This window comes from Scomber scombrus, chromosome 10 (assembly GCF_963691925.1).
Source record: "Scomber scombrus chromosome 10, fScoSco1.1, whole genome shotgun sequence".
Classification (NCBI taxonomy): Eukaryota; Metazoa; Chordata; class Actinopteri; order Scombriformes; family Scombridae; genus Scomber; species Scomber scombrus.
In genome coordinates, this window is record NC_084979.1 from 15,977,454 (window position 1) to 16,030,187 (window position 52,734).

Here is a 52,734-nt window from a genome sequence, read left to right on the forward strand (position 1 = left end):
CAGGCTCTGGAAGCGATTAGCCCTCAAAGCTTGGGTGAGTGTATTGCAGAGAGACAAGAGCGGGTGGGAGCAGTATCATGTGTGTGTGTAAGTGTGAGTGGGACATGAAGCAAAATGTGTGTGATTTGAGAGAGAACGAGAAAAGGAGACTGGGGCGGTTCTGTTATGCAAGCAGTTCTCAGTATGCATGTAGATTGGAAGATGTGTGGCTCCTGTGGTTGGCTGTCCCCTGTGTCACTGCCTTTTAAAAACTGTTGCCAAGAGAAATGTCTTCTTTACAGGCTTTGGCTGCCAGATGCTGGGGATAATGGATAGGATTGCAGAAGGAAAGATGGAGAGGTGTGTGCAGCCAGCCACACACATGTGCAAGCACACACACACATGCACATTTGCACATTTTGTGGCAATGGATCCCTTTAATGCTGAAAAATAAGGCATGAATAATTCATCTTCAAGTCACTGTTGTACAAGTGCCACACACACTGTGACACACAGGGGAAGTATTAAGCCTAGTAAGTCATGTCACACTAAGTCGCCATGAATGAGCATACAGTTCGGGTATGCTTACAGATTCCAGAGGTGCCACATTTAGTGGATGTGTGCAGGACGAGTTAAGAGGAAATAGTTGTGTGTGTCTGTGCAGCTGTGAACCAACACATGGGGCGCCAGTGTGTGAACGCAATAGTGTGTCTGTGAGCGGGAGAGCCAGTGACACAGGAATGTGTCATAGTTCCTGCAAGCCACTCAGCTCCTAAACTGCAGCAAATAAACATTCCTCTACTGCTGTGTCAGTGCTGAGCCCTCGCCCACTGTCGCTGTAAAACACAGCTTGTAATTAAAACCAAAAACTGAGCATTTCTCCTTTTGTTTCCAGCAACAGCATTCACCAGATTAGTGATAATGACCCCGTGCCTTCAGAAATTTCTCAGCACTGTTTATTAACTCAAAGATGGCATGTTGTGGACCTGGTTATGTCAAGATAGGCCAACTGTGAATAAAACCATCAGAATCCAATTTATTGGTGAAGATACTTTGATTATGATTTACTCTGCTTTGGTCATATTTCACTGCAGGGCACAAATGATCTCACATCTAGGCATGTAAACAGTACATAGTACTATACAAAAACATCACACAATCAAACCAGTGTTAGACAGTTTCACAAAGATGTATTTGAATGACGAGAAATGTTAACATACAATATAGCCAGACACATATTGCTGCAATTTACCACTGACTGGTATGATTGATTTAAATAAATGCAGGCTTCATCCACAGTGACAGGTGAAATGATGCACAGGCTGTGTCACATGGGTTCCACCACAGTTTATGCTCATATTTCATGTGGATCCCTGGGCTGAAACATTTCTTTGCTGTACCCATACATTGTCAGATGTCGGTAAACATATTCTACTGTTGGTTATCCTTGCCCCAAAGTCTCTCCCTATCATTACAACTCTGTTTACAGGAGGACTTACAGTGTTTGCTAGCATATGATATCTCCTAGAATATACAGTGGTTCAAAGTCACACTCTGACGCACAGTTTTCCACCTAACACACTTAATCCCAGTGGAACCAATTTTGACGTGTCACTTTATCTGTTTGTCTTTGCTAACCATTCACAGATGTGTGATTGGGGAGTTGGGTACTAAACAGCTGTCTGTGCATTCCATATTTTTTGTCAAATGGTACCTAAAGTTGATCATTCAGAGTTTGTAATGGACAAAAAAATTGGCCATCAGCAAAGCAGCTATCAAGCCAAGAAAATCAAGAGGTCACTCTGCAGACAGTGGGCATGTTGATAGCTCAAAATATATTATCACATTGTGCTGATTCACTCACACTTCTGTGTTTTGGAGTGCTACATATCCCAAGCATTCACATGCATGCACACACAAACACCGCAAAGTATTATCCCTCCCACCTTAAGTGCAGGACTCGTTCTCCATCACGCTCCACAGGGTCACAGAGCCTGACCACAGACATCATACTGATTGCTCACCGTGGTCGAGTGGTCTGTCCACATTCCCACCCTGATTCACTATGTGCAGAAAACCCAACAACGGAAAACTGTGGTTTCAGAGTGTCTGGAGGTTTGCGGACAGCAGCGAGTGCCTGCTGTGCCTCTCCTAAATCTATCCTCCTCTCATCCCTTCGTCTGCCCTGCTTGCATACCCCAGTAACATGGGAACAGTCGAACGCAGACCCAAACTGATGTGTGTGGAATGCTTTTGGCCTTGACGCAGGAGGATAAAAAAAGAAGAAGACACTTGAGCGTGGATATGCACGCACACATTCGCAAGTATGAATGTAACCTCTCCTCTCTCTTGCGTGATAGGTTGTGGCAGGCCAGTAGATGATGAAGCGATGGAGATGTTAGGAGGCCACGGCCATTGTGATGCTGGGTGGCTGTTACTCTGGAACCGCCATCTGCCGAAAAGGTCAGTTGCTAGGGGACGATTCTCCTGGACCGTGTCTGCCTCCCAGCTGCCATCCGCACACCCACAAGCACACACACACACAAACACACACACACTGGCTTGTGCACAAACTCACACTCATATATACACATAGGCACGCTCTTTTCATTGTTTCCTAGAAATCATAGAATTGAATTTGAGTCAATTTGACCCACATGGAATGATCAGTATTGATTCACTCAGTAGTTTTCTGAAACTTTACGTGAGGTTGAGTTAATTACAATTCTTTGTGGACTATGTATGTGATGAGGCTGTAAATGCACATCTTATTACATAATAGCCCTGTGGTCACTTAATGGCACCAAACAAATGCTTGTAATTATTACAAGAGCAGTATAAGGGTGTTCTTGTCATAACAATAGCCTAATTAATTGGAACTTGGCCCATAATTGAATGCAAAGATTGCAAGAGTATCACAAAAATCAAATCAGTATCGTGTGCCAGGTCCAAGCCACGCCACATTGTCCATCACAACCACTGTGTGCAGTCTATCATTCAGTGCGGTGACCCAAACCCAATTTTAAATTCTTTATCATACGCCCTTCAAATTAGAGCCCAATCCACCCAAGGGGCAAACATTTTTTCCACAATTTAGCAGGAATTTTAATATGAAGCTGCTGTGCCTTCATTATGCTGTATCATCATCTCTGTAAAAGAAAGAAAAGTGATTGACATGATTGCTTATTGTAAGCAGCAACATTTTGGCAAGTAGAAACCGTTTCTTCGCTCAAGTTTAAATTGTGTACACCTTTATTTTTTTTTACTTTTAGGTCAGATTAATTGGCAAAATAGTTTTGTATATTTTGATCTTTTACTGCTGTTTTGTTGCTCCTAAAGTTAAGGCATTATACAGATATTGGCAATTATCGGCATTCAGGACAGGATTCAAACCAAAAATAGGACTAACCCATACAATTTTGTGCCATTTCCATTTCTCTTTTTGTATCCTCCCTGTCACTCTTTCCTGCTCTCCCTCCTTTTTCCCCCTCACGCCCTCACCTCCAGCCTGCGCTTCTCCACTGGCCTTCCAGAGACAGTGACTTTTGTGTAGCGGAGCTGTTGTTTTTGTTTGTGCCCTTCTCACCAAGGCTGCCTGCTTGCCGCCTGGCAGCCCCGTGTGTCAAAGGTGGTTGCAGCAGAACAGACTGTGGGAACAGCCGGTTAGCCTCCCCTGGTCCCCTGCTCCCCAACCAGAGGGGCAGCCATCAATCCAGCACTCCCCCTGCCCGTGCACACACACTGAAGCACAAACACACAAATGCCCAACCAAACACACACTCACACAAAAAGCCTACAACGCTCACACCCTCTCCCAATAATCCTCGGAAGCAATTTCATCTCGACTCGGGTGGCGGCCCATTGTCGCCAGCCCCTTCAATCTTTCCTTATTAACTCTCGCTTTGTCCCGCATCCGAGCTTCTGGACTCATCTCTCCTACATTCCGATCAGTGCTGCTCCCAGCACTCCCAGGCAACCTCCATTCGCTAATCCCACTGCCTCCCCCACCAGCCGCCCCACCCCAAGGAACTCTTACTGCTTTTTTTTTTCCCAACCTGCCGATCACCTACTTACAGAGTAAGGTAGGGGCATTAACTCCATGGGTTTTCTGAAGGCAGAGTGTGAAGGCGGGGTGGGTGAAGGAGGAGGCGGCCACAAAGTGACTCCAGCCCAGACAATTAGAACAATGAGCTGTGCCTGTAGGGGGCTAACTCGCTGCGTCACGCCTGGACGGTGGGGTATTTTGTCAGTTTAATGAATTGTCCATCAGGCCAGGGCCACATCGCAGGCTGCGCAGGGAGAGGCCAGCAGGGACCCAGACACTAAGTCGGTATTTATTACACTGCCTTTGTCACTAATTGAGCTAATTATCACTGACTCCTCAGCACTCCCACAGGCAGCACCCCCTCCACTCACTTTCGCTATCAACTCACTCTCATGCCTAGGATTTGAACCCTGCCTTCCCTCTTCTTTTTAAAAATCTGTCGGCCACTTTTTCTCTTTCTTTTGTTTCTTTCTGTGTATCCATGTTAGCCTCATCATAATTTTTGCCTCAGGCAACCTTTGTATCATTTTCACATTTGTGTGCTTTCTAACTATCCCAACCCTGACTTTTTTCTTTATGTTTGTCAGATTATACTGGAAAACCAAATCCTGCTTTGGAGTGTGTTCACCCATTTTATCCCTGTAATCCAGGTATATGAAACAGTTTTGTAATGATCAGATGTATTATTCTATGATCAATATAAACTTGCAAGATATCATCTTTCGGTTTTGGTAGGCCATCTACCTCATGTTCCCCACTAAATTGCAGTATTTGTTTTTTCTATCCTTTTAATCTCTCCAGGTCTAAAGATTTAAACTCTCTACTTTCTTTGAGATGCTGCGCAATCTGTGTTCAATTTATGACTTAACTTTTTGTCCCCACCTCATGCCACATGCAAGGCAGCCCTTTTTAATCCCTCACTTTTACTCTGTAATGAAAAAATTCCCTGTTCTCTTCCCTTCATCAGTCTGCCTGTCCTTGCAGCTACACCTCTGTTGCTCTGTTATTGGGACCTTTCGATGTTTGGGTGTGTGTTGGTGGCCCTCACTATGCCTCTGTGGTGCTCTATCTGGGTGACCCTGGCCGCTCCTGCGCTGTGGTAGGCTAAGGATAAAGTGCAAAGTTTTCCAAACTCCTGTGGTTAGTCAGGTTGCCAGGGTTTAGGGGAGACTCTGGGTTTTCATTATTTTTCATATTATTTCTTTATTTCTTTCCGACATTAAGCAAAGGAAGCAAAACAGTCAATGCAGTAAAATCCTACACTGTATAAAATAAGGTATGTGGCTGGATGAGCAGGGGCCATCTCTGTGGTTGAGAGCACAGATGCAGGGATGTTTTGTGAGCTGGAGAAAGAAGCTGCTTTGGTGGCAATAGGATTAAGCAAAGGACACCCAGGGACAGGCTTATATGTTCACTTGGTTAGCTGTCAAAACTATCTCAAACACAGAAACTACAACAGACATAATAGCATCTTTGGACACATTCAGGAGGGCAACTTAATTGAAAATATAGACTTTATTTTTCTATCATACAATACAAAACCAACTGAAACCTAAATCTTTTGATTCTCTAAAAAAAAAGTGTTCTCTTACATCTCTCTATAACAGTATAAAAAAATCCTCAGAAATAAATATTTATATTTACACTCATAAAAAATGCTAAATATTCAGTGCATGACCAAACACAAGTGTTGTTTTTTGTTTTTGTTTACAGGAAACAAGCAAAGAAGTGATAATGTTCGGTTTCTAAGAGTTGGTTTTCTGTCAGCTACGTTACACCAAAGTAGAAAAGACATCAAATCAAAACATCCCCCGACATGACACTAATGATAGCATATTCTCCAGCCACTGACAGGTGCATAAATCATTCAGCAAACTTACATATGACATCATAATAAATATATTCATATATTTTAATATTTACAGCATTTTGGTTCTGTTAGCTGATATACAGTATGATTTCTTCTGTAGAGGCTGTATTCTTCTAAATAACATGTTTGTCTGAGACTTAACTACTTCTTACAGCCTAGCTTGAAATGATACACCATTTGCCTGATTTTAACCTGTACCAGTTTAACGCCACTCACATGTATAAACAGGAATTTTGTGTCCTTTTTTTCCTCATTGTGCATCTCGGAATGGCATCAGTTTTCATTTTAGCAGCACGCTGAGTTTCTGCAGGTCACATTTCATTTATTTATTTAATGTTGACTCCTCAGATTTGCCAAACTACATCTAGTCATGCCACGATATTCAGTGTATTGATAATACATTCAAATGACTTTGCCTCACTAAGATTTGATCAGTCAGTTTATGTTTTCCTTGGCGGGTACTGGTCCCAGTCGTGTAACATCAGGACCATCTTGCGGTAAGTCAGGCAGGGTTGAGGTGTATTCAACTCCAGAGAAATCTAAATAAAAAGGGCAAATGTGGTGAGGAAATTATAAGTGGTTGGGCTGCACCCAGGACCCAAATACACAAGTTAGGAGCAGCCCATCCCAGGAGATAAACTTCACACAGTTTCATGTGAGAGAAGCCAAAGTTCAAAAAAAGAAAACAAAACACAGATTTTTTTTAAAAACAAAAAAACTTCCCTCTTGTTAGAGGTCTTCACCAGTTTATGAGAGGACATGTTTGTGGCTCTCTGGCCACAGAAACATCTGTGAAACATTGTGTCCAGTTTCTGCCCTCACTGGGGGAGAAGAAGGCTCTAGTAGTACCTGCTTACAGCAATCCCTTCTCCACCACATGATTTTGTCCCTTTACCTCTATTTCTGTTTATCCACAGTGTAAACTTTTGAGGGATGTGGATGATATCCATTCTACATGGATGGTTGTAGTGTTTAAATACCCTCTTAAGACTATTTATCATCAAAGGCAAGGAGCAAGCACATATACTCCCTCTATACCCTGTTCATATATTTGTGCTTTTCTCCATCTCCTACTCTCAGAAATACTGATTTAATTTTTGTGTGAGAAAGTTCCCTGTATCCATTTACCCGCCTTGAAGCTTTTCTAGCTTCTATCTAATATCTCAAACCACCTGTGTGCTAGTGGCTTTCTAAGCCATCTACCTGTTTCCTAAGAAGTTCTCCTTTTGCTCCTCACATATGCCTGTATTCACCCACTTGTCCACCGATCATCATAGACACTGGTGTAAAGTTCGTGTACTGGTGCAGTTCAGGCAGATGACGTGACAGCACCAGTGGAACGTGCAGTGGCACCGTTCAGTCACACTCTCAGTCCGGGTCTTATACCCACGTCCACAGCAGAGCAGCTCACATCCGTCCAGGCCTGGAGAAGAGCTATTGCATGTTCTTCCAGAAGTTCCCAAAGTGCCAGTTTTACCATTGTAGGAGCAGAAGTTTGGTGATTTCTCAAAATAGACCAGGTCCATGGCAGATGGTGGTTTGTGGGCTGAGTTTTCAGGTTCCAGATGACGGGGATCAGCTCGATGAGAGGCTCGGTTGCTGCCCTTGTTGGCATAGACAACTCTGGATGCACCATCAAACCGGTCCTTTAAGAAGTCTCCGACTGTGCGGAAGCTAGGTAGGCGCATCCAGCAGGTACGCACCGTGCAGGAGCCTGACATGCCATGGCACTTGCACTCCTGACGCATCTCCGATGACACAGTCTGCAGAAAGGAAGACCAAACGCTACTGATGAAATCACAAGTACATTTGAAGCATGTCTAAATTCTGACAATAAAATCAGGATCAGCGCATTTCAGTATCAAATCCTTACCATTCTGCCAGCTTCGTTATTATGTAGATTGATGAGGTAGCGCAGATCTCTGCCCCTTTCGCTTGAGTCCACAAACTCACGGCTGAACATCCGGCCAAAGTCCACATTGTCACTGCAGCCTCCCCAGTGCCAGTCTGGCCCTCCAGGACCTCTGCGGCGGTAATCGCATGTGCATGACTCAATGGCCCCTTCTGAACAGGAGCGAGCCACAGCATGGGTCACCCCTGCACTGGTAATGGCAAATACAAATGCTGTCTCTCGGCAACCTGAAGAAACAACATCAACACTTCCCATTAGAACCTGATCCAGCCTTTTAGACTTGGATTTGCCCCCCTTTTTCCCCCAAATTTGAAAAAATGAGAGAAAAAAGCCTGTACAAGAGATTCCATTACATCCTGGCCAAAATTGTCCAAATATTGCCTGAAGAGAAAGACAAGGGAGGCTCACCACGATTGACCATTTTGCCAAATATTGCTGGACTGTGGGTGGTCGGGCAGTTCCAGCGACGGTTGCGGAACTGCCACTTGCACTCCTTGATGGCAGTGTGCAGCCCAGCAGCAATGGCATGCAAGATGCCAGGATTCTGCCGAATCAGCCGGCGCTGGCGACGACTCAGTAGGGCCAGGCTTGGGTCCAGGACCAACTGCACATTCTTGGAATTGGAAAGGAGGTTGGACGAGGAGGCCACATTGACAATACCCCTGGCACAATACAAAGACAAGGGAAATCAGAGTCAAGGAGCTGGCAGTTTATGCATGTAGCTCCTTCTGTGACCCTCTGAACTCTTATACTGATGTGTGTTGGCATGTCGTAAGAGTTGTGCCTTTAAAATTACAGTTTTCATTATGTACTATAATAACAAACAGTGACACACGCTGATCCAAAACCACGAGGAGACTGTAAGTCTCTGAGCTAAAGCAGGTTTCAGGCTTGGCAAATGGCATAAACCTGTATTATTATTTTTTCACCTCTTCATAAATCACTTGGTCCTGAACCAGATACAATGCAACATTTCAGTATTACTCTCATCAGAATAAATATAGTGTCACACAGTGAGATGCAAAGGCTTAGTGGAATACCAAACATAACCCTTCCTTCACAAATTTGCATATGTCGTACTACACAACCCAGTTGTACTGCCGTACTATACTTTATATACGTATAGTGTTGTAGGGTAAAACAGCAGCATGACCCTTAACAGTTTATTCTTGCTGTCTTGTGTTAACAACCAAAAGCTGAAAAGAAGTTATAGTCACACACTGATTAGACATTAGACTGGCCTCATGATGTCTAATCTCACCTATAACCAAACATACATTAGGCCTTCCTGCTCATACAATAGGCAAAGTGTTTTCTGCCAGATATTTAAATTATTGTATTTAACATATTATGTCATGAGTGACAAATAAAGACCTCCGTTCTGATAACTTTTTATGATATCAATAACTTCATGTACAACTATGTTTTCCCCCTGCCAAATAATACCAGGAAATATTTTGTTATTAGGCGTTTTTTAAAGTATCATGTTCATATCTGTGTCCAAATATGGCACCTGTGCTTCTTCAGTTTGACACAGACCAATACTGAATCACTGAGCAGCAGTCATTTAGGTGGTCAGGTTTCAGAACATTGCTTGTATGAGTGTTTCGGTGCACATGATGTATAATTTTCCACTTTATCTGCTGGCAATTTCCGTGAGATGTTCGTGTCCACATGTTTTGATTCATGTGTAGTGTAATGGCTGCGTCTCCTGTTCAGCATTACTATCCGGAAAAAGCGGGCGAGTCTCGGCCTGTTAAGAGGACTGAAGTGTGTTGAGGCCTGGGAGCATTAATACTATTCTCGTCCTTTTGGATGCTTTCTTCATTCCAAAAACTCCTCGGAGTTTTTATTCCTCATTTCTTCATGCTCTCTTGTATTTCAGCTGACACTCTAAATATTTGAAAGCGCCCGGACGTTGTGCGCAAATGCTGACCATCTAATGACACCGCAAAAATCTTTCGTTAAATCATTACCTCAACAAACCCAACCCACAGTTTATAGAACTTTAAACAAGCAACACAATGTGATGCAAACCCGCCCAGATCCCATTTTATGTGTGTTTTCTATAACAAAATATTGTGCAGTTGGCAATTTTAGTTGTATGCCCCTGTCTATATAGAGAGCGGAATGCACAGTATTAGATTAACACGACCTCGTATGGGATTCCTTTCAGCCGAGAAGTAAATCCATATTTAATTTATCCCATATTGGACTGAACATTTTTGTCTCGTGTTCAAACCACACTATCCAAATGACAGGGAGGCAGAGAGAGAGAACGTTGGTGTAATCTACTGCAGATAACATTAAAACTGTAATTACTATAAATGTAATTCGTTCATTGTTAAATAGATAATTTGCTGTAGACATTTTCACTGAAAGGACAATACATTTAATTAAAGAAAAGTGAAATAGTCAAGTTTATAGCTGAGCTCACGTGGAGCAATTTGGAAACGACAGCTCAAATCCCACAAGCTTTAATATCATGTGGTTGCTCTTTTTTTCAAAGGCTGAACAGAAGTTGTAACCGGTGCCAAAACTAACACATTATTCCGAGCATGCAGCTTGAAAATGCGGTAGCCCAATAAAACACTGTTCGCACGGTAGCGCAACAGGGTCTTCCCTGCTCAAAGCCTGCGTTAAACTGGAGTTTTCTTCTGAATGAATTGAATACATCATCACATACTGTAGTTTTTTGATGTAGCTACTCACCACCACCGACCGCTGTTGTTGACGGCCCCTGTGCCCGAGAGCGAAGACACCAGCAGGATGCAAGCGGCTTTCACCCCTAACAGCAGCGCCAAACTCCTCATCGTGTCTTCGGATTTAAAAAAAAAAAAAAAAATGCAGGGAGGAAAATGTCAAAATTTCATCTTTGATTATTTTGTCAGGGACTTTACTCAAAAGTTATAGCCTAGTTCTAAACATCTCTGACAATAATTCTTCTTGACAGTCATTTTTTGCAAATTATAACAATTAAAAATTGCCTCAAATAAACAACTCCAAAAACACGAAACAAATACACACACGTCTGGCAGCGCATGTTGCCCTATATCGCAGTTCCCTCTTACAAAATGTATGATACTATTTTCATGTTCTGTTGAAAAATAGTAAAAAATCACCAAGGTGCAAGGTGTATAGGCTACTCACCACGCCGCAGACCAATGTGAGGACTTGAAAGGTGAGAGAAGCAGGCAGCTCTAATTGACTTAAATGGATCTGGAGTGGGGACAGGTTGCTAAATGATGTGAAGTGTCCAAGGCAGGATGCTACTGCTGCTGCAGTCCTCTTCACTCTGTCTCTCTCAGTGATGCTCTGCAAGGCGCATTGAACGCGTGGGACAGTCCCGAAGACTTGATCCCCTCGGTGACTGATAGGCAACACATTCTTCTCTTATTGAGCGCTACGAGGGGAATAAAAAAGGGATTTGCTGCTCTCATCTCCCTCTGTTTTTTTCGGAGCCTTTTCAATAGGATTGGAGGGAGGGATAGTTAATGCTCTTCATAGGGCGCACAATGAATAAGGAAACACAACTGGGCAGAAAGGAGAAAGGGAGAGGGGAAAAAAATAGGACAATCCACAGTGTTGCGCATATTACTTGCGGAATCTCACGGTCATCACAGAATCTGTTCCCTGTAAACGTGTGCAGCTCAGAGCATTTTTTCCCCAGTGGCTGTGCGCTTGTTTCCACGTCCAGTCTTGCAGAGAGAAGAGAAGTGCCCTGAAGCAGTGATGTGTTGGTACAGATGCTGTGGGTGCGTCCGGTTTTGGTGCTCCGCCGCTGTTCAAAGCTGGTGTCACGGTGCAATACAGTTACAGCGGAATATGAGCCATCTAAAACTGCCCTTTTTACCCGGTGGTTGGATTAGCCTACTCCCTAACCGCATCTCCTCCTCCTTTCTCCAAATGCGCTCTCAAAATGTGCAGTAGGACATTTCTGTACATTCGGTTGCCTTTTTACACGAATCCCCTCACAAGTATATGTTTTTTATCCTTAATAGTATTTTTTTTTACGTGCATTTTAGGAGGGTGGCTTTATATATTCAGATTTGGCCAATAAGCAAAACCATCATCACCCATTTATTATAGCCCAAGACACGCGCGCGCACACGCACGCGAACAACGAAACTTGTATGTAGAAAAAGTAATAATAAGCTCTTGGTTGTCATATAACTCACATTGCCTGCTGGGCTGTTTAAATATTTTTTCGAGCGCGGGAGAGATGAAATGCGGTCACTAATCAGAAGTTTGATGTATGATGAACTAGGAAAAAGAGGGGGACGAGTATAAGAATAAAAACCATTCCAAACATCTGGCCTGCAGACCTCCCTCGACGCACATGTAGCCCAGTGTAATCACAGTTTGAGCCACTTTGCGGCATCTCCATCTCACCCCAGACTAGACCAGGCTTAAATGTCCCCAAAACTTATCCATTTTGGTTCATGAGTGAATGTTTTTTTATGTGACATTTATCTGCTAATTTGCATGTTCCACATTAGTCACTGCCGCGGTTGTATTTTAAATAATCTCTCGCTCTCTCCCTCTCCCTTTCCCTCTCTCTCCCTCTTTCCTTAGGATGACAGTAAAAGGAAGTGGGCTTTTGTAAGAAAAAAAAAGGCTTTAATGACAGCCATCCTACGTTTATACTCCAGCCTTATATGAAGGTGCTCAAACGGGTTTCCTGGAGCAGTCATGCGACACCGAGCAGATTAGAGCTTCAATCCGGATAAAGGGGGCCTTTTATATACAAATCAACTTCAAATCACTTTTTAAGCCACTTAGATATACACGCCAAGGCAGAATGCTAATGCACTTTTCATTGCTGCAGCTTAAGGAATGGAAGGAGATTAGATGAATTGGTGTCACTATGCGAACCGTGTTCGAGGGGGGTTTTAACTTAATTTTATGAAAGTAACCCAGATGCACATCCTTTCCAACAGCAGTGTCTGTTACTGTTTAAGTCTGGTAGAGGAAACATTTTTTTAATTTGTGAGATAATTAGCAGTCTCACCAACTGTGTGATTGACCTGTTGATTCAGTAGCAGCGTTTTATATGCGTAATTTGAACCATTAAGGTGATTGATTCGATGCCGAGCTGCCACATCACCCTAACCGAGTCCTTACAGAAGGCCCTAGCACTTGGCTTCGTAGGCCTAGGCATTATTAAGCATGGGAAATTGATTTAAATAGATAATTGAGATGCTGTTTGGTAGTCTTCAATATGCATAACATGTGTTTGAAGGGAATGAAGGCCCTGCTTTCTATAACGCATCACATATCTGTTTTAATTAATACATAAGTGTCATTGTGCCATAATGCCACACTGTGATAAATAATCTCAGAAATCCAACCTGTCACTCCCGTAATTTATGCATATAATGTTATACTCTGAAATAAAGACTTTGCAGTGACAAAGTGAAGTTGTTTCAAACACAACAATGAAGAACAGCCGCTCTGATGGAGGTGGGAGGAAGGGGGGGACCACATGACTAAAAAACAGTTATTGTTGGAGGGGTCTGTTAGCGGAGCCGCCTGCCTGCTGCTGCTTCCCTGTCGTACAGTGGAACCAGCAGCTCTCCCCTCCCCCCATCCATCATTTAAACTAACTCACCCCTTCATGAACAAAATCTTCTCCATATTTCATTTTAACTGAGCGTTTCTTTGTTCTTCTCTCTCAAAAAATGACCCATGCCTGATGAGCATCTGCCGACCCACCACCAAAAAACAGAAAAGTATGTTCATATTTTTATATCTCATTAAATATGTTCATAGTGTCCAGTATTTTAAATTGCCTGACATAATTTTTGAAAGCAGCGCATGTGCGTAAAAATTTGAAGACCTCGTTTTACGCTCGGATGAATGATCATATTCTAGAATAATAAAATGATCAACTGGTGATCCAACTTTCATATTGGCCGATATTTTGCAAACAGCCGCCTGTAGAGGCATCTCCTCCCCTCCCCTCTTCCTCTCCCCCTCCCGTTTACTCTCGCCCCCGAGCTCCTCTGTTCTCCGTCTTCACTCTTCGGTCGTTTGGCGGTGCATCGATAATACTCTACTCTTCTTCAATTCTTATTGAACACGGGACTTCATCACCAGTGTTTTAATGTCACGTCGCGACAGACGCTTAACAAAATGGAGCTATCAAACAAACTCCGTTGGGACCAATTCCTGATTTTGGCAGCAGCACTTATGTCACCTGCATTAACGTAAGTGCACTTGAGAGCGCTTGATGTTACATGCGGGTTAGCCTACATGGGATTCCGCAAGAGTTGTAGGAAGTTGCTGGGTGTATAGATTTGAACAGATATTTTGCATTTTCAGTTAAAAAGTGAAACATCTGCCTCTAGTTTTCTCATGTTGATTTTGTTTAATATTGAAACACTGAAATCATTTTTATCACTTGTTTTGCCTTTAACGAGTCTGAAGTTGTTTTACATAAGGAATTCAATATGAATCCCACTGTTCTTGGTAGTATTTGGCAATTTACTCTCTGCTTTTGGGACCTCTCAGCTGGATGACCAGTTCAGAATTATATTTTTCTCTGCTTAAAGTAGTAGGGACACTAGTCAATACTTGTGCATTGATTAACACATTGTACTGCTAAGTCTATTCAGTAAATCCCTTAAAACAGTTACATTTGATATTATATCCTTTTGAAATATTTTATTTTTTGCATTTTTCAGATTTTCTTAAATATTTCTCTTAAATATCTCCCAATTCCCACATATTGCTATAGATTTGATTAATGAACTCCTGACCAGCTCTAATGACCCTTGCACCCCTCCCACTCTCTTTTTCTCTCTCTCTCCTTCTCTCTGCAGGGTGCTGTGCAATGATATCCTCAGCCTGAAGATGGCAGGAGATCCAGTGCTAACCCCTAACTCAGTGTGCCTGAGGCTGGCAGGCCTCAGTAAGCGTCAGATGCGGATGTGTGTTCGTAGCCCTGACGTGACAGCCTCTGCTTTGCAGGGCATCCAGGTGGCCATCCACGAATGCCAGCACCAGCTTCGAGACCACCGCTGGAACTGCTCCTCACTGGAGGGCCTTGGCAAGCTGCCCCACCACAGCACCATCCTCAACAGGGGTGAGAGTCGGAGGCAAGCTAATGATAGTTTAAATGTGACCAGGGGTTTATGGGAGGAAGGTGTGATTAATTTAGAGCTACACTGTTTATCATTTCCCAACTCTCCTGTGTGTATCTCCTGCTTCCAGGTTTTCGCGAGAGTGCCTTCTCCCTGGCCCTGTTGGCAGCGGGTGTGGCTCACTCTGTGGCCTCAGCCTGCAGCATGGGCAAGCTGCGGGGGTGTGGCTGTGAGGCGAAGCGTCGGCAGGACGATGACAAGATCCGGCTGAAACTCACACAGCTGCAGCTGCAGACCCTGCAGAAGGGTGGGGTAGGCATCAGCATGACACGGTCATTACCCTTAGAGTTGAACGGTCACCATGGTGACCTGCCTGCTAGCCTCCACTCCACCCACCCCTCCGCCCTCCTCAAGCCTTTACCAGATGAGCTGATCTCCATGCAAGAGACCTGGGAGTGGGGAGGCTGCAGTCATGATGTTCGTTTTGGGGACCGTTTCTCCAGGGACTGGCTTGACTCCCGGGGGTCTCCAAGAGACATCCACGCTCGTATGAGGATACATAACAACAGGATGGGACGACAGGTGAATAACATGTTTCATTGTGTTTTTAATGTTCCTCAGACAGTCATGTGGCTCTTCAATGGCATTAATCATTATCAAAGGTTATCACTGCATTTCTGATTTACATCCTCACTTACCACTTATCACTTACCTTTCCCTACACAGATAGTTGCTGACAACATGAAGAGGAAGTGCAAATGTCACGGCACATCAGGGAGCTGTCAATTTAAGACCTGCTGGCATGTGTCCCCAGAGTTCCGCCATGTGGGTTCACTACTCAAGGAAAAGTTCCTGACAGCCATTTTTGTCAACTCCCAGAACAAGAACAATGGGGTTTTCAACCCCCGAACTGGAAATGGCGCCAGTGGTAGCACGGGGGGACTCAACGGAGGTCGTCGTCGAAGCATGTCTAGAGAGCTGGTGTACTTTGAGAAATCACCTGACTTTTGTGAGCGTGATGTGTCCGTCGACTCTCCGGGTACGCAGGGACGCATTTGCAACAAAACCAGCTACAGCACAGACAGCTGCAGCTCGCTGTGTTGTGGCCGTGGACACAACATACTGAAACAGACACGCAGCGAACGCTGCAATTGCAGATTTCACTGGTGCTGTTATGTGCTGTGTGAGGAGTGTCGTGTCACAGAATGGGTCAATGTGTGCAAGTAGTTCCCAGTTCCTCCAGTCCCAGCTGCCCTTACCCATCCAGGACTCAAGATGGCGAGCCTGTCCCTTCGCCCACTCCTGTTGTTCCAGCATTTGTTTTGCTCTTTGTGTAACTCTCCCAGAGAATCTGTTTACCCCCCCTTTCCTTTCCATCATCTGGGATCTATTTTCTCTTTGTAGCCGCTCTGTTATTCTCAAAATGCCAAGTCAGAGATTGAAGAGGTGACTCATATCATTTGTCTTGCCATGGTCTGTTTAGACGCTGCCCTCTCAGCCATGAAAACGGCCTATAACCCATCTTTTCTATGCCACAAAACAAAGACAAGCAACAGCAGAAAAACATTTCTATGTAAATGTCTACATGGTGACTCATTGTATAGTAGCTATGTATTTGAATGTGTACATGTATATTTGTAAATCTATTTTTATTAATATTATTGTGTTCGAGCCTACGTTTTTGGTCTTAGTTAATGACAAACTCTTGCTGGGCCAGTCGCTCAGGGTGTTGAACTAATACCGTTTGACAACACAGTCTCATAGCAATTTATTTACATACAATTTTTGAATATTTTGCACCAGTGACTCAGACAAGACACACAGACAGAGCAACAAAACTTTTTAGTCAGTCTCAAAATCAGCCTATACAGGGTTTTACAAAAAAGGATAAAACAAGACAGAGGATGGTGATTTTTAGAAAGCTTTTTTTTACTGAAGTAACAAGACAGAAAACACATGGACACAGGACTTTTATAAGCTTATCAAAGTTTGTATACTTGGGAAAGTTGATACAACGTCAGTTTTGGAGACAAATTAAGTCTTTCAATTCTTTATGTGGAACAAATAGTCATTCAGTTTTATTTACACTATTGTAACAATAGACGTAACAATTCATTAGAGTGGTTGCTAGTGGTCATGTTTTTCATGAATTCATATCAGTACGACAGAAATATCCCTCCTTTTTGATATAACTGTGATGTAATGTGTGTCACTTCCCTATGAAATCGGGACTGAGCTCTTGTTATTCTGTACTTGCTTTTGTCCATTTCATCAGTCTGAGCACGCCTTAGATTCTTCCCACATGTAGTACATGTCAGAGTGAGAGATGGACCTGCTTTAGTCTTGAACTGATGCTGATGGGTGTGTGTATGTTTGAGTGTGTCTGTGTCTGTTGCTGTGTAAATGGGGGGTACACTCTGTGCGCTACAGATTTGGGAGGTGAGAGCCTTTTTTTATGGCCGTTTCATGCTGAGAGAAGGACTTTTTATGGCTGCAGGATATTGTTTCCTTAAAGTATGACTTTTATTACTGGAGAGAAGCATCAAGAGAGCAAAGAGTGGGGTGATTATACCAGTCTTTGCTGTGCGAACATCTGAGGGGATCATCTGTCCAGAGTTCATAGCCAAAGAAGGGACTCGCTGAACCACGTGCTGCTGGGACGCTGTGTCCTTGTTACCTGGGAGACAGACTACACAAACATAAACACATGCATGCTTTCATGTACAAAGACACTGACATGTAGACATACTGATGCACAGTGAAAAACATGCATGCTGGTGTGCACTCAGGAACTGTCAGACAGAACTCCTGGTGACCCGAGTGATTTGCACCCTCATTCTAGTTGCACAGCAGATTTAGCCAAAACGCTAATGTCAACACCTGGCTGGATTTACGATGGCAGCATTCCTAGATATCTTAGATGATCCAAACTGTCTCCACATTCAGTCTGCTGGGAAAACCTCCACTGCCATAGGATTTAATGCCAATTAAGTCTTGTTTGTATGAACTTAGGTAAATACCCCTTGACTCACAAGGAATGGCAGCGCCAGTGGCTGAATCGACTCTTCTGTCTGTTTGGTATTTAGTGAAGGAATAAAAGGGAGACAGTGACTGGTATGGAATGATAAGGGACTGGATTTCTGGTTTGCATTTCTTCATTCCTTTATCATTTTACCCTGGAGCTGCTGCGAAAGGGAATTTCCTGTCACTGTTTCTCCCATGTGTGAGACAGAGGTTGGTGGACAGCCTGGGATTGCTTTCTCTCCCTCTCTGTGCTCTTTCCCATTCTCCCCCTCATTGCTGCAGACATAGACACATGCATAGCAACACATCGACTGCCCCCCGAGTAATGACAACCAGACAGGGCTGAAATTAAAGAGAGGCAGGCCGAGAGAGGAAGTAAGGAGAGATAAAAGTTACCCACTTTGATTGACATCATGATTATATGTATAAAGTAAGGCGATTTAGTGTGTTTAGTTGGATACAAAGATAGGGAGATAGATCTTTGCTTGTACAGCGCAAATGCAGAAGCAAAGGACACATGGGGTATGGAGAAGGGGGTGAATAAAGTGTACTCTGTATAAATACATGCCTCAAAACATCTGCTTCTCAACTCCCCTTTCATTTTTGATGTGGGACAGGCAGAGAAGGAGAGAGGGAGCGAAAACACAAGGAGCCAGCTACCCAGAACATCAAAGCCCCTGCCCTCAATGCGCAGGCCCTCATTAGTTCAGCTAGCAGAACCAACGAGACTTGTGATTGTGTTTGCTGGGGTGTACGCTGGCAGACACTTCAGAGGAAAGGCTCCTTTAAGTCATAACTCCCCACCCCACCTCTCCTGCCACCACCCGAGCCCCTGTAACCCTCTCGAAACTCTCCGCTCACACAAACTCTACAGGCTCCCTCACAATCCACTCCACCCCATAATCTGGTCTGCAGCTGCAAACATCTGCTCCCCTCTTTATTCCTCTGCCTTCACCACTGAATTGATAAACACATCTATCACCGGACCACTGACTGACATGCAACAGAGAGGAAGAAGGAGACAAATTGGTTTTACTGGCTCTTAACCTATGGATGTGGGGCTGGTCTCTCACGTGTCGTTCAATCACACTGGGTTACTTTTTAAGATGGTTGATAGGTAAATGTATGCACCTGGGAGGGAGCTGAAGATGTGAAGGAAAAAGTTAAACTGTATGTTTTCTTCACCTGTAAAACCACATTACTAGTAGATTACAATGTCACCTATTGAAATACTTCATATCCTAACAAAATCAACACTCGTGCTTAGAATCCTGCTTTAATATTGATTAATTCAATGTTTTGTTGCCTCCTGTCAGCTCATTATGTCTGACACACACAGGGCTGCTGCCAGGAAGTATCACTTGGCATCCCATTACAGTCAGCCATTTACTTATTCATTAAGATGATTCCTGTGTTAATTATTCAAGCATGTTTGCCTGCAGACTCTCTGTTGCATTTTATATTAGTTTAGTTGTTGGTTCCCTGCTGTAACTGCACACAAATAACAGTTAATACGTATTTGTAAAAAAAAAAAAAAAGAAGGATATCATGTGTGTGAATTGTGTTATTAAAAGCTGGATAATTAGTACTCAGTATTCAATTTAAGGAAAGCTAAGTAAAAGTCCAAGCAGGTTATTGCTGATGTGTTACACTACTGTTTTAGAAAGAGACTCGTGAAATTACAGTGCCCCCCTAGCATTTGCTACTGGCTTGAATCAACTCATTGGGGATGATAAACCAATCAAACTACCGCGAGATCGCATAGTACGACAGGCGTAGCTCATACTATCGCGAGACTATCGTCCAGTCCTTTGCCTGGATCCAGCTGGTAGCCTGCCTGCCTGCCTGCCGTTGACGGGTAAGTGTGAATGAGATGCAAAAGATGAAAATGCGCAAAGGGTTCATACAAGTATAAAAGGTGACCGCAGCGTATTTGGCACAGTTTTTACGCTTTTTGAAGCTTCTCGGTAAATGTACAGCCGTTAATCGACGACAATATGAGGCCGCCTGGTGCGCTAGTCGTGACTGTAGAGGGGGATTACAGCACAAAAATTGACCTGGAGATTTTTTTTAAATAATACCAAACACATTAGCTAATATGGTTGCTAGCGACCTACGTCCGAGTATTTATCGTGTCAAGCTGAAAAAACGAGATGTGTCGCATTTAAATTCACAGCCTGCTCGGACTGCAGCATCAGTCGTCTTCCCCTCGCATTATGACAGATGTACATGGATGAGAGGGCACTGCAGCTGTAACAGTCCATGCTAGCAGATAATGCCTGTGCATTTGATAGAAATGAATGGATAACGTAGCTAGTCAATGGCCAGCATTAATCACAAGCGCTGAGAAGAAAAATTAAGGTTAAAAAAGGGGGATGCTCCATCTGCCGCACAGTAGAGTATGGATGCATTTCTGTTTTCTAATTTTGGAATATAACACATGCAGCTCAGGTAGAAAAAATGTGTGCACAAGTTGGTAGCAGAGTTGGCCTGTTAAAGGGCCCATACCAAGATAGATTATAGTACTATTCAAAGCCTTCTCACCACCTTAATGCTTACGGGCTGTATGCACCACACACTCTCACAACCTCAGGTTATGTGTCATACAGTTTGATATGAATTGATTGTTACATTTGCATGCATTCAATTGCCAGCAAACAGCACAAAAGGGGGTTATTGCGCACCACATGAAAGCTGATCCACATAACAGAGATCCAGTATGGCAGCTGGTTTCCACAGTGAGCTGTCAAAGTGTAAAGCAACAGTCCTTCAGTCAGGTCAGCCGCCTGCCGAGGTGTGAATTATGCTTTTTACTGGCTCTCCTCTGAGGTGGCTTCAAGCCGTAATGAGGTGGTAATGTTGGGAGTCGCTTTTGAAGAGCTTCTGTGTCTCACCGCGTGATTCCTTGTGTTTTGTGTGGTTTTGACTTTCTGAAATGTGGTTGACGGTTTGTTTTGGCTGCTTTGTTGCTATGTATGGAAAGTGGTCATTTCAGTTCCCTGTGGAACAGTTCTGTTGCAGTTGAGGTGAGAGCCAGCCAGTCATCATGGGAAACATCTTCGGCAACCTGTTGAAGAGCCTGATAGGGAAGAAGGAGATGAGGATTCTCATGGTGGGGCTGGACGCTGCTGGGAAAACCACCATCCTCTACAAGCTGAAGCTGGGGGAGATTGTCACCACCATCCCCACAATTGGTGTGTCAGGAAGGAATCCATTACAAAGAAAAAACATCTGTCACTGAGTTGGCCCAGTTTATGTTACTCATTTTGGTTTGCGTTGTATTTCAGGTTTCAATGTAGAGACAGTGGAGTACAAGAATATCAGCTTCACTGTGTGGGACGTGGGCGGCCAGGACAAGATTCGTCCCCTGTGGAGGCACTACTTCCAGAACACCCAGGGTGAGCTGCACCAGCAGCCTCTTACATGATACGGTAGTCGGTATTGTTGGAGTTTAAAAAGGCCTCTCCAGTCCTGTGGTAGTTCTGCTCGCCCGCAGCACCTGAGGGCACGTCTGACTAATGCTTTAGATGAGGTCATTTGCATACAGCCTACAACTGTTTAACATTATTGTCTTAGTCATGTTGAAAGCACTGATGATGAATAAACTTGGTTTAGCAATGTAATGATGTCAGCGTATTGTTAGAAGTAAGTGGGATCAAATTGATTCTGGCATTGTAGAGCTGATGGTTTTGTTTTGCTCAGCCCTTAATAAAATGCCATGCTTTGAGCATTTATTTTTCCCCTCAGGTTTGATCTTTGTGGTGGACAGCAATGACCGAGAGCGGGTGAACGAAGCTCGGGAGGAACTCATGAGGATGCTGGCTGAGGACGAGCTGCGGGATGCTGTTCTTCTTGTTTTTGCCAACAAACAGGTATGTTCTTTGAATATCCTTCTTTCTGCCCTTTTTGCACCTGTTACCTCACCATCCAAGGCCTCCTGACTGATGCACCTGATGTCATTTGTTCAGGATCTGCCAAACGCCATGAATGCTGCAGAAATCACAGACAAGCTGGGCCTGCACTCCCTCCGCCACCGCAACTGGTACATTCAGGCCACCTGTGCCACCAGCGGAGATGGCCTCTATGAGGGCCTGGACTGGCTGGCCAATCAGCTGAAGAACAAAAAGTGAAGGGTCCAGTCGATAGAATGGGGAAGAGCCTGGGTGCCAGCTCCAGGTAGTGGTAATAGTCGATCCATTGTGTTTACATGGAGAGGCAGTGCTGAAAAGCTCCCAAGGGGTGACTCTCAATGGCTTCCTCCCCTGAAAACTTTTCTCTAATTTCTTTACTTTGATTAATTTATTTTGTTTGGATCTGCGGTGAACATTTTAAATTGTTTATGAACCAATGGTGTCGAAGTTGATCTAAGTGACATACACTCTATACGCTGAATACATAAAATATTGGGATGTAATAGTATAATGTTACTGTAAAGGCATATGTATTTCCCCTACTTTGCAGTCTCCATGACCTTTGACGTCCACAACCTTTTAATTTGCTCAGAAAAAGTGATGAATCTAGACTCATGGTGGCAGAGCGAATTTGTCTAACTGTACTTTCCCTCAGATACTTGATGTAAATTATAAAGAATGTGTTAATGGTATAGTGGGAGTACTTTTACTATCTCAGAATACTATCACCTTGTTAAACAGTATATTCATACAGGCTCAGATAAATGTAAACTTGTCATTTTCTGTCCAAACTAATGTTTTACCTCATCCAGGTGATGTGCTTTAAAGCTCAGTTTGTATTGTATTTAAACAGTAAGTTAGTTTAGATTTCATTTAAATGTATTTATTTATTCATTATGATTTTATTTATTTTATTTTTTTAAAATCTTTTGACACACTGGACAGTTTGAAACATTTATATTTTGTCAGCATTTATTTATTCATTCCATAGTTTATTTATTGATTTAATTTTCCAAATGCATCGTATGATTTCTCCCTTTATTGCAATGTGCACTTACTGCTTGCAGTGAAGAAAGAAGTCCCATTAGTACTGTACATAACTGCTTCCCAACCTGCATGGAGATACCCCAGAAGTGGCTCGTGGGCTTGTAGGAGCTGTGAACTACCACAGGCTGCTGCTGTAAATAAAGATTTGTTCTTAGTCTACTTGCCTGGTTCAATAAGGGTTAAAACAATTTGTCTGGCGTCAGCGAGGTGTGATAGCTGAACTGATACAGATGACAGAACAAGCACACTGTACCAGCTCTGTGGCTTAGAGGGAAAAAAAGGCTGCCTTTGGCCTGCCCTCTGGAGAGTGATGCTGCAGAGCATGTGATTGGCAATATTAGAGAGATTACATGGTTTTTCAAATGTTTATTTTTAAGTCAGTTTGTGCGAGTAGCCGCACTATATCTGTCAAAGGAACTCACATTGCTTGTCACCCTGATTTATTCATCCCTAATTGGCGTAACACTAAGTGTTTCTTGTGTTAACCGTAGCTCCGTGTACCATATTGCACAAAATAACTCTAGATGCATTATTGTTGTACAAATGTAATGTCAGTTTTTTCTTGTATTTTTGGATGGAGTGTTTATTTATTTTGGACCAAAAGGCAAGTGTTGAGGGTTGTTGTTTTTTTCTTTCTTAATTTGCTAACTAGATCAGACAGTTGTCTTTTTGAGTGTTCACACAAATCACATATGTTGAAAAAATAGGAGAGAGGATGATAGAAATACTGCATCATAAGGCATGTTAATACTGTACAAGATCTGTAATAAAAGTGAATCATAATAGCCTGTTTCCTCAGACTATATTTGTTAGTCTAAATTACTGCTGCTGGTTGGAACAATGCTGTACTGATAGATGTTATGGATTTAGTGTAAAGTTTACCGAACAACCTTCTAATATGCAAAAGCATGCTTTTCTATGTCAGCGCAGTTGTATATATGTTTATGTAACAAGAAGAGTATACCATGGTATTCACAGTCAAATTGAAAGTGTTGTTGATACACCTGTAGATATCGGTCAGTGTGTTGGCAGATATGTATAACTGACAGCAGCTTATGTGTGTGATGTACCCTCTATTACGTTCAGTTTGGTGTGAACATTGTTTTGTGTGGCCTTATATTGCCAGTGGTTAATTTCTCTTTGATAACAGGTTTGTATGTAGGAATGTCCAACATTCAGATATCACTTATGATCTGTAACACTGTTGAGTTTCAACTTGAATTAATGAAGAGAATCAAGACTGCATAACATTCCAAGTGATAAAGTGTATTTAAAAAGTAGATAAACAGAAAAAAGATTTTATTTAACTTTCAGTGGAATATTATTAAGAGTATAAAATGAAAACAACACAAACTGGTGCGAGTGTTGAATGATTTAATGAATCCTGGCACTACATTGATCAATCAATAAAAAGACCAAACCACAAATTTGCTTTGTCGTACTCATTTTCTTCATTGCTATCTTTTACTGTTGCACACTTAGGTTATGATTTGGCCCTCAGTGGAGACCTTATAGCTAAAGATTGTGCTCATTCATCTGTTAGTTTGTGGAGATCTCAACCATTCCCCTACTTTTGATCAAACACATTTTAAAGACCCCCTCTAAACATGTTTTAAGAAATAAAAATGCTCTGCTTTGAATAATATTATGTGTCTGATATGGATTTTCATCAAGTGAAGTAAAAATAAGCACATTTTTGAGTGGCAAAGGACTTTAAACTTAATTTAAACAGCAACTCTTAACAGTTGTCAGCTAATTCTAAGCAACATTAATTACCAGCTCATATTACGAGTTTGATTATTGGGTGTAGTGGTGGATGTGGGCAGGGAAACAATGGGTCAAATAGGTGAGAAGGACACAGATCTTTGTCGCCTTTCTCTTTCAGCCTTTCCTAACTGCTGTCATCAAGAGAAGTTTGGCACAATCAGGTAGTTTCCCTGTGGAATTGCTGCCCTTCACAGAGAGTCATTTTGTTGGAGCCATCAGAGGTTCATGTCGGGGAGAGTGCTGCTGTGTCTCCAGGGGTGTGACAGCAGTATGTGGGTCAGAGCTGCTCCCGGGGCCACCAGCTCCCAGGGCCCCCTGCAGGACGGCTACAATAGTAGCCCCAGGGCGGATGCCATAGCTGGGATTCCCACCCGTAACCGGGACGCCTTCACCCAGGGCACAGACACACTGGCAGCAGCCCCACAATCAATTCATCAATCTCTGAAGGGAGTGGTAACTGCAAAAGGCCACAGCAGTCACCCCCACATTTTGTCTTGGAAAGGACAGGGCCACCAGGGCTGACACTTAAGCGGACACCATGGTGGAGTCGTGAAAGTGCCAGAAACCACAGACTCAGCAACCTTTGTAGAGGCCACTCAGTTTAACCTAACAACAGGGAAATCTGAAAGAAAATCATAGTTTAATTTCAAATTTGATATTTTCACTTTATACTGTTTTAAAGAGCACGAGGGAAAAAATCACACTGAATGCTGTTTAAAGAATTACACAACTGGCTCAAATTGTGAAGATTTCTTCCAACTCATTGAGTAATGTTGCTGTGTAAGCTTTTCCATCATTCAATTGGCAAGTGGATAAACGACAGCTTATCAGTTTATTATAACTGATTAGAGATTGAAACAAAATGTATGGGTCAAAAAATATGCTAGTTTCAAAACTGGCTTAACGTCCACCACCAACATCAGATCATGCAGCTCTATTTTCACAGCACCAATCTTCAGACTCTGTCTCCTCCTGCTGGATGGAGAACTGCTAGTTTGATATAGTAAAAGATTGATGCACAAACAAGGCTATAATTAATGTGTCATGTTACAATAAAAAAGGCTTTTTTGTGACTGCTTTTGATTGCTTTTGTGTCCATTTATATTGGTGAACATATTAGATTAAGATATTAGACAGCAGAAAACGCAAGACAACATTATAGATGCAATTTCCATTTAAAATTGATGATAACAATGCTGAACAAACAGTCTTACTTTTAGAGGTTGCACAGAATGATCATTTCAAACAAACAGAATGCTCACTCATACACAAATAAGATGAACTGCACATCTTTCAGAAACAGCTACTACTATACATCCATTAATGAGTTGTCCCTTTTTCATTCACAGCTTCATGTTCAGGAATCTTGACTGCTTTGAGGCCATTTTCTCAAATTAAGCATGTTCTTGTTTTGGGTTCAGAAGTCACTTGACCAGCTGACAATGTGCCCATTGTGACAGGCTGCTCCATATGCATCAAAGAGGTGATTAACCAGTTGACAGGGCTGCAGGGACAATACTGCTCTTTAGGGGGGAAAACAGTGCAGCCACTCACAGCACTGGGACTAACTGGGAGACTGCAGCACTGCTTCCACATGCAGCAGCTGACAACATGAAACCAATAAAAAAAGGATGTTTAGGGTACATGGTGTTCACACTGATGCAGGTTTATATCACATACATTTGTTTGCCACATTAGAAGCTTCACATTTTGATTTAATAACAACAATATTAATACCTATAGTGCTTACATCAGGTGTCAGTCTGATGATTAATTGATATTCTGATGATTAAATGTTATTCAGCTTTATCTATTGCATGTCGTGTATAATTTCAATGACACTGGTGTTTGTACAGTGTCAGTAAGTATAAATAAATAACCAAATAAAAATTGTCCTGTCCTTATCGCTTATTAAATATTCCACGGAAATCTAGCAGTATTTGATTTTTTTTGCATGCCCACTGCAACCAGCTCGCTCGGGGAAAAAAAAGACGGATCAACCTCTGATTGGTGAACAAATCGGGCTCCCGGCCAATCACATGTCACTCTCTGAGAGGGAAGTCCCAGCGTCAAAATAAACTGCCACTTGTTCATCGTTTCCAGTGTTGCAATTGGCGCGTTTTATCTGCTCGTTTTACTGTGCGAAGTTTGGAAGAAAGATTTGCATTCTTCTTTCACTTTGATTACATGATATTGGACTTTTTTTTCTTTTTTTCAAATCATATTTTCCTAAAACAGATCAGCTCGTAGACGTTTTGCGGCCCAGACTTGTATGATATGAACATATCTCACTAAATAGACTGACATCAACATGAACCAGTGGCGAATAATATTACTGAGTGTGACATTATTGTGGAGTCTACAAACAGCATTATCACAAACCCATGAAGGTAAGGGATTTATATTTCCATATCAGAAACCTTGCCTAGCTTGTTTTAGTTGCCATAACTACACTAAGTCAGTTGAAGATATTAAACTTGAACCGGGAATGAAAATGCGTTAAATATAGTCATGCGTTAAATATAGTCAAATGTAGTCCTCCCACATGTTTTTCTTGCCTAAATTCACCTGACACAGCTAGAATATAATAAACCAATCAATATAGCATACATGCTTGAGACTTATCACAGGTTAAAGAGATTAAACTCGACAAACTATTAACCTTCATCTCTCATCTCATCTTTGTCTTAGATGGCCCAGTGCTCATTGTTTTCTCCTTGAGAGTTGTTTTTGTTTATCGTAATAACTGAGCTGTAATCAAGTACCTTAATGCAGCAATATCTCACCACTTTATTTACTGTTAGTGACGAATGGCAGCAATGTTAATGCCTTAGTGGGGATTAAATTGCCTACATGGCAATGGCCCCAGTTGTAAAATGCTGCTGAGGACAACTGGTCCTGTTCATGTTCATGTGCAGTCTGCATTTAGTTGTTTTTTGTTAATGATAATCATTCGTTTGCTATTCAAATGTTATGTAGTTGTTTTGATTATGTGTGGTGTGTGCTTGTGCATGCATGTGTGCTTGAATTGCCCTATATTCAAAATGATCATGCATGACTTAAGAGAAGCAGGTATAAATTAATAAGTGCTTGAAGATATAAAATATGCTGCAATAAGTTTAATTTACAATCTGTCGTAATACAACATTTTCCATAAAAACACTGGCGGGATACAATTGTTTATGGAGATAATGAACTTCAGATTCATCACTGCTCATGTTTACCATGCAGACAGGAAACGTGACTTGTGTTGTTGACTGCTGCAGGTGCCTAATCTTTGTATATAAAGTGGCAGTGCCACTGTTTTTGTTGGTCAGTAAGAGATGGTGTGTATGTCCCCTTTCCGTCCACGATATTTCCCTTCCCTCTGCCAGAATGTCCCACTCACACATGGCCCATTGTGTATTGGTTATGATCTCAGCAACGCAGACCCCCTCGGACACACACATACGCACATGCACACACACAGAAGCACTGTCTGTCGATGCATCACCCTTCACTCACTGAGACACACTGTCCACATTTATAGTTTTAATACAATAAGCACTTTGTGTGAGAGAAGCTCTATCCCCTCGGCCTCCACTCCATCAGCCCCAGGCCTAGATTGCTCCATGTACCAGCGTTCTACTCTGCTTCACATCAAACTCTCCAGCCAACACAGCAGCAGCCACAGCATCAGGACGACTCACAAAACCCATAAATACCACAGAAACAATATAACCGCATCACTCAAACACTCACCATTTGTTCTCCTTTAAAAGGCCATAGCAGGGTTGCCTGTTTTAGCTCCTCAGTAACAAAATATACTTACTCATCAATTTCCATTGAATCATTTCGAAATGCATCATTAACAATTTTATAGTTTTTTATGTATTTCTTTGTGCCTTTCCAAGCTGCTATTATTTTTCATTCATAAGCAGGCTCTTGAAACGTGTAATCTTCACAAGTCTGCATTCATTATAATTGCATTCTAATGCTGATTGTTTACATTACCCTCCGATGACAGTGTAACACTGACAAAAAAATAAGCAGACTTGACATTAAATGTGATGGATTACACAACTAAAAAGGTTTCAAAATGTTGCTAATTGATTTTCATGCCATATAAAGACAGATGGGAACGGGTGGAAAATGAGTAAATTTAACAGTGTTGTTTGCAAAAGAATTTTTCTGCTAAATGTACATCATCTGGAGTAAATGGACTAAAATGTGCAAAACCACTGTTATGGGTTAACATGTAGGACAGGAAGTAAAAAAGTAAAAAATGTTTCCTTTCATCTGTGTGTGTCAGTGGTGTGTCCTGGTACCCAGAATGGACTGAGCTCCACAGGCTCTCAGGAAAATCAATACAACCTGATTAAGGAGCGGTATGATGACTGTGAGATCATCATGGGAAACCTGGAAATCACTCAGATTGAGAGTAACTGGGATTTCTCTTTCCTCAAGGTAGAACTCATCTCTTTGTATTGCCTTGTCTTTCAACTGATTTGTATGTACAAGATGTAGCAGTTCACTGCACTGCATGCCAGCATTCTCCTTGCCAGGGGCATACAGTAAACCTCCCACTGTTAGTCCTATCAGTTTTCTTGATTCAAGATACCACAAAAGCAGAGTAGATCAAACTATTTCCTTTCTACATATGTCAGCCTGTATGTTGTTTCCTAATGTGATGATCCTCTTCTTCTCCTTGACTTCAGGCAATCCGCGAGGTGACTGGCTACGTCCTCATTGCTATGAACCACTTTCAGGAGATTCCTTTAGGTCAACTGCGGGTCATTAGAGGAAACAGCCTTTATGAAAGGCGCTTTGCTCTCTCTGTCTTCCTCAACTATCCCAAGGATGGCTCCAATGGCCTGCGGCAGCTGGGCCTTGCTAACCTGACAGGTACTAACAGCAGAAAAACTTACCATTTTATGGCTAAAAAAATACAGATGGTAGATGTTATAGTTGGCAGATGCTAATTCACTAAAAGAGTCTAATTGGTTTTGGTCTCCCGTCCTTCATTTTCCAAATGTCTAACACCTTACAATTAAAATCAGCAGTTAATTATGAAGCTAAAACAAACTTCACTTATAATCGTATAGCTGGAAAATATTCTAGATGTCCTCCCACATTAAAAGATGAAAATAAATTAGGTCATATGCTTTATGTAGAATATAAAACATATATACTTGTGTCACACATATTGTACTTGATCTAATCAAAGCCTATGTCAAATGCTTGTAAATTATGTTGATGACATTGTGACCAATGTTAAGCAAAGTTTGCCTAAGCAGGTGCGTATTGTTGTAAGTCTGAAAACTATACTAGATACTGTAACTGTACAAAATTAATTTATATAATGAACCTTTGAGCTCAAAGACTGAAACTGTTCATAAAAATATGAATGTTTAGATATATATTCAGAGGCTTTTTTCCAATGTGTTTGTATCACATTTCACAGAGATTCTGGAGGGAGGAGTGCAGATTATCAACAACAAGTACCTGAGTTATGGCCCCTGGATCTTCTGGCAAGATATCATCAGAGACAACAGTGCTCCTATTGACATCCAGTACAATGGAGAGAGGGGTTGGTGTTGGAATGGTCCAGTTTCACAAATCTCCAAATTATTTCTAGAGTGCCTCTTTCTTATATGAACTCCTTGAATTTCTATCTCTCTCCCTCTCAGGCCCGTGCCACAAATCTTGTGGTGATTACTGCTGGGGGCCAAATAAGAACCAATGTCAGATCTGTGAGTGCTTAATCTTTCTGTTTTCCCTTTTCTCTCTGTGTTTGTTTCTTTTCTCCCCCCTTTTCTTCACTGAATGTCTCTTTTCATAGACACAGAGAAATACACAGAGACAGAGACATGCACACACAAAGACACAACACACACACACGCAGGCACGCACGCACACACACACACAAACAAACACACAAACACACACACATATGCATGTTGATGACCGCTCTTCAGCCCGTCTCTCCTGTGTGTTGCAGTGACTAAGACGGTGTGCGCTCCACAGTGTAATGGCCGCTGTTTTGGGACAAGCCCCCGGGACTGCTGTCACATAGAGTGTGCAGCGGGATGTAAAGGCCCTCTAGATGTGGACTGTTTTGTAAGTGCACCATCTTTTTCTCTTTAGGTTTATTGTTCTTAACAACTGCAAGAAGCATTTCATTCCAAACTGCTTTGTCTCCTTTTTGGAAAAAATAAATTGCCTGTGCCTAATTTAAAGTCATTTCAATTCAAATGTGATTCTATTTTAATACAAACACCTAGAAGTCAAAGTCTTGAAGGACCTTAGTGATTCATTTTCTCCACATATTTTCCAGTTAAACAATTAATTATTTTCCTAATTAACTGCCATTAATCTACTACTTAATACTTTAATGATTCATTGATTAATAGTTTAGTAAACAAAACATAAGGAAACTGTGAAAAATGTCCATTATAACACCCTACAGCACATAGTGATGTCATCAAATGTCTTGTTTTGTCAGTCTAAAACATAAACATTTCCAAATCACTATAACGTTTTTGATTGAAAAAAAAACTTTAATGATTAATCAATCATAAAAAAGAGCTGATTAATGTTGTTTCAGTTGACTTACCACAGCCCTATTACAAAAAATGCACACGCTTTTCCTATTTCCTATTTTCTAGTCAGTCATCATTTGTTTGTTCATTGTTACAGTAGGTTCAATACAGCATGGATATCTCCTTAAAGACCCTTCAAATGTGCTCACTTAAATTTGGTATTCGGAAGTTGAAAAGTAAACAGCCACGTGTTTACATTATTCCTCAGCTTATTTTTTTGTCACGTGGGTATGATTTTCTAACAATATTTCTTGAGAGTATAATAGTATGTGAAAGCTGACTTTAAAATCCTGGAGTGTAAAAAATAAATCTAAAAGCTGTTTTTATTATCTAAAGCAGTCAGTAGTTCATGTAAACTAGAAATTATTTGCAATTTGTTAGGTTCCTTGACTTTTTTACTTAATTAATCATAGTGGACTTCAATAGTAGTCATCATTTTATGTAATCAATGTCAGCGTTTCCAAATCTCATTCAAAGAAATGACTTGTGTACCTGTGTAGGCATGTCGTCATTTCAACGACTCCGAAGCCTGTGTGCCCCAGTGTCCCCAGACTCTGATCTATAACAAGCAGACGTTTCAAATGGAGAACAACCCTAATGCCAAATATCAGTACGGCTCCATCTGTGTGTCTCAGTGCCCCAGTGAGTCTCCTCAATTCAACATGTTTTCTCGTTACTTTTTGTGCAACGAGAAATACACTTTAATTATTTCATCTATTAATTCTGCACACCTGTGTCATATTGGTCTTAATACTGTAAGTGGAAATGGAAAGATGGTTGCAGGCCAGAGATGACGCTGGTTCTTAAAGCTTGCCAGTGGTTTCTTTGTCTCTTCTAAAATTGATATCCTGTGATCTTCTTCTCTTTCTTCTTGTAGTCCATTTCGTGGTGGACGATAGCTCCTGTGTGAGCGCCTGTCCTCAAGACAAGATGGAGGTGGAGAGAGAAGGCCAGAGGCAGTGTGAGCTCTGCAGCGGACTATGCCCAAAAGGTTGACAGCAGTAAATACCTTCAACATCTTACACTTACTTGTCAGTCATCTGTAAAACAAAAGCTAATGATGGTGTTTAATCTTCCTTACAGTTTGTGAAGGTACCGGTGCTGAACACAGGCAGACTGTGGACTCCAGCAACATCGACAGCTTCATCAACTGCACCAAGATCCAGGGCAGCCTTCATTTCCTGGTCACAGGGATACTTGGGTAATTTTCTGTCCTGTCAGAAGAATCTTGCACAGTGTCGTACGGACAACATGTTCATATACTGTGTCTTTGTCCGTCTCAGAGATGACTTTAAACAGATCCCACCCCTGGATGCCAAAAAGCTGGAAGTGTTCCGCACTGTCAGAGAAATAACAGGTTTGTATATAATGTGTATTGATGTTAATAATGCTTAATAAAATACATTACCTGTGGTTCTGCAGGGTTTAGCCCATTACCTAAAAAATGCATACAGGTTACTGTACTGTACTGTCTTCACACCTGGAAGACACACCAAAAAAAACAATAAACACATTTATCCACCTAATAACCTGCAAAAGTATGTGACATATTTCATTAATGGCATAAAACATGGAAAACAGAAGGCAGGTTGTGTTTTAATATTATCACTGTGTTTTATTATCAGATTTTCTTAACATCCAATCATGGCCCAGAGAGCTGAATGATTTGTCTGTTTTTTCAAGTCTCACTACCATTCAAGGGAGGTCGCTCTACAAGTAAGCCTTGTTTACATTAAGTTTTGTGTGAGAGGATTTTTAGGGTCAAATCAGAAGTTGATTTAAAACCCAAAAATTAAATCAGAAACAAATCTAGCAATAATCTGTTATGACACAGATTTAAACACTGCTAAAACAGTATATTTCAAATTTAAATTAAAAACAAAAACAAAAAAAGGGCAAATCTAGTTCAGGGGCCCTAAGCAATCTCTTTATGCTTTTGCCCTGCTCTGATGTTCGTATTCTTTCCTGAACTAATATCCATCCATGTTACATGTTACTGTAAGTGTGTTGCATAACCATGTGTCATCGCTGCTCTCTCACACACTCTCCATCCTCCTGTCTGTTCAGTAACTGCATGAAAAACTCCCTGTGCAGTGTGTTTACATTTTCTAACCTCTCTCCTCTTTCTGTCTATGCTTTACAGCTGTGAACAGGTATGAATTTTGTGCGCGTGTGTGCATTTGTCTTTCCATCTTTGAGAGGAACAATTTCAGTTGAAAACCAGCGTTGTGAGGACCTTTCGATGTTGTCAGAACATTTTGGCTGGTTGTCACAACTTCAAAGCGCAATTTGAGGTTTAAGACTTGGTTTTAAGTTTTAAAATTAGAATTGGGTTTAGGTTCAGTATAGGGTAAGGATGGGGTTTAGACATTAAGCTGTTATGGTTAATGTTAGGGTAAGGGGCTTGGGAATGCATTATGTCAATGGCATTATGATATGAAGGATATAAAGACAAATGTGTGTGTGTGTGTGTGTGTGTGTGTGTGTGTGTGTGTGTGTGTGTGTGTGTGTGTGTGTGTGTGTGTGTGTGTGTGTGTGTGTGTGTGTGTGTGTCTGTGTGCGCATGCACACTCGTGTATGTGGAACCTAAACTGCTACATACCATTTTGAAGACACAAACTGTGGATACAAATTTTGTGAAATTTGCTTCAAATATTTCTCCAGCTCACCTAATTTTTTCACTCTGTGTTATTTTCTCTGTAACCTCTTCCATTTTCTGACCCTCTCACCAAAGGCGATTTTCTCTGATGGTGATGCACATTTCCACCCTTACCTCACTGGGTCTGCGCTCTCTCCGAGAGATCAGTGATGGCAATGTGTACGTCAGCCAGAATGCCAACCTCTGTTACCACCACACTGTAAACTGGGCACAGTTGTTCAGAGGCCGCAGAATTCGCATCAACAACATAAACAACAACAGGCCACTGACAGAGTGTGGTAAGGGTCACACTGAATTTTTAAAGATTTTTTATTCTTTTAGCTGAATAAATGGTATACTCATAGCAACTGAGGGCAGCATTAAGCAATCAGTGACTTGTAAATCTATATATTGATAACATATATTAAACCTAATTCTTCATCATCTGCTTGTATCTTGTTGTTGAATGTGAAATATATTGTTGTATTGCAGCAGCAGCAGGTACCTGATGCTTTTCTTACCCTGCTTTTTGTACAGTTGCAGAAGGCCATGTGTGTGACCCACTGTGTTCAGACTCCGGTTGCTGGGGACCAGGACCTGACCAGTGTCTCTCCTGTAGGAACTACAGTCGTAATGGCACATGTGTGGGCAGCTGTAATTTTTATACCGGGTCTGTAGATATGAGTTTATATTCTTGTGACTGATGTTGTTTGTGTTGTTATATTGACTTTATTCATTTGAACTAACTGTATATTTTCTCGATAATTGTGTCCACAGCACTCTAAAGGAATTTGCAGGGCCTGATGGAGAGTGCATTGCCTGTCATTCAGAGTGCAAGCCTCAGATTGGAGAGCCCAGCTGCACTGGACCGGTAACTTCTAAACAGACATTTTGGCTCAGAGCCTTTGTGTGAGCTCTCTTATGCATTCGACTATCAACTGGAAATATTGATGGGTGCATGAAACAAACACCTGTAAAATATGTCTAAGATGGTAAATATGGTGAACATTACCTGAACATTAGCATGTTAGCACTGTCATTGGGACCATATGAACAACGTTAGCATTTACTGTACCAGTCAAAAGTTTGGACACACTTTTTCATTTAAGGGAATGGGAACGTGTGTCCAAACTGTTGACTGGTACTGTAGCTCAAAGCATCTCATTGCCTACTGTGTAAGGGCAGCCTCACAGAGCCACTAGTATGATTATTGAAAAATGGGGTGTATTACAGCTATAGTGTTAAATTCATAATACAGCATAAGAGAGTAAATGCCACTGAGGACATCACAATTACAGCTTAGGTTTGATTTTCTAACTAAAAACAGAGTCCCTTTAGTGTCATGTTGCTAAGATCTTAATGAGAAAACAAACTCTAAATTGAGTCTTCCCACTTCTGAACATATAAAAAGATACTCAGTGGATACAATAATATAAATACTGTCTAGACATGGTTTATATTAAAATAAAATTGTTAATTATACAATGATGATCATCTCAGTTACTGAAATGTATGATTGTATTTGATCAAAATTTAAATTGTATCTCAAACAACTTTGAACCTTTGATGTCAATCTGACACTAATGTACAATTCACAATAAACCTCAGCAAAATGCTGAAGTGCTTAAGCCTCTTGTGATTATTGTCCTGGCTTGGAAATAAACTACAATTCAGTTAAAAGGCTATTTCTTGTATTCATAATAATAATAATAATAATAATAATAATAATAATAATAATAATAATAATAATAATAATAATACATTTTAGTTAAAGGCACCTCTCTGGGCACTTGAGGACACCGTACAATAAATAAACAAAACAATAAGAAACAAAACAGATAAAAGACAATGTAGAAGAGACAAAACAGAGTAAAATGAGATAGTACAGTTCAAGTTAAGTGGGGTATGCAATTCTGAATAAGTGAGTTTTTAGCCTTGATTTTATGACAGACATATTATGTCTTGGTTCACTGATGGTTCAGAGCCCCTTTGAGGGGAGTTTTACATAATCGCTGTGTCTCAATTCCTCCTATATTTTTCTTCCTTCCTTTCTTTCTTCGGTAGGGTGCAGATGAGTGTGTTGCTTGTGCCAACCTTCGAGATGGTCCTTACTGCATGTCCTCTTGCCCCACTGGAGTAAACGATGGACAGAGGGGGCTGATCTTCAAATATCCCAATAGAGACGGTCACTGTGAACCATGTCACCACAACTGCACTCAAGGGTGAGACTGAACAAAAAAAATGATGTCCGCAGTGTGTGTGTGTGTGTGTGTGTGTGTGTGTGTGTGTGTGTGTGTGTGTGTGTGTGTGTGTGTGTGTGTGTGTGTGTGTGTGTGTGTGTGTTTTTGTGTGGGCATGTGTGTTTTCACATGCATCCATCCTTAAAAGTGTCACATTAATATCATCTATGAATATTGAGGATTATAATGTGTTTATCTGTTACAGATGCTCAGGCCCAGGATTGAATGATTGTTTAGAAACAGTCATACTGGCAATTAGTAGGTGAGTGTTTCCCCCTGCTGGTGAATATCAAATGCTACACTGCAATATACACTGATCAACCAAAACAGTAAAAGGTGTGCAGTGGTCAGTACCTTCCAAAAGTGGTCCCAGAAAGGATCATCAGCAGTAGGGTCATGGATGCCAAAGACTCACTAATGCGAGTGGGGAGTGAATGCCAGACCATTTTGTCCGATCACACAGTAGAGCTCCTGTAGCACAAATGGATGAAACAGTTAATGCTGTAGGTGCATGTGTGTCGTTAACTTGGGGAAGAGATGGCACCAGGATGCAATATGGGAAGAGGGCAAGCGAGCGGAGGCAGTGTGATGCTCTGAGTGATGTTCTGCTCGGAAACCTTGGGTCCTGGCATTCATGTGGATGTTATTTTGACATGTACCACCTACCTACACATTGCAGATCAAGTACACCCCTCCATGGCAACAGTATTCCCTGATGGCAGTAGCCTCTTTCAGGTGGATAATGCACCCTACCACATTGCAAAGATTTTTCAGGAATGGTTTGAGGAACATGACAAAGAGTTCAAGGTGTTGCCTTGGCCTCAAAATTCCCCAGATCTTAATTTGATTGACCATCAGTGGAATGTGCTGGAAAAACGATTCCAATCCATTGAGGCCCCATCTCACACGTTACAGGACTTAAAGGATCTGCTACTAACGTCTTGGTTGCAGATACCAGAGGACTCCTTCAGAGGTCTTTGGAGTCCATGCATTGACAGGGGACCATAACAATATAGGCAGGTGGTTTTAATGTTTTGGCTGATCGGTGTATGTCATCCATCAACAACTCACCATGATACAGATACGGTAGTATTGCCAACTGAAACTAACACTTACAACACTATAAGAACAGTACTGCTTCTCTTTATCAGAAATTTCGAGAGAGCTGGGACTGAAAATCTAAATAGAAAACTAAGACAAAATTGAGAAAATATCTCATCTGGAAAAATTATTTAGAAATTTAGAAAATGACCAGTTTGCTTCTGTCCATCTCTTCCTTCTGCTCTGACTGACAGAGAAGTGTAATAAACTCAACTTCTTCTATGCTTGTTTCTCATGTAAAATTCTAATATAATGTTGTATGATAATGATGTAGCATAACTATCCTTGCATATGGAAATGGAGATTTCAATTCACCTGTCTCATTTGAGATGGTGTGCTTGCCTACACCTGTGACTTTTAAAACGTTACCCTCTAAGACATATTTCACATGACGACTTATTGCACTTGCACAGTACGTTTTTTCTGCTTACGTTTGTGTGAGTAATTATGGAGTTCAGGAACTTTGCTTCACTCTATCTTTAGCTCTGTATAATTGATCTGTTGCTATTTGTGCATGATACCCACATGAATATATTCCATGCTGGTACGTTGGCTTGTATCTCAGCAACTGGAACAAACCAGTTCACCTGACAACAACCTTGAAGAAAAGGTTTTTGATCAGATCAAATTTGCAGGAACCAAAACATATAGTTTCAACATGATGTCATATCTAACTTTACTTCTAACCCTTACCCAGTTTCTTTTTTAACCTTTTATTCCACACTTGCATCTCTCTCTGCTTCTCTCTGCAGTGGTCAGATCACAGGCATAGCTTTAGGTGTGCCGGCTGGTTTGATTTTCTGCCTGGTTTTGTTTTTCCTGGGTGTGTTGTACCACCGAGGTCTGGCTATCCGCCGCAAGAGAGCCATGAGGAGGTACCTGGAGAGCGGAGAGGTGAGTCTCTTTGGGGACAATTCAACTCAACGAGGTGCTACAAGCTGCCTTTGCTAATTGTGTTTGTTTTCACTGAGAAAACAGCCATCTGGGAATGATCCTTGTGTTTCTGGCAGAGCTTTGAGCCACTGGGTCCAGGAGAGAAAGGTACCAAGGTTCATGCCCGCATCTTGAGGCCCTCAGATCTGAAAAAAATCAAAGCACTCGGCTCTGGAGTTTTTGGCACAGTGCACAAGGTATTCATTAACCTCAATCTGCCTTTTGAACATTCACTCATTGCCCACTGACCAGTCTCGGTCACAGCCTCATATGTAGCTACTCATTTGACTGCAGCTATATATTTAATTTGTGTTTAAGGGCTTTTGGACTCCAGAGAGAGAGACAGTGAAGATCCCTGTGGCCATTAAAACCATCCAGGATAGCTCCGGTCGACAAACCTTCACTGAGATCACAGATGTGAGAATCAGACTTGCCTGAAAAATTTACAAAAAAAAAATTACAGAAAACATCAATTAATGTGACATATACAGTAATATAGAATATGTTGAGAAGGAAAAAAAAAATATTAGAAGGACATTGTTGTTATTTTTTCATACATATAATATTTTGTGATCATGTTCTTTGTGTAGCACATGCTGTCTATGGGTAGCCTAGACCACCCCTACATTGTTAGGCTTCTGGGCATCTGTCCAGGTGCCAGTCTGCAACTGGTGACCCAGCTCAGTTCCCAGGGCTCCTTGGTGGAGCACCTCAGGCAGCACAAGAACAGCCTGGACCCCCAGCGCCTGCTCAACTGGTGTGTGCAGATCGCTAAAGTGAGTGCACCCGGACTGACAGACCTTTTTAAGTAGACCCTACATTAATTAATTAATTGGCTTTCAGTGGTGACATGTTTGTGTCTCAGGGTATGTACTACCTGGAGGAGCACTGCATGGTGCATAGAAACCTGGCTGCCCGCAACATCCTACTGAAGAACGACTACCAGGTCCAGATCTCTGACTATGGTGTAGCAGATCTCCTTTATCCTGATGACAAGAAATATGTCTACACAGACACCAAGGTTGTTATGACACACTCAGTTCATGATACACCTTGAATTGTCAAGTCACAATTAGGACTTTTTCACTGTTTCTTCCAGTTATCAAATCAAACCAAATCTGAACACCCTGTCTGTAATTTGTGTCCTAATCCAGACACCTATTAAATGGATGGCTCTTGAAAGCATTTTGTTTCGAAGATACACTCATCAAAGTGATGTTTGGAGTTATGGTAAGTTGCAGAGTATTTTGGTTCTGTGTGTATTTAGGGTTACGCAGTTTGAACCAATAAACCTACTTTCCTCTTGAAAGCTACTGTCTGTGAATGTTGGCCGGGAGTATTTAAATGTGGCATCTCTCTTCCCGGACAGGCGTGACAGTGTGGGAGATGATGTCATATGGGGCAGAGCCCTATGCGTCTGTGCAGCCTCAGGAGGTGCCGAGTCTGCTGGAGAAGGGCGAACGTCTGTCTCAACCCCACATCTGCACTATAGACGTCTACATGGTCATGGTTAAATGTGAGTGCCATAAAACATTCCACCAGTTTACACAAACACACAGAGTCATGCACACCAAATCTGAATTATTTTGCTTCTTTTGTTCAGGCTGGATGATTGATGAAAATATAAGGCCGACCTTCAAAGAGCTAGCCAGTGACTTTACTCGAATGGCAAGAGACCCACCTAGATACCTCGTCATCAAGGTGATGCCATCATCATCATTCATTTCACAGCTTAGCCCACTGACTGTTGACTGAGACCTTAAACCCTGTTCCTCCATATTATTCTGTAGGTGGAAGGAGGAGAAGCTGCCTCAGAACAGATCCATCGAAGAGAATCAGAGCGAGGGCTTCTAGACGCAGCTTTGGATGACCAAGATGAAGAGGGACTAGAGGATGGTTTGGCTACTCCTCCTCTTCAACACTCTCCATCTTGGAGTCTGTCGCGTTCAAGGATTAGTTCTTACAGGGTGATTAAATAAGCCTTTTATTTGACAGATAGACTCTTTTATGACTGGTTCAGAGCCAGAAAAGAAACCAGCACACAACATTTTTTTCTTCCCTAATTTGTAGAGTGGCACCTCTCAGGCCGGACCAGTTGGATACCTGCCAATGACCCCTAGCCCTGTAGACAGCATCCGCCAGGTGGGACAGACACACACGTTCACACAAAAACATGCGAACAAACACTTTTCCACTCTGTTAAACTATTGACACTTGCCTTACAAGTGATGAAGTAGATCCATTTAGCTATAACAACTTTGCTTTAATCAGCAAATTACTACACTTTGCCAAGCGGTGTATAAAATCAATATTACAACCCAGCACTGACAGTAGGCCAGTGCCTCAAGAAGTGAAACACATTGAAAGGTGTCATTATAGGATTAATTTCCATGAGATGCTGCATGAATCCATGTCTCTCTCTCTGTTTTCTGTCTCAGCTGTGGTTTCAGAGGTCTCGTCTGAGCTCAGTGCGAACTCTGCCCGAGAGGTCAGAGGTCAGGGGGAGTGGCAGGGAGGCAGAGCTGTGTGAGGAAGGTTTAAGGACCGGGAGTCTTCACAGGGCCCGGTTTGGATCTGAAAGGGGCAATCCCCATATCAACCGGCACAGGAAGCTCTCAACAGCATCAAGTCCATCTTCATATAAAGTGTGGATGGCAGGGGAAGAGGAGGAGGTGGACCATTATGGTTATGTTCTTCCTGGTTCACCTGACACCCCAGACAGAGGTAAATCATGTGAACTCAAATGGCAGCATGCTGAGTTATCATAGTAATTGCTTGACTGTTTTGTTCCCTGTTAAAAGTAACTGGTAAATTATTACATAAACAATACTTAATCAAAGCATCTTCCCTGATCTTCTTCCTTTTACACATTCTGCCATGTCTCACAGTCTGCAGAGTTTCTCATGCTGGACGAAGAAACTCAAGATCAACCAAGAACAATCCGTCTCTCGTGGTGATAAATCCCTCCCATGAGTACGAGGTCATGAGCAAAGAGCCTGGTGCTCCACCTTGCTCGACAGCAGGCGACTCATCACAGGTAGATGCCCTTTCAGTTGCACTTTGTCGTAAAACCTCGCCTCTACCTTCTCTGACCTTCATAGCGCCATTACCTGCAGAGGACACAACACATTTGGAAAGCCTGACACCAGCTGTAAGGAGTAGGCAAGTAAATGAGGATTGTGAGGGAACAGTAGCAGAACAAAGAGACTCTGCAAAGAAACATCAGCTCACTGGGGACTCTGAGAGTGAGATCAAAGTTGTGGATGACCAAGGACAGGCAGTGCAAGGGATAGGCAGGTACGAATACATGGACATCAGACGCTCTGACTCTACAGAGGGACAGGATCAAGCACATGAGAGGCGTGGGCATCAAACATCTGCAAAGAGTGTAGCAGAGACAGACGGAACAGACGGGGCAGAGGAAAGCCAAGTAGTGGAGGTGTTGAAAAAAGAGCACCAGGAAGAAGAGGAAGAGGAGAAGAACCACTGTACAAATAAACAACCCACACTTGAGGGGAATCTCAGCAGTATGGTCATGCCCAGGCCAGATGTGCTCACAGCTGGGGGGGAGAAGGTAGAGGAATATGAAGAGATGACCGGATTTGGAGTGGTATCCAGTGGGTGGGAACATGCAGACTACCAGAACCTGCCAGTGAAGGGGAGGGCTGTTTCTGAGGACATGGGCAGTGGCAGTTGTGCAGGGATCGGGGGATACATCAAGGTGTGTGCTGGCATGGAATCTGGCAGCAACACATCATTTGACAACCCAGACTACTGGCACAGCAGACTGTTCCTCAAGCCAGATGCTGTACGTACTTAAGAATGTTCACTGGGACAGAGACACAGTAACTGCTGCAGTTACTTCAGGTCTACATTTGTTTCTGTTTTTATATCTTTTACAAGATTATTTCATTGCTTTCCAGCATCCAACAGGTATTGAAAGATAAAAATCATTATAGATTTCACTATAATTGCACAGTGTTATAGTAAATAAAGGTTTACCAACTGTGAGTTGGTACAAAGCCACAAAATAAAGACTATAGCAGATACAATGTGGTTTGTGAACATGCACTCTGGTGAGCAACAATAGACATATAAAGTGTCTTGCAACACATAATGCTTTATTGTTATAATAATCCTGTAATTTGCAGCAGTAGGATGAGGTGTCCACCCCCCATTTCTGCAGAGGAGTCTTTTGTACAAATTATTATAACATGAATTATTAAAACGTGAATAAATATGATTATTTTTCAAATATCAGATCATTTGTGTCATTAATTGTGTAGAGCAGTCTTTTTTCTTTCTTTTTTTTTTCTTTTTTTTACATTGTCTCGCTGTGTGTTTATTAAATAAAACTATAAAATACCAACATCTTGATCACTTATTAATTTCTTTCACTTGTTGCATTTTCAAAATGATATTACAATGTGAATCATTAAATCAATCAATCAAATATTTTTAGTGAAACAGAGCAGCACATAGTGAGATGGAGGACAGTGAACGCACCGGTGACGTACTCGCGGGAGAGGTCAGAGGCAATTCAGAGATGATTAGACAAATGAGAGTTCACTGCAGCATACTACTTACGCTTTGGTTCGAGTTTACTTGGTGGGTTAATGAGTTGACCTCAAAATGATTGTGCGGTTAAAACATTAAACATTTAGCAGTGTTTTTTTATTTGAAAAAAATAAAAAATAATATATATATATATATATATAAATATGTTTTAATTTATTTACATCATACTGAATTACATTTAAAGATGCATCATTTTTAAAGTATTGTTAAATTGTTAATTAATAAATAAACGTTAATTAATCATCTGAGACTGATTGTTTGAGTGCCTTAATATTTATTGGTAAAAAAAACAAAAAAACAAAACAAAAGACGTTACTTTATATAGGGGCTACATATAGGCTAGTAGGTTTACATTTGATATATACAATAGCGTGGGTAATGTAAACAACATGGGAGGAAACAGAAAAGAGGAGGTAGTAACAAGATTGAGAATTGGACACGGCAATCTATACAGCATACTTAAGTGTCCAGCTGTTCTTTGTAAATTATGTCAATTATCAGAAACTGTGGAACATGTGATCATCACGAGACGATGGTGCAAATGGAAAAATTGAGGTTCACAAGAGCAGAGAAAGCTAGTAGGCAGATGCCTACGTAAAGCACGTTGTGTTACATTGCGACGTATAAAAAGTGCTATACAAATAAAGTTTGATTGAGGTAACGACAGAGGATGCCGATAAACCTCAACGAAGAAGCAATAGGCGGTGAACTATCTTGACTGCGCAGCCTATCTTTGGTAGCAGGCGGGATCTAGGGATCGTAGTCTCTCGGCTGAAAGTCGGGCGGGCGGGTGCAGAGAGCAGCGTGGTCCTTCCTTTAAGTGACTGACTGACACCCGCCGAGGGAAAAAAAAGTTACTCTTGAGTTTGCGGACACACTGCCAACATGTCTGGAGATGAAGAGACACAGGAGCAGACGGTCGCCGACGACTTGGTGGTCACCAAGTACAAGATGGGCGCTGAGATCGCGAATCGTGAGTGAAATGCAGCTTTAACATTTATCCTCACTGTTAGCTAGCAGTGTCAGCTAGTCACAACCAGGCAGCAGCTGTGCCATGTGCCGCAGCGTGAGCAGCAGCGGCGGGTCACATCAGAAAGAGGGTCTTTAAGAGGGTTTAAAACAAATAAAACATGACCCCGGATAAATGATCAGGCAGAGCTTTTCTTTACATACAGTCCATTTTTTGTTAAACGTCACGCTGCTGTCACATTAGCCCGGTGTGCTACGTAGCTACTGCTATCTGACTAGCAGGCGTTAGCTGTAGCTGCTAACCTAACAGATAACAATGACAAGTAAAAAATGAGTGACGATATGCGGGCTGTGACAGACTGCCAAATGAGGACATGTATGTGTAAACAAATGAGTACCCAAAACTGAAAAAAAAATCTCACGTAAGATGCTTGACTGAAGCTCTAGTTGTTTTAAATGTTGTAATTTAAAGTCATAATCAAGGTAAGTAGAAGGCAGTCAACACACCCAGCACGCTGCTCTGTTAAACTACTCTTTTTTTTTTTTAGAGGGAAAAAAAGTAACTTATGAGACTCATAAACTCACAGGATCACCAACTCAACCTTTCTGTCAGGTCATGCAAATTACACTTTACATGCTGTTAACAATTATTGCATGTAGATGAATCAGTTGTATTATACCTGATACATTTATATATTAAGCAATATATAGCATTTGTAAGCCTACTGTCACTGAACACATCATTAGTATGTTATAACTGGTTATTCATCATACAGTCAAATATAAATATAACATTGTTTGAACTTATTTACTTGTACTTTAAGTTTACACTATAACTATATTACTATATCAAAATGACTGCATACTGAACATGTAATCACGTTAGTTATTCATCCATGCAACATTTGCTGATTTAAACAGTCCCCACCTTCACATTAAGAAGTTTACCAGTTCAACCAGTCTTCTGGTTTAGCTTTAATATTTCTTCCAGTTTGGAGATTAACCAAGTGACCTTCCTGCCATATGATGTTTAGATTAAGATGGTAAAACCAACACAACACAAAATTACTACCACAGTCTAGTTGAACTTTAAAAAAAAAAAATTTAAATCTCGTAGTGTCTCTTTTTTTCATTCCCAGTCCATTCATTTCACCTGCTAGGTTGTGAAGACGACCTCATGTTCACCACAGGGTTCAATGACACTGTGTGTCCTTTTGGTTTTGTATTGTAGCTTATCAAGGCCGATCTGCTTATTTTTCATTCAAGCCATCTAATTTTCTGCATGCATTATGCTGTGTCAAGCTGATATGCAGCTGTCAGACAATCTGTCAAATGTTTAACTCTTTGTGAACATAGCATCAGCTAAGTCAAAGTCAAATGAGTTGTTCAGTTACATTGAATCCTGAACAAAGAGTAAAAGTAATTATTGATAGTAACACTGACTATATGTGCAGTGGTGGCAGCCTGATGCCAGACTTATGAGTGCTGAAAATGACAATTAATTCAGTCATCAATCATGAAATTTTTCACGGTTTTCTGATATTTTATGGACCAAAAAGATTAATCCACTCACTGAGAAAATAATAGATTAATTGATGATTATTATTTTTAGCCCAACCCTGTATACATTGTGTCATTGACATGCTATTTTAACCATATCATATGTTTTTTTTTAAACTTGTGTCCTGCAGAGGCTCTGAAGACAGTGGTTGGAGCAGCTATGGCTGGGGTCTCTGTGCTCAGCCTCTGTGAAAAGGGAGATGCCTTCATCATGGCAGAAACTGGGAAAATTTTCAAGAGGGAAAAAGAAATGAAGAAAGGTACGTTTTCTGTTGCAGTTAATTAGTCACCATCAATGTCTCTGACTCAGCACTCACTCACTCACTCTTTCTTTCTCAGGTATCGCTTTTCCTACTTGTGTGTCAGTTAACAACTGTGTGTGCCATCACTCCCCCCTGAAGAGTGACCCTGATGTCATACTAAAGGATGGGGACCTTGTCAAAATGTAAGCGGCAGAACTGATACGTGTCCATTCTTTATACTTCATAAATTATGGTTTGCAATTTATTAGCAGTTCGCACTTGCTTTACCTCATATTTGCCTTTCGTGTTTGTGTGCAGTGACCTCGGTGTGCACGTTGATGGCTTCATTTCAAATGTAGCTCACAGCTTTGTTGTTGGAGTGACAAAGGTATGTCATGTGCTGTTGCACTTAATGATTTATTCACAAGAGCCATGAGCTGTAACTGTAATTTACTTGATTACCACTGGTTGTCACATCATTAACAGCTAGTCATACTTCATTTCACCCTCTATTGTTCTTTAACTTGTCTTCTGTGTCACTACAGGACAACCCGCTGACAGGACGGAAGGCTGATGTTATGAAAGCAGCTCACCTCTGTGCTGAGGCTGCTCTGCGTCTCGTCAAGCCTGGAAACCAGGTAGAATTCTCCCACCGTGGCGACTAATTTGAACAGCAGCATCACTGTTTACACCTCCCATTTAATAATTGACTCGATGTCATCTGTCTATCAGAACTCACAGGTCACAGAAGCCTGGAACAAGATCGCAAAGTCATTCAAGTGCTCCCCTATTGAGGGTGGGTGTTTGTGAATGTTTGGCACTTTGAAGTTTTGTGATCTCAATGGTATACATTTAATGAATGTAATTTGACATGCTTGTTTTACTCCTTCACTGTGTGCAGGCATGCTGTCCCATCAGCTCAAACAACATGTGATTGATGGAGAGAAAACTATCATTCAAAACCCAACGGACCAGCAAAAGTGGGTTCACTTAGCAAGTGCTTATTGTCACCAACCTTATGAGTGTTCCCCTTCACCAGTGGATGACCTTGTCACTTTGTTTTTGTAGGAAGGACCATGAGAAGGCTGAGTTTGAGGTGCATGAGGTATATGCAGTGGATGTGCTTATCAGCACTGGAGAGGGGAAGGTGAGGGGAATTTTTGGTATTGATGGGGGTTTTTTTTTACCAAGTTTGAAAAATCCATTCAGGCAATAATCTATGTTTTGTTTTGCAATTCAGGCAAAGGATGGAGGTCAGAGGACCACCGTTTACAAACGAGACCCCAACAAGGTGTACGGTTTGAAAATGAAGACATCCCGGACGTTCTTCAGTGAGATGGAGAGACGCTTTGATACAATGCCTTTCACCCTGAGGTAGCATTGTTAACTTGATCAAATATTTCACTTTAAAAAAAGGTTTTGTCATCTAAATCATCTCTTAGGAGAAATAAGATGATTCAACTTTTGTTTTCTGTTTGTTGCCGTAGAGCGTTCGAGGATGAAGGCAAGGCCAGGCTGGGTGTGGTGGAGTGTGCCAAACATGAGCTGCTGCAGCCATTCAGCGTGCTGAATGAGAAAGAGAGTGAGTGGAACAACAACGGGTGTAATTAAGGGCTTTGTGACATGACATTTTTGAAGGTTTGTTGATATGTGAACAAAATGAAGTGAAGGTTGGAAGTTTCTCTCCGCTTTTGGAAGGCTTCATATGTACTTACATTTTTAGAAAAATATTGCATCAAGTTGGTAAAAGGACATGTCCATTATATATGTAGCAGAAGACATGCATCAGTTAGTAATAACAATGGATGTTCCATCCCATTTCTTTTTTTTCAATCGAGCGTCATCAATTACTGGTCCCATAGCTAAGACAATTTTCTTTCTGTCCCATTAAAAGTAATGAGACAATTTTCTTTATTGTTATTTATGTCATGTTTCTCTAATGAAAACAAACACCATACTTGTGAGCCGTGCATTGAGCACAGTAGAGCCCTTTGGGACTCTCAAACCCACCTGCAGTCCAAGTGACAGTCATTTGATAAATGTAACGTTGCCACCATGTGCGATCTATGTGTAAGCTGTTCTTACAGGCCGTTTTTATTAATTGAGCTCCTTTTGGAGCGCCCTGGTAGCCGAATGGTTACAGCACATGCTACATAACCACAATGTCCCTGGTTTGAATCGTGTTAGTGACCTTTGTTGCATGTCGTGCCCCTTTCTGATGAGCTCCTTGCTCAGCATTCGCTGGGATGCAACGTCATCTAGTAATGCTTTGTGCTGGCCTGTCAAATGCGTCCAGCTGTGCTTAGTCAGTAAAGTTACATTGTCTACTGTCAAAAGAGGATAGTGTTACCAAAAAACCTTCCCTGCCTAAAAAAATGACTAAATCTATCAATAAGCTACTGAATGTTTAACTAAGATGGGGCACCCTCAAAAATGTTCACACATATCAACAACCTATGGCTGATTTAAAGAAAATCTGCATAAATCAGTTTTGACCATGAATTCTCTGATCACATTAAAGTACTATAATTAGCACCTGGTTGGTTTGTTTTAACTGAAACATTTGATGTCCAGATAATACACTTTGTTGGACCATTTGATGCAACTTTCAACTCTCTCTCTCTGTGTCCAGGTGAATTTGTAGCCCAGTTCAAGTTCACCGTGCTGCTCATGGCCAACGGACCTCTGCGAATCACAAACAGCCTCTTTGAGCCAGAACTCTACAAGTCTGAGCACGAGGTGGAGGATGCCGAGCTGAAGGTGAAATATGTTTGACGAATGTTATATTATATCCCCTCCCTGAGAGGAAAGCACAAGACTAATGGACCGCTGTAGCATGCTCTTAGCTGAACTGGCATTTTTCACAGCGATTATGTGTTGATGTATTGTTTGCTGCACCTCATGAGGTCATTAAAGTCATTTTTTTGCTTTTTCCCCTTTTTAAAGGCTTTGCTTCAGAGCTCAGCCAGCCGTAAGACGCAAAAGAAAAAGAAAAAGAAGGTGAGTTACAGAGCTGTCTGATACTGATCTGTGACAAACAAGAATGCATGTTCTGGTTTCCTTTTAATTAAATGTTTTTCTTTTTTCTTTTTTTTTATCAAGGCCTCAAAGACTGTTGAGAGCGCAACAGGACAGGCGATGGAGACTGAAGCTGCAGAATAGATTCTATATCCCAGAAAGACATCTGATGACCCAAAGAACAGACGTCACGAATCCTTCTGTCCCAGCTGTCTGAGGCACGTGTGGCATAGCCGCTGTGAATACCTCCGAATCTAACTGATGTCAGTCTGGGATGATGCTGCTTCTAAATTCACTCCACCTAAAACACACACATGTATGTCCCCAGTAAATCTCACTGTCCTCGAGACAGCCTTATGCCCTAACAGTGGACACAATTCTACAAAAGAGGATTTTTTTTTGTTTTTGCAAAGACATATTTTCACTGGAACATTTAACCATTTGACTGACCTTGAGCCTTCTTCCCTTTATTCCACAGTAACTGTAATGAACGTTATAAAATGGGTTTGACAGAGCAGCCAAGGATAATGAATGCACAGTACTGTCAGTGTAATTGTGTGGCATATAGATAACCTCCTTGACCTGAAGCCACGGCTTTGAAATGAATGTTAACTTGTCGTAGGCAGAAATGTGCAACATCTTAGAGTCACACAAGTTATAGGCATGACATCATTAGTCGTCATTTACTTATGAATTCAGCATAATTACTGCATTTATACTGCTCATGCTTAGGTCTGTCTACTAGTGCATTGTGTCTACTTCTAGGCATCTAGGTAACTCGGCTAACAATTTCTAAAACTGACGTGTAAGACCTACCAGTTGAGTAATTTAACAGGTAAAAAAAAAAAAAAAATTCTCAGTTGTGGAAGGTCTATCTCCTGCCAAGGGTTCAGCGTTCAGTCTTTTGGTGCCACCACTGAGTCTGACAGTCTGTGTTTACATAAGAACTCCATACCTGTTAAATATATGGATGCTTTTGTAAAACAAATCCCAGTTTCAGAGACTATTTTTGGAAACATTAAAAAACCACCTGACATCATTTGTGTGCTCATGTTTTTGGATTGTGTGTGTATTCAGCTGATTATCCTGATGAGTGAACATGTTTCTTTGTGATTTACAATACTTAAGAATAAGTTAAAGAATCCCAATTCCCTAGGGGATGCCAAACAAGTGACATCTTGGGAAATGTAGGTGATAAACATGCATGACCAATAAACTCTAAATGAAAGCAAAATTACATGAAAATTATTCTTTGACAAAGTAATAGTTATGGGCTGTAGCAAAGATCATTTGTTTACCTAAAAGTAGTCAAATTTAAGCATACTGAGTCTAAGAATATGTAACTTCTACAAAATTGACACTCAAAATATACATAAAAGGAACAAAACGCATGACTTAAATGTCCTTAAAGGTAGCCAAGGCCCTGGGCAGAATATGAAAGGCACTGAGAGAATATGAATCAAGCAATATATTTATTTACTTTTTCAATATACAGGGTGTCCACAAAGTCTCTTAACAATTTAAAAAAAAATCATTACAAAAGCAATTGATGAGATATGTTAATCAGATTTGTTCTATGTACTCAGTGGTTATCAAAGTTTTTAATCACATTGCATTTGTGTATCGTGTATCAAACAAAGATACGGGACATCAATGACCTGAAGCAAAAGATCACTGATGCCATTGCCACCATTGATGAGGCTATGCTACAGCGACCATGGCAAAAATCAAGTACCGTCTTGATGTGCTCCGTGCAACTAATGGTGCCCATATAGAGGTGTATTAAATGATTCAATTCCCACAGATTTGTCTATTCATTTGCTTTTGTAATAAATGTGTTAAATTGTAAAGATACTTTATGGACACCCTTTATACAAAACAATGGGAAACATGATGACTTAAGTAACAGAACAAACTAGAATAATATAAGTGGGCACCATGTATGAATAAATATAGCACATTTTCCTTATAAAAACAACACAATCCCCTCAACTTTAGGAATATTTACTTGTTGAGTTCTGTCCTTTATATACACAGAAAATTTGAACAAAATTCATAAAACTTTGTTTGGTGATTATTAGTTTGTGCAATCAGAGATTCAAAAGAGGATGTCATCAATTTTTAACCATCCAGCAAAATCTGGTTTTGTATGGCTCTTCCAATGAAATCGAGCTAAATTCACTAATCACGTATAATTTACTGTATATGGTTAAATTAACTAGCATAGTTACTCAAAGCATCTGTTGCATATTTGTGATAAATAACAGGATTGATGAACCTTTAAAAGAATATAAAAAGGTGCAACACTGATTTCATATACACAGTGTTGGGAAGTAACTAGTAACATGGTACAGTGTCACGTAATTTAATTATAAAATAAATGTAATCCATTACAGTTACTGAGAAAATGTTTTAAACTACCGTTACTTATGAAAGGGGGTTACATCTGGAGTCAGACTTTTAAGATTTTGCTCAAGAGGGGTTTTTTTTCATCAAATTTTTAAATATTTAACATGTTACTGAATACATACAGTACCAGTCAAAAGTTTGGACACACATTCTCATTCAAGTGAATACGAAAGTGTGTCTAAACTTTTGACTGGTACTGTATATTGCTGATTTTAATTCTTTGAAAATATATATATATATTATATGTTGTAAATAAATCATGATTTTGGAACACACATGGGCTTAAATTGTGTCACAGTACCATTTAAGCCCATGCCAGACTTTTGACTTTTTTCATAAAATATCTTTACTTTATAGAGAGATAAATCTTGCTTTGTAAGAAATTATCTCCCTTATACATCATGTCAGTATCCATGAAAAACACCTGAACTTAAATTTGGGTGGGCTTAATGGGTACACTTACCCTAACAGTTGAAGACATTTGTTTGAAAATTATAAAAGCCATCAAAAGTAATCAAATGTAATAAGTTTGATAACTTTGATTGAGTAACTGAAATAGTTACAATACTTATTGCATTTTAAACAGGCAAAAGCATTTTTCTATAAAACGCTTAATTAAACTCAATTTCCCATGTCGCACTACGGTTCAAGCGCTGTGACGTAACGGTGGATATAAATAAGAAGACGCTTGAATGTGACGTCCTTCGAGGAGACGATTCCAAAGCTGTTGGTACGTTGAGACTTGTCGATGCCAGAATCCAAATAAATCAACTTCTTTTAAACCCATCGAGCTAATCTTTTACGTTTTTCCTTCTGTTTTCAGGCTTCCCTCCTCGTCATGAGAGCTAAGGTTTGTTTTTAATGACTAGATGACAAGTTATTATGATTTCCTGTTAGCTAGCAAGTGTTAGCAACTGCTAGCGAACAGGCATGAGTTGGTCGTTCATTAATGTTCAGTTATAAAATGTGAATTTGTTAAGCGTGTTTGCTTCAGTTCAGTTGAGTGTAATCGTGTGTTGCTTGATGCGCATGAATAAATGGGAAAATAATCAACGATGGTTTTATTTCTTTTCCGCAGTGGAGAAAGAAGCGCATGCGCAGGTAAGACTGTTGAGCACATTTTTACCGTCACATGCTGGAGGCTAACTTGGCTTCCTCTACACCGTGTTGAGTATTTTCCTTCACTGACTCTTGCTGTGATCACGTTTATAGGCTGAAGCGTAAAAGGAGAAAGATGAGGCAGAGGTCCAAGTAAGCGGTCCTCTCCGCCATGGCTGTGACATCACATGTTGCCCACAAACAGGCTGGTGAGCGCAGCTGGAGACCCAAGACCCCCTCCCCGTGTCCAGGCTTGAGGCTAGTGGCGTCCATATCAACCAGAGGCCGGGGAGCAGCAGCAGCAGCCGATTGATGCTGGAGAGCTGGTTCAAGTCCTGCTGGATGACGGGCTGTTCCTCGGGGATATTTGGGACTCTGTTCTTAATTCCTCAACTTTTGTCATTCGTTTTTGTTTATACTGTGATTAAAGGTTTTGGTTTACAAAATACTCGGCACATCCTGTGTTTTTTTTCTTTTTACAAGCTAGAACAAGCCTTTCTAGTGGTTATTTAAAACCCTAATGCCCTGAAGAAATGGCAGATCTTTCCTCTTCAAGGTGAAATGTTTTTGCAGGCTGAGTCTAAAGGTCTCTTTCATAGAAGAAATGTCAATGTAGAGAGAATACTCGTTGCCATAGCTGGTAGTGACTGTCAAAGTGCTATCAGTCACTAAACCACGTGACTGCCTTGATTGGCTCTGTCATAGAACAAGTGGTGTATTTAAGATT

The 52,734-nt window shown here is 41.2% G+C and overlaps 5 protein-coding genes and 1 long non-coding RNA gene across 8 annotated transcripts; 5 read left to right on the plus strand and 1 right to left on the minus strand.

Annotated features, from left to right (window-relative positions):
• Positions 1–7,165: 7,165 nt before the first annotated feature.
• On the minus strand, positions 7,166–10,619 carry wnt1 (wingless-type MMTV integration site family, member 1). The gene is made up of 4 exons (XM_062426730.1): positions 10,519–10,619; positions 8,215–8,468; positions 7,768–8,033; positions 7,166–7,657 (listed from the first exon to the last, which is right to left on the minus strand). Exons 1-4 carry the CDS (start codon positions 10,617–10,619, stop codon positions 7,166–7,168), a joined length of 1,113 nt encoding a protein of 370 aa, XP_062282714.1.
• A 3,322-nt stretch (positions 10,620–13,941) lies between these two features.
• wnt10b (wingless-type MMTV integration site family, member 10b) lies at positions 13,942–16,118 on the plus strand. The gene is made up of 4 exons (XM_062427455.1): positions 13,942–14,015; positions 14,631–14,893; positions 15,022–15,473; positions 15,618–16,118. The coding sequence occupies exons 1-4, from the start codon at positions 13,942–13,944 to the stop codon at positions 16,116–16,118; spliced, it is 1,290 nt and encodes a 429-aa protein (XP_062283439.1).
• Positions 16,119–19,709: 3,591 nt separating this feature from the next.
• On the plus strand, positions 19,710–22,045 carry arf3a (ADP-ribosylation factor 3a). Of its 3 annotated transcripts, XM_062426640.1 has the most exons (5): positions 19,710–19,765; positions 20,926–21,109; positions 21,203–21,313; positions 21,663–21,787; positions 21,884–22,045. In XM_062426640.1, the coding sequence occupies exons 2-5, from the start codon at positions 20,962–20,964 to the stop codon at positions 22,043–22,045; spliced, it is 546 nt and encodes a 181-aa protein (XP_062282624.1). In that variant the 5' UTR covers positions 19,710–19,765; positions 20,926–20,961. The 3 variants fall into 3 exon arrangements, with proteins under 3 accessions (XP_062282624.1, XP_062282622.1, XP_062282623.1); XM_062426638.1 differs by lacking the exon at positions 19,710–19,765 and having other exon boundaries at positions 20,962–21,109; positions 21,663–21,735; positions 21,907–22,045; XM_062426639.1 differs by lacking the exons at positions 19,710–19,765; positions 21,203–21,313 and having other exon boundaries at positions 20,962–21,109.
• Positions 22,046–26,928: 4,883 nt separating this feature from the next.
• erbb3b (erb-b2 receptor tyrosine kinase 3b) lies at positions 26,929–42,025 on the plus strand. The gene is made up of 28 exons (XM_062426446.1): positions 26,929–27,030; positions 28,932–29,086; positions 29,338–29,524; positions 30,084–30,209; positions 30,310–30,372; positions 30,621–30,739; positions 31,722–31,863; positions 32,099–32,212; positions 32,305–32,422; positions 32,505–32,578; positions 32,847–32,937; positions 33,956–34,158; positions 34,397–34,529; positions 34,637–34,730; positions 35,924–36,081; positions 36,305–36,361; positions 37,953–38,094; positions 38,211–38,330; positions 38,452–38,550; positions 38,724–38,909; positions 38,999–39,154; positions 39,288–39,363; positions 39,503–39,649; positions 39,737–39,834; positions 39,924–40,100; positions 40,204–40,275; positions 40,572–40,857; positions 41,022–42,025. The coding sequence occupies exons 1-28, from the start codon at positions 26,952–26,954 to the stop codon at positions 41,951–41,953; spliced, it is 4,404 nt and encodes a 1,467-aa protein (XP_062282430.1). The 5' UTR covers positions 26,929–26,951; the 3' UTR covers positions 41,954–42,025.
• A 1,463-nt stretch (positions 42,026–43,488) lies between these two features.
• LOC133988043 (proliferation-associated protein 2G4-like) lies at positions 43,489–49,539 on the plus strand. Its single transcript, XM_062427571.1, has 13 exons — positions 43,489–43,684; positions 45,372–45,500; positions 45,580–45,685; positions 45,801–45,870; positions 46,028–46,120; positions 46,215–46,278; positions 46,384–46,462; positions 46,551–46,629; positions 46,723–46,856; positions 46,970–47,064; positions 48,115–48,242; positions 48,429–48,482; positions 48,585–49,539. The coding sequence occupies exons 1-13, from the start codon at positions 43,597–43,599 to the stop codon at positions 48,642–48,644; spliced, it is 1,179 nt and encodes a 392-aa protein (XP_062283555.1). The 5' UTR covers positions 43,489–43,596; the 3' UTR covers positions 48,645–49,539.
• Positions 49,540–51,588: 2,049 nt separating this feature from the next.
• On the plus strand, positions 51,589–52,455 carry LOC133987348 (uncharacterized). The gene is made up of 4 exons (XR_009925566.1): positions 51,589–51,639; positions 51,733–51,759; positions 51,988–52,010; positions 52,122–52,455. It is a non-coding gene; the product is annotated as an uncharacterized LOC133987348 (long non-coding RNA).
• The last annotated feature ends 279 nt before the right edge of the window (positions 52,456–52,734 follow it).

Coding starts and splice junctions, on each gene's coding strand:
- wnt1 (XM_062426730.1), bottom strand. CDS start 10,619: ATGAGGAGTTTGGCGCTGCTGTTAGGGGTGAAAGCCGCTTGCATCCTG. Junction 8,034..8,214: donor TGGCAAAATGGTCAATCGTG/GTGAGCCTCCCT, acceptor TTGTTTCTTCAG/GTTGCCGAGAGACAGCATTT. Junction 7,658..7,767: donor ATAACGAAGCTGGCAGAATG/GTAAGGATTTGA, acceptor TCCTTTCTGCAG/ACTGTGTCATCGGAGATGCG.
- wnt10b (XM_062427455.1), top strand. CDS start 13,942: ATGGAGCTATCAAACAAACTCCGTTGGGACCAATTCCTGATTTTGGCA. Junction 14,016..14,630: donor CTTATGTCACCTGCATTAAC/GTAAGTGCACTT, acceptor TTCTCTCTGCAG/GGTGCTGTGCAATGATATCC. Junction 15,474..15,617: donor ACAACAGGATGGGACGACAG/GTGAATAACATG, acceptor TTCCCTACACAG/ATAGTTGCTGACAACATGAA.
- arf3a (XM_062426640.1), top strand. CDS start 20,962: ATGGGAAACATCTTCGGCAACCTGTTGAAGAGCCTGATAGGGAAGAAG. Junction 21,110..21,202: donor CACCACCATCCCCACAATTG/GTGTGTCAGGAA, acceptor GTTGTATTTCAG/GTTTCAATGTAGAGACAGTG. Junction 21,788..21,883: donor TTGTTTTTGCCAACAAACAG/GTATGTTCTTTG, acceptor TCATTTGTTCAG/GATCTGCCAAACGCCATGAA.
- erbb3b (XM_062426446.1), top strand. CDS start 26,952: ATGAACCAGTGGCGAATAATATTACTGAGTGTGACATTATTGTGGAGT. Junction 30,210..30,309: donor CCAGTACAATGGAGAGAGGG/GTTGGTGTTGGA, acceptor TCTCCCTCTCAG/GCCCGTGCCACAAATCTTGT. Junction 34,530..34,636: donor AGCTGTAATTTTTATACCGG/GTCTGTAGATAT, acceptor TTGTGTCCACAG/CACTCTAAAGGAATTTGCAG.
- LOC133988043 (XM_062427571.1), top strand. CDS start 43,597: ATGTCTGGAGATGAAGAGACACAGGAGCAGACGGTCGCCGACGACTTG. Junction 46,463..46,550: donor AACCCAACGGACCAGCAAAA/GTGGGTTCACTT, acceptor TTGTTTTTGTAG/GAAGGACCATGAGAAGGCTG. Junction 48,483..48,584: donor AAAAGAAAAAGAAAAAGAAG/GTGAGTTACAGA, acceptor TTTTTTATCAAG/GCCTCAAAGACTGTTGAGAG.